Below are 55,229 nucleotides of genomic sequence, written 5' to 3'. Positions count from 1 at the left end.
GTTTCCTCTGCTGTATATTTGGGCATCCCTGACCGCCTTTTCCAAAGCTATGTTGAAAAGGAGACACGCCAGCGCATCTCCCTGTCGCAGCACAACATGCGTTTCAAATGCCTATGATTGTTCGCCCTGTATTTCGACTTTGCAAACAACTTTACGCATTGTAGCCTTAACCAATCTTATCAGTTTATCGGGGATGTGGAATTCATCCATGGCTTCATACAATTTATTTCTTAGGACACTATCATAGGCCGAGTTAAAATCTACGAAAATATGGTATGTGTCGATATTAAATTCATTGGTTTTTTCCAGTATTTGCCTTAGCACAAAGATCTGGTCTGTTGTTGATCGACCAGGCCTAAAACCACTTTGATATTCGCCAAGAAGCTCCTCTGAATATTCACTCAGGCGACCATATAAAATACTCGAAAATATTTTGTATGCTGTATTAAGGAGGGTTATTCCCCTATAGTTTCTACATTCTAATTCATCGCCCTTTTTGCGGCATGGTATCTTTTACCGAAAGATAGTTGTGAATTTAATGACAAGTTGCTATCAGTGTGATTTTTTAAATTTATTTCTATTATACATTATATTATTACTGTTATCAGTGTATTGTGAATGGTAAGTTTATTCCAAATAGCTTTTTATTACCTACATATATTATATAAAGTTAAAGTAGTATGTTGCAGTTTTTACTGATTCAATTTGTTTTAGCATAAAAAATTTCCGGTCTTTATTTTTGTTCAAATTATAAACTGTTATTTACTGATTTAGATGGCTGATGGTAGAGACTTTCTGGTTCACAATATCGAAAAAGAAGGATAGAAAAATAGGAAGAACACAGGCGATTAGCTGGCTCACTAAAAAAGTTTTTTGTATCCTGTAGCATTTTTAAATTCTTTGGTATATATTGAAATCCCCTCGTAGAAGTTAAAACACCGAATAATATTTTCAATGTATTTCTGTTTCCTATCGTACGAATTAAAACATCGAAATATTCTTTCAATCCTTTTTGCGTCGATGAGTTGATAATAAACACATTTTTAAAGTTTGTTTATATATCCCAGATGCATATTTCCTCGGTATTCTTTGATCGTTATGTCGCCTAATATTGCGCGGTAAATAAATATTCCCGTTTATATGTTTTGTTTATACCAAGTTGGACGAATGAATTTTAAAGATAATTACATCACTCTCCCTAAAGCGGCTGTCAAGAACAGTTGGTTTCGTTGTAGTCCGAATTTAGCTTCAAATTCGTATTGGATTTTCGTTTTTCGCCTCTTTTTTCATGGGAAAATATGTAGCACTGCAAAGTTTTATGTGCAGTTAATAAGGTTTGGAAGAATCGTTGAAAAGTCAAGACGCTGTGAGTGTCGGCGTCAAAAACCGGCAAATTTGTTGAAAAAAGTGAATTATACTCAATGTAATGTGTCAATTTTGAATGAGTAATCACTGTGTTTTATTTTCCATGTCGTCTCTCATCTGAGATATTTGTAAAACGGCGTTTACAACAACTTTGAAGGATAACCACATGTTTCCATTTTGCCCAGCAGCTTCCATCCTCGTTTTGTTTGTCCCTGGTTGTCATCCCAGGCTTTTTTGCAGTTTGGAGATGAATTTGTTCGTGTGGCAAAGTGTAAGTCCAGTTCCTAACCCCAGAAATTTTAGTGAAATCCAGGTAACTTTTGTGTTTGATTTTTAAAGGAAAAAGAAACATTTTCTAATAATAATTGCTTTCATAACAATTTAAGAAATTGTAATAATTAAAATTGTAGATGCTAGGGTGTGGTCTAGGTCTAGCTGTCATATTATTTATTCTTTTTTAAAATTTAATATTAACATCAGACAGCTAGCTTTATTTTTTGACATTTGGTAAATACCTAATCATAATAGTGATTTTGTTTTTGTTTTTTAAAAAAGGTTAACCTCTATGCATAGTTTCACTTAAAAAGATATTTTTTATTTGTAATAATTTATTTCTGCTAAATATCGTCACCCATTAACAATTGTAAGTTTTGTAGTATCTCCAACTTCAAGAGTTTGTAAACTGATAAAACATAGTAAGTGTCTTTCTCTGTTATTTTGTATTAATTTGTATAACTATTAATATAGTATTTTTGTACTATTTACTTTTGTAACTATTTGTGGTGAGACAGTAATAAAATTTTCCCCTAAATCATTTTGTTTATTTCTTTTAACTAACTCTCTAACCCTTTTTTGTGTTTTTAGAAAGGAAGAACGTTTTCTTTCATCCAGCAGGAAGATTCTTCAAGGCGGCGTCCATTTTAAATAGCTTTGAGAACCTTCTTGTGTTTTGTTTGTCCAGAAGACTCATGTAAGTATCCCTTTTGTTTCACTTTTGTAGTTACCCCATTTCAGTCCCCTTTTCATTCACTTATCCACAACCCATTTCTCCAAATAAACTCTTAGTGGCCGTTTGCAACGTTTCGATTTGTTTTGCTTGCCCTATCTCTAGCCCGTAATTTATGTCCCCAATTTTCAACCCCTCATAATAATACCCTATGTGGTAGGCAAAATAATCATTACAATCCACGACGAGTATGCAACCTCAACTTTCAACAAGTCAAGCCCTAGATGTTCAACCTTTTAAATTAAGTAAAAACGATGCAGAAAAACAGGGCCAAAATAAATCGACCGCCGAAAACATTACACTGGACCAGGATACAACGAATACTCCCTCATCAAATAATATGCAAACCGAAACCGCAGATATTGATGTAAGTGTAGAGTAGAGTAAATTTTTATTTGCATAAATTTTTAAACATAATTGAGCAAATAACGTCACATTATTCATTACAGATTAAAAAAAAAATATATATATATATATATATATATATATATATATATATATATATATATTGACATTACACATTTAAAATATATTAACATTACAAATTAAATATGCTGATCAAGGAGGATAGGCCAGGTACTCCGCCACAGTGTAGGGCTCAATGTCAACTAGGTGTTGAAAAACCTTTCTTTTAAAAGCTCTATAGTGCGTTTCCTGTTGAATGTCAGATGGTAGACTATTATAAAATTTAACACACGCATACAAAGGACTTCTCTCTGTTATAGACAATCTGTGAAGTGGCAAATTCAAATTAAGGCTTCTTGTATTATATTCATGATTGGGAAGCAGGTGACAATACAAAGAAAAATTTTTAAAAAGGAACATAATACATTCAAATATATAGATGGCTGAGAAAGTGAGTATATTGAGTGATTTGAATCGGCCTCTACAGGATTCTCCCGCCTTCAATTACCCCATATCGCATAATAGAATAAAAGTTTGCATAATATACTGATAGTAAAATACCCTGGTCTAGATAGCTCTTTAACACCCTTAATGAGTAGCAGGCTCTATTCAGTTTTTTTGTCGTATTTTGTATTTGTTCCCCCCAATTCAGATTCTGGTCAATATGAATACCAAGAAATTTAACTGATCTAGCAGGTTCCGTGTTTTGTGATAGGAAATTAATTGTATCTGGAAACTGCTCTCGTGATTGGCTGGTTCTAAAGTAGACAAAAACTGTCTTATCAGTATTAAGCAACAACCGATTTCCACTGAACCACTGTTCAGCCTTGCTTAGAATTTGCTCTGCCACTGTGAGGAGTGTTTCTAAAGTTTTTTCCCAGAAAAGCACATTTGAGTCATCAGCGAAATTTACAAGGTTTGAGGAACTACTAACCACCGCATTTGGAAGGTCGTTTATGTAGACCAAAAAGAGAAAGGCCCCAGGACACTCCCCTGTGGTATGCCTAATTTTAAATTGATAGGATCAGAGTAAACCTTACATCCCCTTTTCTCCAGGCATATCTTTTGCGACCTATCTGTGAGAAATGATTTTATCCAGTTTAATGCCGGTCCCTGTATTCCATAAAGATGTAATTTTTGTAATAAAAGAACATGATCTAGGCTATCGAAAGCCTTAGATAGGTCCAAAAAAGCACCAGTTTTTCTAAAATTTTTGATATAAAATCATAGGTAGTTGTCTCAATAGATCTCCCTGCGAGAAAACCATGCTGTGAACTACTAAATACGTTGTTTGTAGTGAAAAAGTTTTATAGTCTGAAATATATTGCTTTTTCGAATATTTTTGAGAATGATGGAAGAAGGCTTATTGGTCTATAGTTCTCCATCTTAGTAACATCACCATTTTTATGTAGTGGCTTCACAATTGCCAGTTTTAAACTTTGAGGAAATTTACCTTGCCTGAAAGAAGCATTAACTATAAAAGAAAGAGGAAGAGAAATCTCTGATGAAACATATTTAATTAAGTTGGTTGATATTTCATCATAACCAGAGCTATGCTTGTTTTTTAAGTTATTTATTATGTGACTTATTTCTTTCTCTGAAACGGGAGTTAAAAACATGCAATGATTAGTTTGTTCGATATTAATTTGAAAATTTTTTACATGCTTTATTTTCTTTACAGCTTCTGGTGCTGCATTTGCCATAAATTGATTTATTTCGTTAGAAAGCACCTGAGGGTCACCTTCTAAACAGAAATTACCTTGATTTTTGGAATTACCCTTAATCTCTTTTACCAATTGCCAAGCCATTTTAGTTTTATTTTCGCTATTTTCAATTCGTTCTTTATAACAATTTTTTCGAGATTGAGTGAGTAAAGAATTGTATTTGCGTTTTTCTGTCCTGTAAATATCTTTATAATCAACATTATTGGTAGACAGTGTAAACAAAACATCAAGCCTAGATTTACAATGTTTTATATCATCATTTTTGTGGAGAGCAATTTAAAGATTTAGCATATTGGCCAGAAGTATTGACAGATACTGTTAGACTAATAATTTTAGACATATGTCCAGTATAATTAAAAAATATTATTTATCCTGTAAATAATTTAAACACATCTTTTATCTCTACTTACTTCTTAAAAAAGTTAAAGAATAATGAAGTAAAAAAGTTAACGAAAAATTAAAAAGTACCTAGAAACTGGCTTATTTACTCAAAATCTAAAAATTCAGTATACAGCTTTTGCTACAAATTATTTGAAGTTTCTTCTTATCTGAAGTTTTAGCGATAATAATTGTTTTAGGGACTGCCAACACTTGTCTCGGGCTTCAGAAAGACACACAACTAGTAAGGGGCATTTCGAAAGTGTTAAGAAATGGGTTGAATTAAAAAAATTAATTGAAAAAGATTTAACTGTCGATTATGTGAATCAGAATTTATTTCAAATAGAAAAAAAAAGATGGACTGTTACTTTGTGGTTTTTAGCGACAAGAGACTCATGTTCGAGTTTACAATATTTATTTAAAATTTCTAAACAACGTATTGGTGTCATCATTATAGATTATTTTTAAATTTGAATGCCAAGAAATGTGTTGTATGAATATACGAACCATGTTCCTTTGATCACCGTTCAAAATAAGATATTCCCTGTATGGTTCGATAGAGAACTGAAGCATCGGATCTCTTTAAAGAAAGCTTGTCATGCACAGTATAAAAGAACATGCTGGTTTAGTAATTATGATGAATATTGTAGATTGCGATCTTCATGTAAAATAAGTGTGTATAGTATAAGCAATAAATATATTAGAATGGTCACATTTGTAGGTTTTCATAGTTCTGCCTTAAGCTATAGTGCGGCGGCTGGAATTTTTTTCTGGTAAATAAATATGTAATTAAAATTATTTATTCTTTACTTAGGTATATACCGGTAAAGCAGGACATATCGTTGTTAAATGGTCAAAATTCATTTTGACCATTTTTTATTTACATTTAACTTTACAGGGATCCTCATTCTTACTGCATGATTGCATTGATAACTGATATAGGATAGCTTTTGTAATTACTCTTGTTATTGGTAGAATTACTGAGATAGTAAAGGAGCTTTATATAAAAACATAGTTAACTCTAAAATTAACGTAAGTACATATATCCTAGTGCTTATCCTAATGTAATGTCTAATAAAGGTGGGGATGTAATAGCTCAGAATGGTGATGAAATAGTTAATCTTTTTGCCAGTTATTTTTCAGGTACATATAATGATAGTGAGTATAATGTACCTAATTTTAAATTGGACTATAGTGTGGATTTTTAGATTCTGAAGTTTAGTCTGACTGATGTTTTCGAGGGGATTATGAGTTTAAAAACTACATATTCTGCAGGACCTGATGGTATACCTGCAGCACTTATTAAGAACTGTATTTTTTCCCTTTGTAAACCTTTACAACAAATTTTCAATTTATCATTGTCATCATCTGTATTTCCACAATATTGGAAAAATAGTTTTCTTACACCTATCTATAAATCTGGCAATCGCGAGTGTGTTAACAATTATAGAGGTATAACTATTCAATCAGCAATCCCGAAACTTCTTGATAAATTGGTATCGATAAATCTCACCTGGGCTTGCAGAAACATAATGATTGATGAACAACATGGATTTTCTAACGGGAAGTCAACAGTAACAAACCTTGTCAATTACCAACAATACTTGTTGGGTGCATTTGAGAATAAAATTCAGGTCGACAGCGTTTACACTGATTTCTCAAAGGCCTTTGACCAGGTTAATCATAATCTTTTGGTCCAAAAACTTCATGCATCTGGCTTTGGTGACCTCATTGTTAATTGGATTAAAAGTTTTCTGATGGGACGTATACAGCAAGTACGGATTAACAATTATATTTCAAAAGAATTCCATATTTATTCTGGTGTACCACAAAGGTCTCACTGTGGTCCTTTGTTTTTTAACTTGTTCATTAACGATATTGGTAAGGCTATCAAAAACTCACACTTCCTGCTATTTGCTGATGATCTTAAGCTATTTCGTTGTATACATAATAAATCGGATAGAGATCTCCTGCAAGATGATGTAAATAATATATTTTTATGGTCAAAACAAAATGGTTTAAGCTTAAATCCAACTAAATGTTCTTGTATTTCATTTGGTCGTATAAATAATCTAATAGCTAATAGATATGTTCTTAATGATGTACTCTTGGATTCAGTTACTGAGATAAGAGATTTGGTGTATTATTGGATTGTGCATTGACATTTAGAAGCCATTTTCTTAAAATTAAGGAAACATTAAGGAAACAAATTCTTGCGTTTTATTTATCGTAACAGTCATGATCTCTGACCTATTGTATTTAAATTATAGTATTGCTCTCTGGTACGCTCAGGTCTTGAATACTGCTCTGTTGTTTGGTCCCCATTTCATCAAGTATACATTGATGGATTGGAGAGCGTTCAGAGGAAGTTTCTAAGATCTTTAGCTTTTAAAGCACATATTAATATAAAAAATACTGAAAATTATTATTTCATAGATTATTCTATAATAATGTCTCAATTTAACATTGCTACATTGAAGAACCGCAGGTTGAGAGCTGATATGTTATTTTTGTTTAAAATTATAAACAACTTTATTAATTGTCCTTCGTTATTAGCCAATGTACACTTAAACACAATACATAGAACTCGACACACTGCACTCTTTTATATTCCTTTTCATAGGACTGATTATGCTCGTCATTTTCCCTTGTCGAGAATGCTGAGCTCTTGCAATGACCTATTGGATCCTTTCTGTACAAACATTAATGCTTTCAAAAGGCAACTTAAGAATCTAATTATCAATCTTCTTATGGTGCCGTGCACCTATAGTGCGTTGGCGAATTATCTTAAGGTCAGACGTCTGTCTTTTGCGGCATGCAAAAGTTCGCCAGTGTTAGTTACGCCTGTCCAGTTCTTTATATTTCGCAGCCACGACATTTGTTTGCGACCTACTCCTCTCTTGTCCTCAATCTTTCCTTGGATAATTAGTTGAGGGATTGCGTATTTTTCCCCTCTCAGGATGTGGCCCAGGTATCCAATCTTTCGTGCCTTGATCAAGCTGAGCAATTCTCTCTCAGTCTTTGCTCTTCTTAGGACTTCCTCGTTTCTCACCCTATCTGTCCATGGTATGCGGAACATTCTTCGCAAGGTCCACATTTCGAAGGCTTCCAACTTGTTAATGGAAGATATTTTCAACGTCCATGTCTCCATGCCGTATAACAATATGGACCATACATAGCACTTAACCATTCTGTAACGGAGATTGAAGGAAAGATTGCGGTTACAAAGTAGCGGTTTAAATTTAAGAAAAGCTTGTCTTGGTTGTTCGGTACGGCATTTTATTTCTTGTTGAGGATCCCATTGGTCATTCACCATCATTCCCAAGTATTTGAATGTTTATTAATTATCAATCTAGATATGTGATATTTTTTTATATATATATATATTTTTTTTAACTTTTGTGATTTGATATACTGTTTTAATGTACAAATTTTAACTGTTTACTTGTTTCTTTGTTATTGTTTGATGTTTCTTGTACATGATCTTTACTTTTTACTATTTGTTGTATTTTATTGTAAATGGTTCTACCGTTGAAATAAATAAATAAAATAAAAAAAAATATAGTTCAAAATTTTTAAAATTCAGCAGTTGATTTGTTGTTGTTGCATTACTTTTTGTCGGGTATTTAGGTAATGCAATTATCATTTACTTTCAGCTTTAGAAAAAGTAAATCTTTCATCTAGCATCTGTGGTGATAGTACAATATAGTAAACATTAAAACAGTTAACTGATTATTCGTTTATTTAATTAGGCACTTATTAAGAATTTAGCCATAAGGTAACATTGTTTTTAACAAATTTTTTATAAGATAACATAAGAAGTTTTGTAAATTATAATACTGATACAACTAACTAATTTAAGTATAAAGTATGTTTGGTTATATAAACTCCTGTTAAAAATTTAAAGCAGCAACAAAACTTTTTATTTTCAAATTATTTATTTTTTTATTTGACAAAAAAAATTTTACTTACTCATTTGCAAAAGTAAAAGGGAAGTTTGCGAAAAGCTTTAAGCTATTTTCCTGCTAAGAAATCAGTCTAAATATACCGACAGACGTCAACCAATTTTTTGCAATCGGAAAGAAGTGTTATCTATAACGTCTATCCATTTTTTAGTCAATGAATAATTTAATGAAAAAAACATTTTTTGTTGATCACACAGAATTTAATTTCTAAATAAAGGTCTCCCATGAATGTATATTTCTATATAAAAAAACCCCCAGACCATATTTTGCTATATGCCCCATGTCTAGAACAACAATAATATTCCTATAGACAATACTGGGCTGGTTACATCAAAGCTCACACATGAACGTTGTACAGCATCTGTAATATACAATTAAACATTAGGTTAATCGCCACAAAAATGTTCACATCAATCATAAGAAACCTAACACGTTAGTTAACCCAAAATGGCTGTTGACGTGATCATTTGTTCTTTTGCCAGTCAGGCCATTAAGCTTGTGTTTCAATTTTTTTTTTTCAAAAAAAGAGCTGTAACGTTATAAAATATGGAAGACTCTGTGAGAGGATTTTAATGTGTGGTTCATGATACGAACCTCTGCTATAATCTACACTGGCAGTGAAGATCTTTTCGAAATATAACATCATATTCGGTATACCTTTTTGGAAACGTAGCTAGAGAAGTATAACTACAGAAAAAGCGAACGAACATATGACCATAAGGTCGTACACAGTTCATACCAAAACTTTTTTCCAGTGCGCCATAGTTGATAGTTTCTTTTTTTAAGATATTTAGTTGCAAACGACAACAAGACCATAGGTTCGTGATTCTTTCTAAGAAAAAATGAAAAGAATTCTGCATTTTAAATACTCATGTACATATATTTTACTGAATCATGGGAATTGTGATCGTTTTACACAAAAATATTTTATTTATTGTCTGTTTTTAGTTTCAAGCACTGAAACCGAAGTTTTTTTTGTTATTTATTCTTGGATATTACCAAAAATGCAATTCTAATTTTTCAAATCTTAGTTGAAATTAATTGATATTCTATATTCAGATAAAACTGCAAAGATAGAATTTGATAAAAAGTTTTGTTGACAGTTTGATTTTTTCCAGGGGTATGTATCAAGAAATTAATTTAACTGGGTTGAGCACAACATTTTATGTCAAGAATGTTGCAAACAAACGTTTCTATATTCATATATAAGTCAAAAACTAAAAATTTTCAGAAAATAATCAGAATAAATTTGGCATTTTGCTTTTTTAGATTCGATGATTTCGAAAACTCAAAACCAAAATATATCGTTACATAGTGAATTCATGAAAGTTATATTAAGTGGGTAGTGTGAAGATTTCTCTATTGATTAAAGCTCCGCCCATGATTTTAAATTAAACCTGCTGTTTGTTTGTATCAGATTTGTTGTAATATGTAGTACCATTAGCTGTCATGAATTTTAAATGAAAATCTTTTATAGCAACTGTCTTTTAATACAAGACTTACACAATTAGAATGCACACTAGGATTATTATTATCGACAGCTTAAGCCCACTTTAGTGTAGGTTGGAATAACAAATGTACATGTAGAGGTCCTGGAGAAAGAGAACAGCAAAATAGCTCTAGATGGAGTACAAATGGGAAAATTAGAATTTCCTACCTATGAAGCACAATTGTCATGAACAAACCTGATGGCACCCAAAAAAGAACAAACAAAATATGTAAATACCCCTAAACAATAATTTAATTGTAAAGAAACTATGTAACTATTCATGAATTCACTAACTTTTACTCATTTATGAGCCGAAAGAAACAGTTTCTGTATAAACTCCAAGTTTTATAGACTCTATCCATTCAGTGTGCCAGGAAGACTCCATTTGATCTTGAATTCTTGTTTTGGTAGCCTTATGAATCTGGTCTTCTAATTCGATATGCTTCATATTACTTGCAGCAGTCTCCAGGTAATAAGGTAAATAATTCAACTGTAGTTCATCAGCATAAGAGGAGATTATCTGTGAAGACTTAGCCAACCAGTCCATTACAGGATTGTTCCAGTAGTCCCAAGAAATATTCTCAAAGTTGTTGGTAGTTTCGAATGAGGTGGAGTTGGTTTTTATAGAAGCTAGTAATATGCTAGTTTTCAACATATCTACCACTACTGGGGTTCTTAGTTTATTATCAAGATCAGTCTTTAAGTTAAAGTCGGTCCAGTTTTCAACAATGTCATCTGTGAAAGGTACTACAGTCTCTGTTTTTTCTTCTATCTTTTTCTGGTATAAAACAGTTCCAGGTACTTTGCTTGTCATATGAACAGATCCTAGGATAGTTAGGAATCCAGCTAGATATGTTACAGCCAATATAGCACCCACAGCAATTATACAGTTCACTATCTTTTGTATTTCTACTAATGATGATAAGGTATGGAGTTCTGTATAAGTAAAGTGGCCTCGAGCATTACCCTGTTGTATTGCTAACATATTTTCTATGTCTTTGAGCTTCTCATAAAACTTTGATTCATTTACAAAAATTTCCCAATTCTGAAACAAAATAATCAATGTAATAAGCTAAATCATTATATCCAAACATCTTTCTACTATATAACAGATATATACCCATTGTAATAATACTACACACCCTTGTTTGAATGGAACAATATATTTTGACAAAAGAAACAAGATTTTTCTACAGAAAAGGAGAACTTTGTGCGCAAAAATTGGCAAATATGCAAAATAAATTTTACTTGTTGGTGTTTTGACAATACCAACTTGATTTAAAAGTTGAATTCAGTATGGATAACTGCCAAGAGATTTGAAAACTAATAATTTAGATATTTTAGAATTATTCAGATTATGAGCTATTTCTTGTTAGATATTGTTATCATGGGTTCAAATAATACTAGTATCAGTGTGATAACATATTTCAAAACAACAAGGAAACATAGTGATAAGACTGTTAACAAAAACAATACTAAATCAAATAAAATTGATTAATTTTTCCTTACATATACAGTTTTATTCTAATATGTATTCATACCATAACATACCATAGCATTTAAGAAATCCTTTTCCAGCTGAACCAATTTTTTAATAGAAACATCTCCAGATGCAGCCCATTCATCTACAAAAACATCATCTCCTTCTCCATCATCAAATAAAAATTTACAAGAAACCATCTGAAACAAATATCTGCATGATCAAAATGATCTATTAATTATCTAACATCCTTACCAATGATACAAGAAACAAATCCGAAGGTGCAATTTTTTCCAGGTACTGTGCATTATATGTTTTCAGTCTTTCCAAATAAAGAAGGGCTAACACTAGAGAGCATGGAGCGACACAAGCGTTTCTTGAAATTTGTGCAGCTTTGTAACAGTGTAGTCTCTCCAAAGATTTGCCTCTTTTTGCTTCAGAAAATATTTCGGCAGCCAGTTCTAAAAGAAATTTGATGTCATTTCTACTACCTAACAGTTTAATTCTTTTACAAAATAAACACAAGAACGTTAAATTTAGCAACCTACTTGTTGATTTTTGTTTATATATCAAAATGCTACTATAAAAAATAGCACACTATGTTTACAATCTACCACCTGTTGTGTGAAAATTGTGTTCTAAACTATATGTATCTATAATAATACATGTGTCTGTCATAAATTTAATTAAAGAAAAATCTTACAATTCCTGAAAATCTTCATGTTACTAGAAGGTAACCTATACAAGCTACAAAAACAAAATATATTGAGATACAAATGTTGACCAATTGAGTTTTGGTGGAATGAATCAGTTAATGTAATTATTTCTTTTTATTTTGAATTACCTGTAACGGGTAGACTTAGGCAATCAGTTTTGGGAAGTTTTCCATAATAAAGGGTTTTCGTTATTCTTGACAAATATTTCTTTCGATCTCCAAACTAAAAAATGAGTCATGTATGATTCAAAATATGGTACAATGTAATTCAATTACTTACCATGTAGGGCATATCCCCACAGTCTTTAGATATTTTAGACATGTCAAAATACTATTTTATGCCAAATGTTATCTACCGCATTTAAACTGAGCAATTCTGACTGCTACGTTTGCAAATAAATAATTTGCAAAGTGTAGTCCTTCTATTTAATTAAATCGCAAAATGTTATCAAATGAGACCACTACTTCTTCTGTTTTTGACAAAACAATTGTGCACTAAATACATATAGTATTCAGCCAAGATAATACTTCAATATTCAACAATAATCATTAAATATGAAATGCTTGTATATGAAATAAATGAAACATAAAGATAGCAAATTTTTAATTGATATACATTCAAAACATATTTTATAAAGTGCATTTTATTTTTTCATTGCGACATGGAACATCAATATTATGACGGGAGTACAGAATAACAAATTATAATATTCTTATTCTGTGCTAGGAGATTAGGAGATCCCCATTTTAAATAAATTATAAAAAAGTTGCTTTTGAAATTAAATCGGCTAGAACGCATTTCACTCTTTTGTTGAAATAAATTATAGTTAGACAATAACAAACTGCTACTCTATAGAGTCTAAGCAATTTTACTTCTATAATAAATAGTTCTTCATAAACTCGTTTTCTGTGTTTTAAACTAGAGGATACGTACGTCAAAAAATACGGGTTGCGTACAGAATTTGCAACAATTTCCTTATTGTAGGTATGTTGTAAATATAAATTATAAATTCTTTTCCAGGCATAAAATTTTTATAAAACCTGGTAATCTCTAATAAAAGAAATTAATGTGCTATTGTAGATTAAAAACAATAAAAGCGTGCTCTTTTGATCGTAAACATTTGTGTCATCAATGTAAAAATAAAAATGTCAAAGTAATCAGAACCATTTTGACAAATTTGTATTTTCATTTTTTGTCAACATTCCAAAATTTTTGTGAATTTTTACCATGAGAAAAGCAAACGCAGTTGTTGTTAGCACTACATCAGGTATATTTCAAAGATATGTCGTCCCATGCTGGTCATCTGTACAACTTTCGTTAGTAGCTGCGTTTTGTCTGAAGGTATACTACGAAAATGTAGCTAATAGAGATGTGCGACATTTGGCCCATATTTCATACCTCATTATGATCGCCAACGCTTGTGCCGGCCTTTTGAGATACAGTAAGTATTGATATTTCCCTCCATTGTTTGTTTTACTCCAAATATCTTAATATTTTTCAGCTAACGACGATACCTACTGTGATCTTAGAATTCTACTCGATTACGGACAACTCGTTCTTGCCCTTCCATTAATAGCAACAGAATTTTTGCTAAAAAATGATGTCGTACCAGCAGAAGTGGCGTATATACCAACGGGAATAGCATTTGCGACTTTTCTAATGTTTATTTTTCTAGAATATAAACGACAAGATCTGACTGATTTAAATGTTATCACTAGTATGTTATGTTATATTATCGTTGGTTATGGCTATAGTGTGTATGCATTTGTAGGTGGTATAATTTTTGGTTTAAATTACTTTCTCATTAAGAGACGGGAGGAATGTTTTTTGAAAAAAGCAAATCAGTTTAATTTGTTAATGTCCGCATTTGCCTTAATGTCGTTGTTGTCTCTAGATCCTAATTGTCTTACTATATCAGACGAGTATCAGCCAGAATTTGTGAGTGTTTGATTTGATGAATTGTGTATTTAAAAATAAATGTCATCACCTCTTTATCAAGCTTTTTTTATTTCAAATCTTCCAGAGTTCTAAACTCGTCGGAACATTTGTATCGCGTAAAAACAGGATAATTGAATAAAATAAATACCGAGGTAGAGTAAACATTGACAATGAATTAATACAACAGGTCTAAAAGAATTAAAATAAGAAACAGGTAAATTATAGAGAATGATGCAAATAATATTAAATCACAATTTAATTCTATGCATACGATTAGAGTAACAGATAGTATTTTAACGTTTATTTCAACACTAAAACTACAATTAATTTATAACATTTATTTACTTAACAATACAAATTTATTTTATCGAGTCAGTTTTTCTATTAGTCAATATTGGTGAGCGAAGATGCAGGTGTGTTTGTCCTTACACCTTGTCCTGATGCCTTTATTTCGCGCACCAGTCATAGGTCGCTGGTTTTTTCCCTTGGGGAACAAGTTTTGTCCTTAGGGAAATAATTTCACTTTGTATACTTCTTTGAAGGACCACCCAGAAAACTGGGAGAAATGAAAGTTTCGAAAAGAACGTTTTAACAAGTCTATTAAAACAATTACAACGTATTTTGGATGCCGATAACTTGCCTACGATAACTGATTTATGAAACTAAACTTTATAAAACTATAAAACTAGATACCTTGTCGGTGATACAATATTGATACGAACTGAGTAAAACTTATTAATATACCAACTGTGCTAAACCTTCTGAGGTGCGGCTAGCGCGGATAGGAGCTTAGAGCTCATCCAATGCTGGATTCGAACTAATACAAAACTGATTTCAATCACTCGGCTCGTAATCGTTTCTTAACATTAAGAAATCTCCCCCTGACCCCCTCGACGTATCTAACTGATATGTTTACATTTAAAATACCTTCTACTTCCCTTTCATTGCTGAGAAGGGTATTTTTCAACTTTCGTTAATTTTGGGAATTTCCGAATGATTCAAACCAATAATTTGGAAATCATTAATCCCTTCATTGTTATAATTCTTTGACGATTTTAGAAGCTTATGTCTAGAAAGTTATTTGAATGCAAGCTATTGACGCCGTACAGATTCTTAGATGGTATAAAGGAATTTTATAAATCTAAACTAATATACAGTGTGATATAATGATATGATACAAAAATAAAATAAAAATATTAGATATTGTTGTTACGCAACAATTGGATTGAACTCTTTTTTGATCACTGTATCACTCATAGATTACTCAGAGTTCATGTTCCAGCCGTCATTGATATCCAGATAGTTAGCTGAGATATTTTTGTAAATAAAGAAATCTATCAGGTTGGAGTTTTGTTCCTATCGGTAGGCCAGTATGTTGATCTACCAGTAGATATTACTTCATCCTTTTGTTCTAACAGCCGACAATAGTTATTTTCCTTTAGTTGTAGTTAGCCTAGAGCCACAGTGGGTATTCTTTGCAATAAAGTCGCCACCGAGGATGTATCTTTTTCCTAAAGTGTTCATAAAATCTTTAAATTGTTCTCTTTTAATGGAGTGTCTAGGAGGACAATATATTGAACTTATTATTTACGGTATGTGTTTTCATCTTCACGCATACTGTTGTAGCTTGTATGTGCTCAGTTGCATATTTTAATTCCTCATGATGCAAGATGTTATCTTTAATTATGACCGCGCTTCCTCCTTTAGCTGCATTATCTGGGTGTACAGTAGAATATACTCTACCCTAAATTTTATATATGACTGTTTAGTGAAATGTGTTTCAGAAACGAGATACCTACAGATCAATTTACTCAATGTCTAGTACTGCTTGCCACTCGATCTGATGTTGTAACAGTCCATTTGCGTTCTACGTCATTATTCGGAAGTCCTTAGCCATTTCTGATTTTCGGAATAGCTCCTTTAGCGCTATGCTCTAGTCGGGTACTCTGATATCGATTTGAGTTATTTTGTCATCAATCTTGGTGAGCTTTTCCAATATCATTTTTATTGTAATATCCGTTTCTTTTTCTTGTTGCGATGATGCATGTCTTTTTGCATTCTTTGTTACATCGCTGTAACTTCTATTTTCACTGACCTCTACCGTTTTTAGTTATTTGCTTTCAATAACTCTATGGGGCGCTTTTATCACATTGGTTTGTTCTCTCGTTTCTCATTGTATGTAATTTTTAAGCTACATAACATCCGCGTTAGTTTGCAGGATGGTTGTCTCCACAATGAACACATTTTGGTTTATCTTCCGGTGGTTTTTGGCAATCTTTAGTAAGGTTTTTACCAATACATTTTACACATCTTGGCTCCTTTTTACAGTATTTCCACGTGTGTCCATAAGCCTGATATCTTTTACATTACGAGACTAATCTGGAACTCCTTAAATGGCTCGATTTCAACTCTCGTACTAAGTATGTCTGTTATGCCGTAAATTTTATTTAATCTTCATCCTGTCTAAATGTTAAGATGAACATATCTAGTTGTTTTTTAGTTTTCCATTTGAATTTCTCGTCAGCTGTAATGGCTTTATATTGTCATTTTTGTAGGTCTTTTACTATTTCCTCTGGTGGCCATGTGTGATGTAATTTCCTAACAACTCTAACTGGCCTCCCAAAATAAACCTTGAACACAAAAATATATATGAGAAAATACTCCCACAATAACTTCTAGTACAACAGGAAACCACTATCCAAAAGAAATCAGAGAACTCATAGTAAAAAATGGAAATTAAGAAACTACTTAGTTTAAATAATGCTACACAAAAACTAAAAAGGGAGATACAGAATATAAAAAATTCAACAATTAATTCTTTTTTAAGTCATTTAACAGCTGACCAGAACACAGATTATTCGTTATGGAAGGCAACAAAAAGAATGAAGAGACCAATTATTCATTCTCCTCCTATCAAGTTGGAAAACGGCAACTGGGGTAGAAATAACGAACAGAAAGCAGAACGATTTGCAGCTTATTTAGAAAGCACGTTCAAACCCAACGACAATGATGCTGAAGAACTGAGATGGGAAGAACCATTCCAAACCGAAAAAAGAATAACCTTGACATCATTTATAGAAGTATATAAGAAAGACTCAAAAAACGAAGTTTTTATAAAAATCGTAGGACAAAGAGACATGGCAAAGCTCTGTTTTTAAAGTGCAAAAAATGGCAGCCAGACATAGAACATTACATTTCAAGTTAGAGCGGCGACGAATTTGAAATGTCTGCTTCCAGCACCAGTGAAGAGGAGTTTTCAGACACTGACAATGACTAGCAAGAAAGAGTTGATCCTTCAAAATTTAAGCCCCTTGCTGAAGAGCCAAATTTTGAAGATTTTGTAATTGTTAAGTTTGAGACTAAAGACAGGAGAGATATTTATCACATAGGCAAAGTAATCTCAACAAAGTACACAAATGGCGATGTACAAGTAAGTTTTTTAAGGAAAAGTTTAAAAAATTCAGGCTGTTTTTGTTTTCCTCTCATCTCAGATATCGCAATGGTGAGATTTTTTGATATTAAAATGATTTTACCAAAGCCTTCGCCTTTGGGTAACGCAGTCAGGCTTCTTTTTCCATAAATTATCTGTCAACATAGATTTAATCACAGTAATAAAGTAGAATATTTTTAGAATATTTGTCATAACATAACAAAATTTTGATCTATCCTTCGAAATCAGATGTCGAATTGAACAGGTAAGAAACATATGTTCAAAAATCCAGGCCCTTATTATGCAATATAACTCCTGGAATTAATCCAGGAGTTATATTTCACTATATTTCAACTCCTTTAATCTATTTTCCCGCTTTTGTAGACATTAAATTGTTTATAACTCAAAAACGATACATTTTGCAGAAAAGTTACCAAGTTACCAAAGAATGCTAATTAAACTAAAACAACTTGTTTCTTACAAAAAAATTTAAATTGTAATTTGTTAAAAAAAATGTTAAACAATTTTTTCTCACGTTATATCACGTTTTCCTCAATGTTATATTATACGTCATTGAGTGTGCCCATACTATCCGGATTATTACTGTAATAAACAAATTGAATTTTCTTTTACAGTATGTAGTTCTTTTTTATTTGTTTTCTGAATTTGTGCAGAATTTGTATGAAATGTTGTATAAGCTTTAATGTAGTTAGTTACTGTAGACTGAAAAGAATATTTGTTTTTTGTTAATTTAGCTTCTCTTTTTGTATAATATTCACGAGAAAAGCATAATTTTTATTTGTCTACAAATAGTATCTACTTTGAGTTGTTTTTATTAGTTATTAATGGTATTGTTTAGTGCAAAAAAAAACAGTGAAATTGCGGACTTGATTAAAGCATTCATCTTTCATTTTTATAATAATTGGATGTCCCGAAAATGGCATTTAAATACAATTGAAGTATATTCACTTTGTACTTCTATGGTTTAATACACTTCTGTCTGATTCAATTAAGTGCCATTCATTTCAATGAAATTAAGTTTTTTTATCTGTGAAATTTTCCAATGATTACTGGATTACCGTCGAAGGGAGAGTTGGTAAATCAAAAAAGAAGATGACTCTGGTGATTTTTGCTTAGAGTAGGGAATTCTACTCGTCACTCGTGTGATCTACTCTACTCTACTCTACTCTAAGGATTTTTGTAATTGTTCTAGTGACGTTACTGGCTATAAATCTGCCTTTTGAGTTTACTCCTCCTAGTTTAAAAACAGATGAAATAAAAAACAGAAAAAAAAAAACAAAAAACACTTGCCAAAAAAAATTCCCAAATCCTCTGGATAAAAATATTTTGAAATTACTCAAAATGTGTATACAAATTGCCTACATTTCACACTAGAGCATTTTATTTTGGTGTACTGTGATACAGGATGTGGTATGTCAAGAACGTCACGCCAGTCGTTTTATAGAATTTTTTGAGAACAAGGAAATGTCATTTCAGTCAGTCAATTTGTCATAACTGTGGTTTTGTTGGATTTTATTAATCTACTTTAAAAAAATGTTCTATAAAAAATACAACTTCTAGTAGCATACCTTTTAAAAGAACTTAGTGTATTCGGGATGTATATAATCGTATTTTAAACAAACCTACCGTGTAGGTTCCTTTGTTTTAGTTAATGAGAACAAGTGTTGTTGTATTGAGTGAACAAGTGAAAATATTGAGTATAATTAAATATTCACATACATCTGGTTTTTGTTTTTACAACTAGAATACATATCTTATTCTTTAAGTTAATAATCAAGTTTAACAATGTGGCAAACACAGGCAGTCCATATTACTACAAACAATAAAGAAAATCACTTTCAAAAGACTGAAGACAAGTTAACTCTTGGAATGACTTCTGCTATATCTACAGCAGAGCCAAAACCAGTCGATTTAGTGAAAACAAGGGAGTTAATAGAGGCTCTGAAACCTTTTGATGTATTTGAAAGTGAACAAGAATTAAACAAAAGGATGCACATTTTAGGAAAACTATTTAGTTTAGTGAAACAATGGATAAAGGAGGTTTCTCTTTCGAAAAACATGCCAGAAAGTGTTGCTGAGCAAGTTGGAGGTAAAGTTTATACATTCGGAAGTTACAGATTAGGGGTAAGTTTTTTTTTAATTAAGTATATAATTTAACGAACATTGTGTTTGACTCAATGTCTGAATGCATGTTTTACATGCAATTATTTAATGTACCCAAATCCCTGATATAGATGAATACATATCAGAACATCAGTTTGAGTGTACAAATGTTTAACAATGGTATCATTACTGACATTTAGCATTCATTATATTATATATTTTTACTTTTATAGAATTATTAAATTGTTTTTAATTTGTTTTGTAACCAATTTTAGGTTCATAATAAGGGGGCTGATATTGATGCACTTTGTGTAGCTCCCAGGCATATTTTTAGGTCTGATTTCTTTTCATCCTTTTATGAACTTCTTAAGCAACAGCCAGAAGTTTCTGATCTCAGGGTAAGTGTTTGTGTACATCATTTCAGCTTGAAAGTTTAGGTTTCATAAGATGATAGATATAATTTTAATACCTTTAGTGTTGTCAGCAGCTGCAATAGGTAACACTGTAAACTTTTGTATGTTTTATAAATTTGACATGAAACATTTATTTTGTTTTTTTTTTCTCCAAAAATTAAAATTTTAGTTAAATTTTAGATATAAAAAATAAGTTAGAGAAGTGTTCTATACAAGAACTCTTGTAAAGAAGCTCTTGGATCATATATGATTTTAGATTTGATGTAAATATAAAAATACTTTTTGTAGAATTGAATGAAAATAAGAATTGAATAGTGTTTGATGTCATTTCTCTTGGCTATAATGAAGCTTTACATATTCATCTTTAAAATGAGACTAATTATGTTTCTTAATTATTATAAAAAAATTAGCTGCTAATTAATAAAAAATCTCTACTTTTTATCAAGTGATCCCAGAATATTTTTTTTTGTTTGAAATTGTGTAAAAATTGTCAGTTTTTCAAATTTGAAATATTTTATCTATGAGTAATACTTTTAAAGTTATTCTAAATGTTTATAACTTAAAAATAACTTATTTTATGTCGTATGTTATTACAAAAAGTGACCTCGAGGATAAACAGTTTGAATAACTTAAACTAATTGATGGACCGAGCTGAAATTTTGAAGGTTGTTCAGCATTATAGACCCCCATTTGAGAGCAATCACAAAAGTTAAGTTATTTTCACAAAAGATAAATAATTAAAGATTTTACCTTATTTTGGTGTTTATGAGCAACAAGTTAATTTAAAAATTTTAGAATAAGCCATTTTGAAATTTTTTTATCGTTTAAAAGATAAAATGTTTATATTTAATTACATATGGGAGGTTTAGTTAAGGTGTGATCTTGAATAGTTACAGACATACACACGCAATTGTACATTATTCTTAAGTGACTTCAAGATTATGTTGTCCAATATGATCTGTTTATATAGACTGATTCATGACAGTGAGTATTTGTGATTCCTTTTATTCCCATCCATCAACAAGAAATTGCAGAATGAGTGATTCTCTACACGTGAAAAAGTGTTGATAAAATAATGTTTTATTCAAAAATATATTTTTGAAACAATGAATTTATTTTTATATAAAAGAATGTTTCCTTTTTGACAGATTTTGTATACTAGCACCAAAATAGCTTAAGACCATTGCATTATTCATATTGTTTTTTTTGTCTCATTGTATATCTAGGCAGTAGAAGAAGCATATGTGCCTGTTATAAAAATGGACTTTGATGGTATAGAAATTGATATGCTCTTTGCACAGTTATTACTTAAGGAAATTCCAGAATCGATGGATTTAAGAGATGATATGCTTCTTAAACATTTGGAACCTAAATGTGTACGAAGTCTGAATGGTTGTCGAGTGACAGACGAGATTTTAAGACTGGTACCAAATATCGAAAACTTCAGAATGGCTCTGCGGGCTATTAAGCTTTGGGCAAAACGTAAGTCATATGTTGATAGTTTTATACAATGATTACATAGGTCTGCAACTAAAAAGCTGTTTGATTAATTTCAACTAATTTTTGTGTAATTTGATGTGTTTGAAATGAAAATGAAATCAGGAAATGTTTATAATGTCAGGATTTTTTAAAAAATACTACTGCAGATTTAACCTATTTTCACTCGTCTAAGCTATGAAATCTCACACTTGGTGTCCAGAAACATACAGAATGTTGTATTCTGTGGCTGTACATACTGCAGATTGCATCACAGTTGTGGATGTACTATCAGTGTGCCTCAACAGCTAACACAAGGTATACTATATGTATGCTGTCTACTCTATTTTATTCCTAACCTTGATGAGATAATAGCAACTCAGTTTAAATTGAAGTAAACCTACTACAATGACATTCTCTGATCCTCTTATCTAAAGGGCCACTAGATGGCACCTGATATTTTTCATAAAATATCTAAGAACGCACCATCCTGTAGAAATAATTCATATATTATTATTTACAAAATAGCAACTCTTTTCGAAAATTTATTCTGGTTTGAGTTATGTGACTTATGTTGGTATTATTATAATTTTGTTTATATAATAATTTCTAACTCATGAATTGCATAAATTAACCCTGTAGCGAATATACAGTATTAAAGCAACAACTTAATATATCAGACTTTTTGAAGAAAGTATTTTGCATGCTTTGGACTAAAACTTTGTGATCAAGATGGTTTGGATCCTCATAAAAGTTTGTAAAATATATGTGGAGGACCTACGAAACTTGTTTATGAATAAAAAGAAAGATTTTGGGGTTATTGTGTAATAGCGATGGTAATGGAACCATAGTGGAACCGAGTAATAGCATTGGGAAAAAGATAATCAATTAAAAAACAATGAAACATGCTACAGCAAAGCAGAGTTAATTTTTAGATTCTGCACATCACAAACTATACAGATCAGTTAAAACCATCAGCTTTTCAAATTTTGTTTTGCAGATCTATGTTATTTATGCATTTATGCGATATATTTGTATATAAATATAAACTCAAAATATTTTTTAGGACATGGGATATACAGTAACGTATTGGGTTACTTGGGTGGTGTATCCTGGGCTATGCTAGTAGCAAGAACATGCCAGTTGTATCCAAACGCAACATCTTCTACACTTGTTAATAAATTCTTCCTTATATTTTCGAAATGGCAATGGCCTCAACCAGTTCTACTAAAACAACCTTCTAACGTCAACTTAGGATTTCTGGTGTGGGACCCCAGGGTATGTATTACTATTTTATTTATTTATATATGGCATCCATTTACTTACAATTTTTACAAAGTTACATCTTAAAAACAATAAATTATTAAAATAACAATCACAAGTTTTACAAAGTTACACCTTAACAACAATAAATTATTAAAATAACAAACACCTCAGAATAATACAAACATATAAGAATAATGCAGATGTACAACAAACTTATTGTAAGATACTTTTTAGTTGTTTTTTTTAAACAAACTAATTTTGGAGTCAAAACTATCCATTTGTCTTGGTAGGCTATTAGCACTCCGGACCAATCGTGTAGTTGGTTCATTGATACCATAATTAGTGTGGTGAAATGGCACCGAAAAGATTTATGATTGTCTGTTGCTTCTACTAGGAACTTTAAGACTAACAAGCGATAAGAGTTGAGGACAATCTATAAAAGCATTGATAACTTTGTGTAAGAAACATAAATCTAACAATGTCCTCCTTGACTCAAGTGTTGGTTAAGTTAAGACTATCTCTTACCCACTGATAGTTGTATTCCTCTCTACTGCATCCACTCTTATAGGCTGCTACCCTCAAAAATTTATTCTGGACTCTTTCAATCTGTTGAATGTAACAGTGGTATGATGGGGACCATACAACTGATCCAAACTCCAGAATGGGCCTAACGAGACCACAATAAAGCTTTCTAAATGTAAACAAAGACAGGTCCATAGATGTGCGTTGGATAAATCCCAGCACTTTCATCGCTATTTGTTACTTGGTTGATGTGGCTTGAGAATGACAGTTTGGTGTCTAACCAGATTCCCAAATCTAATACTTCATTTTTCGAGGCTAATGGCAAGTTACTCTTACAACATTTTTAGAGCTTCCCAGATGATGCTGATAGTACATTTTTTTAGCTGTTTTGTTAAGTTTTAAATAGGTTTCTCTGTACTTGGAGATATATTCAGTGACAAAGACTTTGGTAGTAAATTTCTTGATGTACAGTAGTGAACGCATATTCTTGGCTGATATGCGGATACCTTTGGTAGTCCAGGGTTTGTGATGTTTTGACTTAATTGTAATTAAAGTAAATGCCTTATTGAAAATACAGACAAGCCTGTCTAAGAAATCACTGAAATTATAGTCCACGTCCACAGAGGGAAAGTGCCACCCAGAAGTTAAGCACAAATTTTGAAATTTACGAAAGTTCTGAGCGGAAAATATCCTACCTAAATGTTGGGTTTTCGAGGATTGTTTGTTAAGAGTGTTAAACTTGGTATATACTGCTTCATGATCAGATAGTCCTGCATAAATAATTGTAGAGCGTATATCAAGGGATGAGAAATCTGAGACACTACAATACAAAACATATTTCCAATTATGTAATTCTTTTTTAAGTGATTTAAATTTTATTTATTTAATAACTTGGTGATAAATAATTTCCTAATAGTTATTAAGTTTATAGTACAACTTTGTAAACATTAGTAATAAGTTGTAAACTGTTATTTGATTTCCATAAATTAGAAGTTTATTGGCATACTGCTCGTTCAGTATTTGTTGTTTTTTTTTTTTATTTTCTTCTTAAAATCCCATCTTCTATTGAAGGTTGGATATCAACATGGCAATTTTTACTTTATTTATGGCTGCTCTATAGCGTTGGATAGATTTCAAGTTAAACCATTCTCTTAGAAGAGATGCGCATTTTTCGTCTATCTCTTTTACCTTCCATAATCAACTGTAGCTGTAGCAGTCTATATTTTGATTCTCTCGTGACATGACCAAAATATTCAATTTTTGCCTTTTAATGGTTTGAACAGCTTCCTCATTTTTATTAACTCTGCACAGGACTTTCATATTGGCAATTTTATTTACCATATCTGCAACCTTCTATGATAGCAGAAGCATTTAAATGCCTCTAAATTTTTGATCTCTGATTGTTTCATTGTCCAGGCCCAAATATTGTTGATACATACTGTTTCGTTGTCTCGTGGATTTTTTGTGATAACCATGAATTTTGTCTTCCAAGTTCATTTTGATGCCATACCTATTTGTGACATTTTTTGTGATGCCATCTTTACAATCTTCTAAGAGTCTCTTTGAAGGTGGTGTCACTGTGTATGTTAAATAGCAGCGGTGCCAATGTACATCCCTGTCTTACCTCTCTAAGAATATCTATCTCTTCTCACAGTTGTTCTCACATAAATCCCATATAAACATACTGTTTAACTTAGACACGTTACAAGAAATCAGTTTCAGAACCTTAATGAGTCTTTATATTGTAGATTTTTTTGCAGTTTTAATATTCTATCATATGAAATCATTTTTTGACAAGTTTTCAAATCTGTGATGTAACTTGTAGTGAAAGTGCAGTGTTTTGTGTTTTTTCCTATATACTATAACAGAGAATTGCTTATAACAAAAAATCTGCAATGCCATAGTTTGGATACAAAGAATATTGCATTTTCAAAGCCGAAAATAAATATTTAATCTTCAATTTTTTATTCAGGTAAATGTTCAAGACAGATACCATCTAATGCCGATCATTACACCTGCCTATCCCCAACAGAATTCCACATTCAACGTTTCACAATCGACCAGAACGATTATGGTTGAAGAATTCAAACAAGGTTTGCTTATTACTGATGACATAATAGTTGGCAAATACGGATGGGATAAGCTGTTCGAACAACCTCCATTTTTCACTAAATACAAACATTTTATTTTACTGCTGGTTATGGCAGACAATTCCGATGATCATTTGGAATGGTGTGGACTTGTTGAGAGTAAGGCAAGATTATTAGTAGGTAAGTTCAGCTAATTGTTAATCAGTTTTAATCTATTCATAATTTTATTTGTGGAAGAATAAAGTAAGTTTTGAGATATGACGATATCTCAAAATCAATTTCTCATATCTCATATTATAGTGTCAAATCTGACATCAACATTAGAAAGTTTGACATGTTACATATAACAATGTTGCTTGAATTAAAATCGTCGATTGAAACAGTTCTAATAATTTTTTGTTTTCTGGCCAAGGTTTGAACTATCGATCTACATCATTCACAGTAAAGTGAATGTGATTCGTCCACCTGGCCAGCTTGGCTATCTGACTGACAAGAGTTTTGATGATAGAATAATAAACAGGACAATTCCATCTCCAACTAGATGTTTAAAATTAAAACATATGTTCAAATCATGAATGTGTTGCCTGTGTGAGTCCATTTCAAATAGGTAAAAAGAAATAAAATAAGACTTACTTTTAATTTAATTTTACCATCAAAATTACCGGTTTCGCTTACTACACTATGCTAAGCATCTTCAGGTCTAAAGGTACCAGGTAAATTAAATGATGCTGGTACAAGAATTATTAATTAATGATTCGTGAAACAAAGTTCAAACTATCCTGGATTGCTGGTGATCGGTGATCATCTGTTTTATTGTAACTTTTTGATAATTAGCGGGGAAGTTCTTGAGGTGAGAGATATTAACAAATGAAATGTTAAATGAAAGTGTTGTTTTATATTATTAAATTATTAAGTTATTTACATTTATTCCATAGATATATTTAAGAAATATGTGTTAATTTATTGGATTTTTTAATTAAAAGGATAGTTTTATGACAATGAATGAAGTTAGATGTACAATTTTGTGGGTGTGCAACTGCTTTAACTTGTAATTATCAAATTTTGATAAATTGAATTTGGTTTCTGTTTTGGCAGAAAATTGTGATGTCAGATATATTAAAATTACTAAAATTAAAACACTTAGCCTTCATTTATCACGTCAACTGCTGGACATACTCTTCCATTATTCACGATTTTGTGTTCATTGTTGCCAATTTTTGGTGATACGCCTGATGTCGTCAGCCCAATGTGTAGGTGGTCTTCCTCTACTACGTTTCTCGGCTCTTGACCTCCAATTTGTAATTTTGCTGGTCCATCGAGAGTCGTGCATTCTCGCTACATGGCCTGCTCAGTTACATTTCAGTTCCACTATCCGTTCCACAACATCAGCAATACTTGTCCTTCTTCGCAGATCTTCGTTTCTTATTCGGTCTCACAACGTCACTCCCAGCATAGACCGTTCTGTTCGTTTCAGTGCCACTCTCAATTTCGAAGCCGTAGTCTTGGTTAGAGTCATAGTTTCCGCCCCATAGGTCATGATCGATAATATGCATTGGTCAAATACTTTACTTTTGAGGCTAATTGGTATGTGGCTCTAAGTGTGCCTCGCAGTTTTCCAAAGGCTGCCCACGTTAAAGTAATTCGTCTTTGGATTTCTCATGTTTGGTTATCCCTGCTGTTTCTTATTTCATGACCCAAATACGTATATTTATCCACCAGTTCTACCACTTTTGTCTTGAATAGTTAAATGGTTATGGGGGACCATATTTGCCATAAACTTAGTTTTGGTCAATGTCATCTGCGAAACTGAGATGGTTCCCAATTGACCATGTTAAAGGTATACTCTAGTGCCGTTATGAATAATTTTGGTGACAATGTATCTCCTTGCCTTATCCCACATTTTATTTTTATTGGTCGGGTTTTATTATCGTGTATCTTAACAGTCATAGTGACATTTTTGTAAATATTGTAAATAAGTTCACTATACCTATGGTCAATTCTGCTCTAATTCATTGCTTCTATAAGGCTGTCTATTTCGATCGTGTCGAGCGCTTTATGAAAATCTATGAAAGTGAGGACAAGAGGTTTGTTGTATTCTATAGATTTTTCAATGAGTGTCTTTACTGTATGGAGGTGATCATTGGTACCATAATTTGAATGGAATACTGCCTGCTCTCTCGGTTGGTAGAAATTTAATTTTTTCTCCAATCTTGATGTCACTAATCTAGTGAAGAGCTTGCATATATGGTTCAACAGGCTAATAGGTCTATAATTTTCTAGGTCCGTTCTATCTCCTTTTTTATGCAAAAGGATGTTTATAGAATTGTTCCATTCTTTGGGCACCTCTCTTTGCCGCAAACATAAATTAAACAGTTTCTTTAATTTATTTAATAGCATATCTCCCCCATTTACGATAGCTTCTATTACAATTCCCCCTCTCCTGAGGCTTTATTATTATTAATTTTTCTTAATGCTTGTCGAATCACCTCTACCTTTATCTCTGGCATTAGTTCTTAACCTTGACTCATGATCTTCTTTGAAATGGCTGTTTGTTTTCCTGTTTAATCGTCTCGTCTGCTTATTTATAATTCCTCGTAAAACTCTTCGACGACCTGTATTAACTGTATAGTACGTTTAATATTATCGGTTTTAAAATTTCTTAAATCTCTCCTGATTGCCTTCGAAACAGTTTTATTCATTTCTCTTAGATAATGATCATCATCATCATCATTGGTGCTACATCCCTATAAAAGAGCCTCGACCTTCCCAAGTCTATTACGCCAGTCAGTTTCTATCCATTGCCAACTGTTGCCAGTTTGCTGCGCCTATTTGTCTACCATCCTCATCTACACCATCCCTCCATCTGAGTTTTGGCCTACCCCTACTTCTACTTCCCACAGGTTGCGACATAAGGATTCTTCTAGGAGGGTTGTTCTGCTGTGATCTTGCCAGATGTCCTGCCCATCTTAGTCTTCCTTATAATTATCATTATATGATCCTTGGTTTAAATTCTTTTCTTGCTTTATTTAGATTTTTATAGAATTTTCTTGTTTGATTTTCCTTTTTTAATGCCTCAAGTTCTTTCAATATTCTATTTTCATAAGTTCGCTTTTTTCTTCGATGGATGTACTTCTCTTAGATAATGATAGATATTTTAATAATAATACAGAGGGGTCAATATAACAAAACAATACTTTTTGGTAGTAGCGTCATCCATGAATTACTTTATTTACCGGTTTTGATGTTTTAAATTTTTAGGTCAGCTGGAAAGAAACCAATACATAACCCTAGCACACATAAACCCCGAAAGCTATGCCATGCTTGAATCCGCCAGAGAACCCCACACATTATGTTCCATGTGGTTCATAGGACTTGAGTTTGCCAAAACTGAAGGCATCAGCGTCGATCTAACAAGAGACATTCAGACATTTACGGAACAAGTCAATAACCATGCTATCAATATCAAGATGCTGAAGGATGGAATGAGGTGAGATAACTCACTTTTAATAACAATTCTTTAAAAAATATTTAAATTCAGATAATTATAAATAGAATTGAAAAAAAAAATAATTTTAGAACTACAGATTTATAGAACATGACTCATTAAGCGCAATAACCAATCATTTGAAACATATTTATTAAGATGGGGATGATTTTTTCATTTAATATCTCGGTATGTATCTCATCTGGACCAATGGAATTTTCCTTTTACTATTTTAAATTGCTCTGGTTTATTTATTTAACATGGTGCAACACATGGTTTGCCTTATTGTTGTTAAGGTGGAAGCAGCTGTCTTGAGTTTTATTCAAGGTATTAACTGCCACTTGGTGAAATATTTGTACAATTTGTTTAGGTCGTTGGTCGGCGTGTTTTGGGTAGTTTCAAACTGTGTTGTACAGCTTAGGCTAGATCGTCAGCATATCCAAACTTTCTAGGCAGATCTGAGGTATATTGAATAATACTGGGGCCAAAACTGTTCCTTAAAGTAAACCATTGTTGAGTTTTCTTTGTTTGCTAAGTTATTTCCGTGGATTAGTCTGTCAGAAAGTATGTTGTTTATCAGTCAAAGTGTTGTATAACAAGGAATCTGTTTCGCCAGATTGTAGAGGAGCCGTTCTTTCCACATTGTATCGTAGGTAGCTGTCAGGTCCACAAAAACTACTGCTGTCTTTTGTTGCTTTTTGAAGCCCGTTTTAATATGTGTAATCAGGCCGAGGACTTCACCTGTACAGCTTCTATTAGCACTGAAGCCTGATTGTTCGGGTGGAATATTTTCCAGAATTCATGTGCCTATTCTGTTGAGAAGTCGTTCTAAAAGTTTATAACAGCAGCTACGAAAAGCTTTAGGGGTTTAGTTTTCGACTTTGTCTCGGGTTTATTGGGTTTTAGTACAGCAATGGAAAAAATAGCAAAGACCCAAAGAGCCACGGAAAGACAAATACTGAACATCAGGCTATCAGACAAGAAAAGAAATACTTGGATCCGCAACAAAACAAAAGTGACCGATGTATTAACGCAGATAGCAAAACTTAAATGGAAGTTCGCTGGACATACCATAAGACAGAAAGACGACAGATGGAATAAGATGATTATACACTGGAGACCATATAGTTACAAACGAAAAAGAGGAAGGCCACAAATGAGATGGTAAGATGACTTGAAGAAACAGGCAGGCCCGAAGTGGATACAAACTGCCTACAATAGAGACGTGGAAGAAAGAAGAGGAGGTCTATGTCCAAAATCGGACAGCAAGGGCTGTATAGATAGAGTACAGCAATTATTTTACTCAATTCAAAAGCTTTTGGCAATACTCCAGATATTAAATGTGCGAGTAAAATGTGGCTACCCATGTCTTTGTCTTTTTTCGCAGTGGAAAAATTAATCTGGCTACTTTTGACGTTAGTATATCACGTTGGAAGGTTAACACATTATTGTAATGTTCCCCATCCAGTTATGTGATATTTGACCCACTTTTAATTCTGTTAAACAACGCTATAATCCAAATTATTCCTATTACTTCTAACTCTTTGTCTTCACTTACACATCATGGTAAGCGTCTTTTAAGTATATCTAGACAGTGACAGTTGACATGGTATTTCCGAGTTAGAATTTAATGGAGAAAAAGTTTTTTGCAAAGCCTGTTCAAAAATAATTGTCTGTGAGAAAAAGTTTCAAGTGAATCAGCATATCGGGAAGGTTGCAAAAATGAAATGTGTTCTTGTTCAACAGAATGTTAAAAATGCATTTCAAAATCTAGGTGCATTTTGGTGGATATGTTGTACAAGACTCATCGGTATAAACAAGATTTACATTATCCTTCTTCCTCAATGATTTTATTTGCCTGAGGTACTTGTGTCTCCAGGATATGATATCTTTTCTTTCCATCATTATCGAATCTCCACCTCTTTTACCATATTCACACCCCATGTCATTTAGTAGCGTTCGAAATGTGGTATTTGAAAAAGTTGGTAGGTCCTCATCACCCTTCACTCTGTTTATTATGCTGTCGACGGTTGATGGTATGTCATGTTGGATGGTAAGATGGTGGTTGGATGTAAGTTCAGATGATAGTTCAATACATCTAACACCACACGTTTTACTTGCACACTAAGAGTCATACCCTGGATACTGTGGATACTGATCTTCGTTTGATCGTTGACAAAATTTCTGGGTCTTTTCCTATCGTTCGCATTACTTCAAAATTTTTAACTCTTTCAACCCAACTTATCTTCAGCATCCGACGGTAGCACCACATCTCGAAACTTTCAATATTTTTTATATTGTTCTGCTTGAGAGTCCAGGCCTCTACACCGTATAATAGCGTGTTAAATACGTAGCCCCTTAGCATTCTTAATCGGAGAGGGATGCTTATATCTCTTTTGCAGAAGAATTTCCTCATCCGCTTGCCAAAATGAAATAGAACTGAGCTTTCATAGTTTTTGCCAACAAGTTTTTAGTCTAATGACCAGTACTCAATCGACAAAGAGACATGTTTGCTTTGCGTGGACTCTTCTTCTTCTTGTGCCACTCCTATCGGAGATTGGAAATCATCAAGGCTATCCTGACCTTGTTTACAGCTGACCTAAAGAGTTCATTAGTGGTACAGCCAAACCACTCTCTCAGATTACGCAGCCATGACATTCTTCTACGGCCTGGATTCCGTTTTACTTCTATTTTTCCTTGCATTATATTTTGAAGTAATGCGTATTTATGTTCTCTCAGCACATGACCCAAATATTCTAGTTTTCTTCGTTTGATCGTTGACAAAATTTCTGGGTCTTTTCCTATCCTTCGCATTACTTCAAAATTTTTAACTCTTTCAACCCAACTTATCTTCAGCATCCGACGGTAGCACCACATCTCGAAACTTTCAATATTTTTTATATTGTTCTGCTTGAGAGTCCAGGCCTCTACACCGTATAATAGCGTGTTAAATACGTAGCCCCTTAGCATTCTTAATCGGAGAGGGATGCTTATATCTCTTTTGCAGAAGAATTTCCTCATCTTTATGAAAGTGGCAATTTCGATACGTCTTTTTATTTCATTGTTTTGGTCTCCAGTTTCGTTTATTGAAGTACCCAAGTATTTGTAACTTGATACTTTTTCAATTTGAATGCCGTTTATACTAATATGTGTTGGTTGTGTCATGTTCTTACTGAAGATCATATACTTAGTTTTTTTGATATTGATACTTATGCCATAATTGTTGCAGGCAATATTTATATTTGTAAGTAATCGTTGTAATTCTTCTACTGTTCTTGCAACTAGTACAGTGTCGTCTGAGTATCGAATATTATTTACAACCTCTCCATTGATTACGATTCCTTCGTTTGCTTGCAAAATGGTTTCCTGGCAGATGCTTTCACTATAAACATTAAATAGCAGTGTTCCTCAAATAGATTAACCGATAACTCGGAGCTGGACTTGCAAATGCTTTTTTTGGGTAAACCAAATTTTGAAGTTGATAGTTTGTTTTTATCTTCCTTAATTACCCTTCTACCATACTTTCTGAGACGTTTCATAAATAAATAAACATTAAAGATAATTTGCCTCTCTTGGCTATGTACCACTCTTTTATTGTTATTTTCCCTGTAAAACCACTTGATACAGAAAAACAATCCATACTCCACTATTTTACTAATACAAACATTAGTTTGACTGTGTTTTGTTTTGCTGCAATAACGTACTACAGACGATTACATGTTTTCACTAAGGATTTCATCATCTCATTCGTAGAATTGACGTCACCAAATGAGTGAGTCAGGTTCATGAGATTTGTCAGTAGTCTTTATTCCATGCTTACCGATCAATCTTAAGTTGGCTTTAGCTGACCGTTGTCTTCATATACTTCAATATATTTTTACTCTTCGTATATATTCGTCATTAATAATGACTTTGCTACTTTACAATATTTTTGTGTTAATATAATTATACAGCTTTTTATTAGTAATAATATAAAATTAATTTAATAATTACATTCAGTTTATATATTTTTGACTATTTTAAACATTTCCATATAAATATATCTCATATACACTTGTGTTTCTCGCATCTCTGTAACTAAAATTCAAATAACAGGTTAGATGCCAGGCATGTCAAAAGGAAACAGCTCTCACAGTATCTTGCTCCGGGAGTCATTAAGAGAGAAAGGAAATTGAGTATCACTAAAAACGGGGTCACACCAGAACAAAATAGAAAGAGACAGTCTTCGGAAGTTGCTCAAGAACACAGCGATGCTCCAAATAAAAAGACAAGGTTGTCAGAGGATATCGCCTCACAAGAGGTAAGTAACAACATTTGTACTTAAATTAATTCGGGGAAAAATGTTGAATATTGAAAAAAATAGTATAAAAATGTCAAGAAACAGAAGAATTCAAGATGAAATATTGTAATCTACAATCAACGAACACTTCATTCAAACACTACATTCTAATAACTTTCTTGAGATCAATATTAATTTTAAACACACGACATTGCCTATTTCTGCTACGTGGCATGTCTAGTGAAAGAAAACAATATTGTAAATAAACTCCTTGATCTGCTAAAAAAAGCTCGTTAGTTGTTACTGAGAACAAGTCATGGATTTACGTCTACATCAATGACTTCGTGACGTCACGACTAATGTGTTTTATATTGTAATCATAGGTTGAGTTTACCGAAACTACAAGCTGAATATAGCCGCAAATGTCAAAAATATTTCGCTTTGGCAGTCTTGGCATGTTTTTATAATGCATATATGTATGCTTCAAATATAAAGAGATAAATATTTTAAAAATTACATTTTGATTATACTATTTTATGAATTCTGCAATTTTTAATTTATATGAAGCAATAACGAGTAAATATTTGTCTCTTTCGAGATTAATTGCAAAAATCTGTTGTAATCTGGCAACTGCTGATTTGACGATTGCCAAATCTATCCCCTAATCTATCAAAGGGTAATTGTTAAAAAAATTTCTAATAATTAACTTCAATTAATCTCCAAAGAAACAAATATTTACTCATTGTTGTTTTATATAAATCAAAAATTGCAGAATTCATAACATAATATAAACAAAATGTACTTTTCTAAAGCTTTATCTTTTTATATTTGGAGCATAAAGCATCTACATTGTAAAAACATGCCAACACTGCTATACCGAAATTTTTTGTTCCATGTTTGACATTTGCGGCTATAATCAGTTTGTACTTTCGGTAAACTCAACCTTTAACATAAGTCTTCTCAATTTCAGTTCGATGAATGCTCCAACACATCAATACATATAGATTCCAGCAGTAATTTAAGTCTAGAATCGGAGAGTAATGTTAGTTGTACATCCCCGGCGTCTACTCCTTCCCATATAAATACAAATTCCACCACCACAAACGTACCAGAAACGGTGTGTACGTGACAAGCTAAAAGTGATGTATATGTGAGTCGTCCATTCGTTGCTGTCAAATAAAATAATGTAAGTATTATTTCTTAGCCTGTTAGAGTTCGAACATACAAGTACTCGGTCTAAAACCGTTTTTTAATTAATTAATCACTACACTTGAATTATCATTGTTACATAATATTTATATTTGGTAGATTTCAATCCAATCTGAGTTCAAAGTCGAGTAAATTTCAAAGGGGCTGTTTGGAATTCTGATCTTTTCAGACTGCGACCTTAGATATAATATGTATATCTTCTTCTTTTGGTGCCTATCCTCTGTGGATGTTGGCAATCACGTTGGTCCATACAACTTTGTTGGCAGTTGCTCTAAATAGATGTATGGCAGTAATTCCTGCCAACTGTCTGATGTTCTTCAACCACGATGTCCTTCTGCGCCCTTGAGATCTTTTACCTTCTACCTTGCCTTGTAAAATTAGTTGAATTAGTTGATACTTCTCATTACGCATCACATGCCCTAAGTATGTCATCTTACTGATTTTCACGATACGCATAATTTCCAGATCTTTATTCATACGTTGGATCACGGGGTTGTTTGTAACATGATGGATATAGCAAATTCTGAGCATCCGGCGGTAGCACCACATTTCGAATTCTTCTAATCTTCTAATTTCAAGACTCGTGTTCTTATATCAATGTTCAGGTGCATATTACGTAAAATCTTCCTGGGGCGATTGAAGACAGCTCTCGCCTTTTTTATACGACATCTTATTTCCTGTGAGTGGTCCCATTCCTTATTTAGGCTGCATCCAAGATATGTAATTTTGTCGATTATTTTCAAGGGTTCATTATTAGCTGTGAATTGGTGCTGTATTACGTCGTTTTTACTTACTATACGAATTTTGGTCTTCTTACAGTTTAATTTCATGCCGTATGTGTCAGAGGCTTCCACTACACGGTCTATTAATGTTTGCAGATCCTCCGCATTATCAGCAATCAAAATCGTATCGTCCGCCTATCTTAAATTGTTTATGATTTCACCATTGATTTTAATACCTTCTCTTAAACCATCAATAGCTTCCCTGAACAGCATTTCCGAGTAAGTATTGAACAACGTCGGTGATAAAATGCAGCCCTGACGTACTCCCCGTTTTATCGTGAATTCTTGTGAGGTTTCGTTGTCTACTCGTACAGTTGCCCATTGCTGTAAGTATACATTTTTAATTAGGCGTAAATCTCTGTCATCATACTAGGTTCTTTCAGTATCTGAAATAATTTTTAATGTTACACCTTGTCAAATGCTTTTTCAAAGTCTATAAAGCATGCGTAGACTTCGCAATTTACATCTCGAGCTCTTTGTATCAATACTTGTATGGAAAATAGGGTTTCTCGCGTTCCCAGTCCGCTTCTAAACCCAAACTGAGCACTGCTAATGTTTTCTTCAAGTTTTCTATATATGCGAGAGTGAATAACACAAAGAAGGATTTTGGGTGCATGGCTCATTAAGCTTATAATTCTGCAATTAAAGCATCTGGTGGGATTTGCCTTTTTGGAGAGAGGGATGAAGGTGGAAACTAGCCAATCTGTAGGAAATTCTGCAGTTTCATAAATTTTGTTCAATAGACTCGTTAGGAGTTTGAGTTGGTTGTTTTCAAATAGTTTCAATATTTCAGCTTGTATGTTATCAGGTCCAGGTGCTTTGTTGGTTTTTAGTCTTTTTATTGCATATGTTACTTTACTGAACGTTATTTCTGGTCCTGAACACCCAGAAACATTGACTTCTGTCTCTTGCTCTTCCTTGAATAATTCTTCCATATATTGCCTCCATCTCTCAAGTATTCTCTCATTTTCGTAGAGCAGATTGTCGTGCTCGTCTAGTATTAAGTTATGACTTCGTGATCCGTTTCCTCCCGTTAAGTTTTTGATCTTTTTATGCAGGTTAAAAGTGTCATGCTTCTGTTTTAGGGATTTCTATGCATTGATCTTGTAGCCATGATTTTGATCTTTTGCTTCTTTAATCTTTTTCTTAATGATTTTGTTTATTTCTTTGTACCTTTCCTCATTCTTATTTCTGTGTTTTCTTCGTTCTTTCATTAGCTTTAATATTTCTTGTCTTATCCATGGCTGTTTCTTTATATTGTTTTCTGGTTTAAATTTATTATCTACCACTGAATTACAGATATTTTTGATTTTATTCCACATATCATCCACACTTATGTTTTCTTGATTAATATCTGAGATTACCATGCTGTTTATTTTGTTGTTGATCTCCCCTTTGACTTTTTCTCTTGTGGTTTTATCTTTCAACTTCTGGATGTCTGGACTTGTTGTGCTTTTCTTTTACGGACTTTTTTCATGTGGAGTTTGAAACGTACTAGTAAAAAATTATGGTCTGATGGAACATCTGCTGCCGGATATGTTTATGCGGATTTCACGGAATTCTGAAATCGTTTGTTGATGATGATGTAGTCAATCTGGATTCTAATCATTTTTTTTTGGACAGTCAGCTGGAGATTTCCAGGTCTTCGAGGTGGTAATTGGAAAAAGGTGTTCATTATTGCACTATCCGTTTCCTAGCAGAACTGAACAAGGCGGTCTCCTCAAAAAGTATCCCACAGTATTGCCAACACCTCCTTTGCCTACTTTGGCGTTGAAATCTCCTAGCAGGATATTCTCTTCTTGTTTTTTGGTATGTTTTAGGGATTCTTTCAATTGTTCATAGAATATTTCTATTTCCTGTTTTGAGCTTTCCGAAGTTGGAGCATATGCTTGAATAATGTTCACGTTAACTGCTTTAGCATTAATTTTGAGTACCGCAACTCTATCTGATATTCCTATAAAACTAAGTACACATTTGTTAACTTCTTTATTTACTATTATAGCCACTCCGTCTTTGTTTCTTGTTGTAGTATCTTCACAATAGTATATTGTGTGGTTTTCTATTTCGCACTGGCCTAAATTGGGCCATCTAACTTCACTGCATCCAAGTATGTCAATGTTGAGCCTTCGCATTTCTTTAATTACGTTATTCACTTTTCCGGCCTGAAATAAACTTCGTACATTCCATGTACCAATCTTCTTATCATGTTTAAATCTAAATATTTGTGGCAACCGGGGGATTCTTAGCACCCTTTCCTCACTCCTCCACCCTCCGGGACTAAGGGCCGTTTCTATATTGACTTGATCCATTGTGATTATACTAGGGAATGTGAATTGGGGTGGTTTCCCGTTGCCTTCCCCAATGATTTTTCTTTCGTGTGAGGTTTACTCCTTGGGAATGGATATGTGAAAGGATTTATTTGTTTTTTTGTTGGTAGGGATCTTGGGATGGGGACATGACTTCCCCGGCACGGGTTGTATATATATATATATATATATATATATATATATATATATATATATATATATATATATATATATATATATATATATATATGCAAAAATTACATTTTCCAGGAAAACTTTCTGTAGCTTGGATGTATTTAAGACAGTATGTATCGTGGGAGCACGTTTTGTCACTCTTCATATTTAAATCGGTAAACAACACCGTACTATGACGTCATTTCGACCTCGTTTGGTCTCATTAGGTACGGATAGCTGAATTTAAACTCAAAAACGAAGACCAGCAAATGTCTTTAGAACTTTTTCCCACCTAAGTGGTGTTAAAACAATGTACCAGTCCAAACATGCACTACGGTAGTGGGATATTCAGTTACAGTTTGAACTGCTCTGTGCCGTTATTGCATATTATCATATATAAATATTTGATAATGGAGGCCGAAACTTTCAAAAAGTTGCGAATACGGCCGAAAACAGATATGTAGTTGTTACTAATTTCTTATTGAAGGAACTAAACGCATTAATAATCCAATGAATATCAATTAAAAATTACTTTTTTCGTTAAACTTTTGTTCGAACTCTACCCTTTAACTCTACATAATACACCTAATGTTTTCTTACAGTTTTATTGTAGGTTTCTTCCAAGAAACAACAGTTTATGTGGTGTTCACGTATGTATTAAATTACTTTTCCAAGACAGAAAAACTTTTTTGAGGTAAAATATTATCGCAAAGAGTGCAATGTTCTTATTTTAAGGCTTAATGTGTTTATTGTGAGTGTGCGTTAAAAAGTTCGTGTATATACCAAAAGGATTCCTCAGTCGTCAAGGAAAAATAATTCGTAGGCCGATGGACTGAATGCACATGAAAAGCGGATGATTTAAAGTCCAACGAAAGTACACAGGATGCATCTCTCGTAGAATGTTTGTTTGATACATTATTTGTTGATCAATTTAAGGATTCTTTAAGAATGGTTTAGACGGATCTAGCAATTTGGTTAAGTTAGGGAGTCATTTTTAACTGAAAACATAAGTTTTAGTGGAGTTAACAAGAAGTTTTGTCTGAATTTTCTTCCATTTTTAGTTGTATAGTAGGGAGACAGATTTTTTTGGTTTCTCGTCCACTAATTAAAAATTGCTCTATTTATTTTTAGTCTGGTCAAGACTCGTATCAGCACCTATTAGTCTGTCTTCTTGCGCTTAGTTTACGCGTTGATTCCATTCCTGCTTTTAGTTTTGCAAGTGTATCTGATGTGGTCGTCCTCCTGCCAATCGGTGTTACTTCCAAAATAATGCTAAAAGTAGTTAAAATAATTATTTGATGCAAAAATACAATTATTTTGTTTTGTCTATATCGATCAGAAATCTATATTAGGGGAAGAAACTACTTTTATATTGTAAATGCACATGTTTGCACCAAAACTTGAGGTTTTTTACATCGTCTTCTATTGTCAAATATGAGTGGTATTTGCCTTACTCCAAATAATTTATTTTGGTCTTTCCGCCTCATAATCGATAGGCGTTTTCAAAATACAATCTATTATTGACTAATTAATACAACAGAAATTTTTTTCTAATTATTTTTATTTGTTTAAATTTGTATACTGTATATTATTATATTTATAACAGAAGTCATTAATTCATATCAATAAATCTCGAAGATTTAACTTTATTTTTAAGAAACACGCTTTTGCAACGGTTTATCATCTTTGCTTTTTGTTTTTGTAGATTTATCGTTACTCTAGCTCAGGGATTCCCAAACTTTTTTGTAACACGCCCCCTTTTGTTAAAATGAAAGTTTCTCGCGCCCTCCACCACTTCATATAAATTGTATGGGCCTAAGAACAAAACAAAAACAAATAAGTACTACATAGAAAAAAAAAAAACATTTATTTATACTGCGATAAGATACAATATCAGTTTTTATAAAATACAAAAATTATTAATAAAAGAAATATAGATTAGGTTGGTTAGTGAGATGGATATGCCTATTCGTGGCCGAGTTTTAGTAGGTGTACAACGCAAGTCACTAGCAGCATCAAGTTTATTCCGATATGCCTGTTCGCACAAGTAGGGACTAATATAAACGGAGAGCTTCCCGTGATACACTTTGAAATATTTTAACCAAAATGAAGGATTGTCCATTATATCAAAGTTGTACTTGTCAGAGGAATCATGCAAAGCATCTTCTTGAAGTGCTTCAGGCAGGGAGTCTATGTTGACATGGAGTGGGTCAATTGACATTCTCGTCATATCGTCACAAGTGTTTGGGAAGTATTTCTGGAACTCTTCAATTAGGCTCTCGATGTCTTCACAAAAAGTTTTAAACAGTTGAGTATTCAACGCACTGTAATTCACTACTTTAATACACAAATTTAAGACAACATTCAGTCCATTTGAAAGAGTTTTTGCTGCCAAGGCTTGTCGATGTATAACACTATACTCTTGTCTAGCTGAATAGCAAAAAATGGCGACTGTTTTACTGCATCAACTACCTGGTTTTGTATGTCTTCAATCAATGCGACGTTTCACGGTATTGTCAGAAAGAGATATTTGATATAACTTTTGCTTATTCTGCGTTCCAAGAATATCAGTTGCCTTTAACAAACACGGTTTAACAAGGGTCCTCCAATAATATGGCTCTTCTTTAGCAATCAGAAGTGATAGCTCCTATGAAGCTTCGAGCACTTTTTCAGATGACTGAGCCGTAGAACCAGTACTATCCAACTTCATGCGTTTTAAATTTCTAGATTTTGTAGCAAAAAATTCCTTTCGTTTGTCCTTAAAAGAGTTATGTTTGGATGACAAATGTCTTTCAATACGATTAGGTCTCATTGTATCATTGCTTAATACTTCATAGCAACTTACACACTGATGATGTTCGACATTATCTTTACGCATAAAAATAAACCCATATTTGATATAATCATCGTTATACTTGCGTTTCTTTGCTGAGTTCATCTTGACTACAATAACTTCTCTCACTCAAATCAACGAAATCAATGAAAGTCAACTACGACAATTAAAATTTCACAAAACATACGCTTTTATAATGCAAAAATACGCGCAGGCTAGGCCGAGGTATCTTAAACACTGAGTCACAATTGATTAGCTGCGGTTATCTGGTCTGCGTCTGGGGGCGGGAGGGAAGGGGGGAGGCAGTGCTTGGAAACGCTCGGTTATCAAATCTTTCGAGCATTCGATTTCAAATTTATGTGTAAAGTCAGATGTTACAGTGGTTTGTTTTAATTTTCTAAACATGGTTAATTTAGAATTTTAGAAAGGCTACCTAAATTTAATTTCGTTTTCGACTTGTCTCGCCCCCCCCCCCCCTGACATGTCCTCACGACAGTTTGGGAACCCCTGCTCTAGCTCTTACTGGTCTGTGATTGCTTCCGACTGATAGTTTATTGAGTAGTTACATCTTGAGCTATTTGTTATTTTTCTGTTATTGTAAAATCATATTCACTTTTACTTCTATCTGGACTGACCCACGTCCATTTCCCATTCGGTTTCTTCTTTAAAAAATATTAGATATAATCTTACAATACGAATTTATTTAAACATTAGAATTCTTCAGATTATTTGTGAATTTCTTCCTAATAATTATGCAACCAATAATACACTTTAACCACTATTCGCCACTCCATCATCTTTTATATAGTATATACTTTTATATAGTATATATGTTGTGGTTCTTTAAAAATTATATTTTAAAACCAGTTCGAAACGTCAATATAAAATATTTACAATTTTGAAATTGTAGTTAATTCTGTTTAAAAAACTCTACTAAACTTATGTCGAATTTTGCTTCGCTAAATTACTGGATTTGTCTGGACCAGGCTATGCAGACATCTTAATTATTGTATCTCAATGTTTTTATCGACCCAATACTGAGTGTTTCGTTTAGCAAGAGATATGTGGTGATTTGTTTCTTTCACTCAGCCAATATGCGTTTAGACGCAGAAGATATGATCATTTGCAACAGAAATGGTCCATGTACAAATAGAAATTACATTCAATAAACTTTTTTAAATAGAATTCCAGTTTATTTCAGTCACATTAAGTGAAAAATTGATCTATTGGTTTAGATAGGCATAAATAGCTGTATTTGAATGCAAGAGCATTATATTCTTCTTTTCACTTTTAATATTTTTAACGTCCACCAAATTTTTTAGTTTCTTAGGTTTTTGTAAGAAATAAATTTCCAATTTGTAGCTAAATCAGCCCCTTCATTTTTTCCTCAATGTTAGTTATATTTGAAATTTAATTATATATAAATATAGCGGCAAAACTTTACCAATTTCAACCACTTTTTTTTTTTAATTTCAAGTAATAAAAAGTTCACTTCGGGACAAAAATTTGAATGGTTTACTCAGATTTTTAGAACATACTTTTTCGTAACAGCATATAGAGATTTTATTGGCGACCTTTTTTAATTACTACACCACTGATTCAGGGTGCTTTCAAATAGCTATCACCAAAATTTCATAAAAATGTATTTATTAATATTGAACTTAGATTACAGTTTGGAAAACAGTTGTTGTCGGATAATATCTGCTTTCTGTTTCTATCTCTTGTATATATTTTCTTTCACCATACTCTTATATATCTTTCCATTCAGCCCTTTCCTGTGAAAAATCGCCCTGTGATTTTTCGATCATAAAGTACCCTGCTCATTCGCTTCCAGTTAAACCAACTAGCTTGTATCCTGTGGGCAATGTCTCGATCTAGTGTCCTATTTCCTGTTGTGTAGGAACCAAGATATTTAAATTCTCCTACTCGTCCTAGTTTTCCCCAAGGAATTCGATGTACACAACCATTCCTTAAGCCCTCCTTCTTCAATAGCCCTTCTCCAACCTTCCAACATTTCTTTGCTCTCCTCCACTAACACAATATCATCTGCAAAAAACATTGACCAAGGAGCCGCCGCTTTTACCCTCTCTGTCAGTACATATTTAAATATGGATACCAAATAGATTTAACAACACTGTTGCCACTTTTTTGCTAAAATGAAATTGATATTTAGCCAATTTAAATTGTTGTATGCGTTCAAATACACAAGGTGTTTAATTTTGACTGTTTTAAAATTCAGTTAAGTTCTAATTTCACTATAAATACATTTTTATGCAATATTAGTCATAGCTATTTTCAAGCACTTTGAATCTAATGGCTTGTTAATTTAGTTATTAAAAATAATACAAATTCTCTATTTTTGACTACGAAAAAGTATCATATTATTCTCCGAAAATTTGAATTAACATTTTGAGTTTTGTCCCGAGGTAAATCTTTTATTATTTAATATTTAAATAAAAAAATGGTTGAAATTGGTCTTAATCTAAATGGTTTAATCAATACAAAATATTAATATCACATGTAATATGAAATTAATATCAAAATTACATTATCCCCTTGTTAAATTCATCGAATTTGGCACAGATCTTTTGACTCATTCTTTGTTGTCATCCAACGGACTTGACTAATCGTGTTCGAGTACTCCAGTCCTCTGTTTTTCCAGTTCGCAACACAAGCCCTACGGGTACTGAGTAAGTTTGATATTAATTTTTGCAATAATGTTAAATCTTGTCAAACAAATGTCCCACTGTAAACAACTTAGTAAAGGGATTAAATAAGCAGCATTTTGTTTGTGTTATTATTGTAAAACTTTTGGCATCTGACAGTAGATCCATCCACAGGAAAATATATATTATATATTCCCTTCGCTTCATTGTTTACAATTTAATGTATGAACGTCGTTGTCGATGCTAGGCAAAAAATAACAGCCCCGGCGGGATCTATATAGCGTTGGTTGTAGTGAGTTGGGCCTTTGCAGAAGATGAGACTTTTAAATTTTTGTAGAAATAGATCCGGGAAGATGGTCATAACTAGAGAAAAAATTGAACAAAAAATCGACTTTACAGATCACTTGTTTTTATTTTTGGAGTATTATATCTAAAACAAAAATCTAGGATTAAAAAAATTGTAAAAGGATGAAAGTTGTAAGAAAAAAGTTGTAAAAATATTGTTTTGGAAATTTGCATACGGGAAATCAATAAATTCTTTCAAGTTTTCGAGAAATTGGTATAATTTTTCTTAATTTTCTCTAAATGACATGAAGAAAAATGTGATACATTTTGCTATCCGGAAAATTTGTCTTTGATTTTTTATATATAGAAAAATAAAAAATCAAACCCTGAAATGATTGTATGCACAGTTTTGCTTCCAATTGTAAAATAAAACGAGGTTTTTGTGGACTGTATGACTAAAACATGTTTATTCTCTGAAATCAACAGGTGAACTGAATAACACTAGACTCTGTCGCTAGGTGACAATTCGTCTGCCAGCAGGCAGAGCCGTCCTAGGACATTACAGTAAATTTCAGCGAACAAACCCACTTGATAAACATTAAGATACGCAATTATTGAGTGAGGGATTTTTTAAAAGCCCTAAAAAAATGTGTAACATCAACAATTTAGCGAAAAAAACTTCTCGTGTTTTTGTATATACTGTTATTCCACAGTACTGGATGCAATTGTCTAAACACCGTTTTTCCTCTGATTAGTTTCTTTTGAATGTCCTTTTCATCTCTTAAATCTGATGTACATAATTGTGACACCTAAGTATTTGTATTCTGACGTATGTTTAATAATTGTGCCATTAAATTGTAAGTCCTGCCCTTGTCCTCTGAATACCATATTATATGGCATTTTTCCACGTTTTCTTCTGCTACTATTACTTGATCATCAACAAAAAGTGGACTGTATATACAGTGTGTCAATTTTAAAACTTACAAGGGACTATATCTCAAGAACAGTTTCTAGGATAGTAAGGGAGAACTAAAATGACATGAAAGGGAAACTTACCCTCATCAACCCCTTAGGCCCCTTCCTCCACAACCAAAAAAGTTTAAACTGCAAACCCCTACTTGTGATAAATCATTGAAAAGACTAAAAAACGCTATCCAATGGTGTAAATAATAATTATACAGGGTGAAGCAATAATTGTGAAACTTTGGCTTAAATGGAAAATTAAATGAGGTTTTTGTTGAACTACAAATTTGTCAAAAATGTCAATTAAGTAAATGTTCAAAGCTAATTCTTTCTCGCAATTCCCCAAGTGACGCAGGTTGAGTTTTATAAACAACCGATTTGAGATAACCTCATAGAAAAAGTCAGTTGGCGGTAAGTCTGGTGACCCCGGTGGCCACTCAATAGGACCTCTCCTTTCAATCCATTTGTTCGGATAATTAGTATCCAATCATTGCCTAACTGGAGCTGCATAGTGAGGAGAGCTCCATCTTGTTGAAAGTGCAGCAAATCTTCGATTAGAGCTTGGTTGCCTTGATAGTCTTTTTGGTTCTCTAATTCATGCACAATTAAAGGTTCGATGGTGTTTTCCAGTATATATTATATAATAATATTATATTATTAAACAATAATTATACAGGATCTTTAACAGAATCAACAAAACCTCATTAAATTTTCCATTTAAGCCAAAGTTTCACAATTTATGCTTCACCCTTTATAATTATTATTTATACCATTGGATAGCATTTTTATGGTATTTTCAATGATGTATCACAAGTAGGAGTATGCAATTTAAACTTTTTTGGTTGTGGGTCGGGCCTAGGGGGTTGATAGGGGTAAGTTTCCCTTTTGTCATTTTAGTTCCCCCTTACTATCCTAGAAACGGTTTCAAGCATTTTTCGATATCAGCTTTTGTTCGTGATATAGCCCATTGTAAGTTTTAAAATTGACACACTGTATGATCATTTCCTTCTCCACTCATTTAGAGCTTTGTCAATGTAAATGTTAAATTAGGTGAGATCCAATAATTAACGCTAAAATAATTAAATTATAAATAAATAATATTTTATACAAGATTGTAAACAATTTGAAAAAAATATATGAGTATTTACAGTAAATAGTTATATTACATTCAAAATATTTCGATCGTAATAATAAATTGATTAAAGAAAATACTACCTTTATAGCCCCTTAAAAAATTCCCCAGAGTCATCTCTTAACCGATTTAAATTTTTTAAAATGGGTTTGAAAGTTTTTTGGTCTTTTATCTCTACACAAAAAAATCGGTGATTTATATATCAACGAATTTTCTATGCAGAACACTTCCTTTTCTTTACAGCATTGTTTTAGAGATAACTACAAATTTTTTATACCAAATTGTAACTCGTTTTTATCGGAAAAATCAAAGAGTTTTCCATTTTCTCATAAGCAAATTTACAACTCGTTACTTTTACTTTTTTTCATTTATTACGCAGGAGACAATGTTTTTGATTTTGATAGCAAATCTATACATTGCGAATAATGTTACTGAAGCAATAAATAATGTATATGATTTAAAATAAAAAAAAATAAAAAATAGCATAACTCATAAATTGTTGTTTATAAAAGAATCGCACTCACCATTTGTTCGAATGTGTTAATTGACACGTAGCGAGGACAGCATTTAAGCTCGGCGGCCGACGTCGCGATGCCGAAGGAATGGACGTGGTATCACCGAGGAGAAGTGACATCTTCGACGCTAGACCGTAGATGTGATCATCTCGAGTTCTTGTTAACTACTGTCCGTTCCATAGGGAAAACGTGCGGTGATTTAGACAAGTGGAGTTCTCAGAACTTGACAAACATTATGGGTTATCCAGTTTCAACGTAGGAATTCAAAGAAGATAATTTAGATATATATGAAATAAGAATATAAAAATAAAATGTTTAAGTGAATGGTAAATACTTCTAAAAAACAGTTTCCATAAATTTTTGTGAAAAATATGATATTTTTCATTATATTTAGGATAGCAGATTGAAAAGTAGGGGTCTGTAACGTTGATTTTTCGGTTTAAAATTGTTCATGAATTTTCCACAACTTTTTCAGTTGTGACCTATTAAAATTCTATTTACAAAACAACCTTCCGGAAACTTTTCTACAAAAATATAGATCGGACTCAATCAACTCGGCTGTTGTGTTTAGATCCCAGGTGGACTATAAAATTTATATCGAAATTTTAATATTTCCAAAAATAAAACAACAATCAAATTGAGAATTGTTTTTATACTGTTGTAATAAAGTTGTAGTTTAATGTTCGACAGAATCCTGTAGTCATGTGTCAGTGTGAATAGTTAGCAGCATTGTAAAGAACTCTCTCTTTATCTGATATTACTAATATAGTTTTGCGGTAATATTTTACTTTTTGTAAATAATTTAATAATAAGTACTTATTTACTTAGAAACATTCGCAACATATATAATGCAACTAAGGTAGCGTGAGCCTGGAGTTATTGTTCACTTTAGCGTTACCTGACCAGCTTAATTTGGTACTTGCAAGATGCACGCCAAGTGACGCAATCATACGTAAAAGCAATAGTTCATGGACACGTAACTGTGGGGTATTCCAAAGTCATTTAACATGTTGAGCATGATGGGGCATGTCCTCTCTTTTCTGAAATTTTTGGTACTTCAAAAAACGGCGTGGCACGTATAAATGCCACGTTTTTGTTATAACTAGTTTCAGTCCATGTGCGCCCATTTTGGTGGTATCATCATCATTTTGTTTCAGCATACTATGTTACAATCTCTTCAATCAGTTGGTCGATCTGTTTTAAGTAAAACAAATGATAAGTATTACTTATGATAATAATTGTATCAAATTTATGACGAAAAGTGATAAATATATTTTTTAGATTATTTATATTTCGTAAAATGTGAAACTGTAAATAAAAACCAATCCAAAATTTAGTGTTTTATATTTTCAAAAGCAGTGCTGCATACCTTTGTTATTTTGCTGTTTTTTCAATTCCACACCAACCAGCTATTGTGTATTCTACGGAAATATCAGCTTTATATCAATTTTTGTCTTCCTCATTCTCACATCTTCATCACTTGAAACTTCTCCTTCAGAAGAATATTATGTGGCATGGCTTACAGCGCGGTGTGACATGACGTGCATGCCACACCGTCTCTCTGAAAGAAACTGTGTAGACTGCGCGCGGCGAGGCATTTATATAATGTCTGAATTTAAAATACAAATCGTATATAATATACTAAATACTGCTTTAATTTCATCTATATCACTGTGCAAAACGTCTCGGGGACTTTTTCACAAGGGCCAGCTATTGCGTTTTCTACTGAAATATCAGCTTTATGTCGATTTTTGCCTTGATCACTCTGCCACATCTTTGTCATTTAGAACTTCCCCTTCTGTATTCATCAGATAAATACAGATGCTCAAACTCACTATGATCTGCTTCTTCATCTGACATACCCACAATAGTTTCAATCGATTTTGTTTACTTTTGTAAATGGCCATATTATTTTTGCATATTGGCATATCTACTAAAGGAGTGATCAATTTGCGTCTCAGCGTATATTGAAATCTGCAAGTCAGGACTCGCAACGTAATGTGACATGACGTTCATGTCTCACAGCGAGGTGTGGCATCACTTTCATGGCTCACCGCCTCTATGAAGAAAAAAACGTATCGACGGCGAGGCATTTATGTAATGTCTCAATCTATATCACTGTTCAAAATGTCTTCGGGACTTGAATAGGTTCTTTCGCGAATATGTTAGTAAAGGTATATATGTAATGTGAATATGTTCTTCAGTCATTTAATTTATTGTACAGTTTTTATCTGGCGTATAAAAAGATGACAGTTATCCTTAAAAACATTATTGAAATACTTGACGTATTTCTGCTCTGGTTGTAATTTAGTCAAAGAGCAAAGGTCGAAGCAACACACTGAAACGATTCTTTGATACCAATTATATAAAAAAAAATTGGTGCAATTAGAACTCTTGTCATGGCTTCTTCTTAAAGGAACCTCCCTTCAATGGAGGTTGCTACTACAATATTGCAAACTCATCCGTGTCTTCAATTGTTCTTATTAGCTGTTTGGCCCATCCTTCTAAATCCATCCTTATGATAAGTTCACCATAAATATATAGTAGGTCTGGTCGTACTGTTGTCATATTGGACTGTACAGATTTTTAATAAGTGTCACCAGCTGTACCGGTGCAGCCATCCCTATTAAAATGGACCAAATATTTATCCAGTTTACACAATCGAATGTCTTCTGGCTGTCAACAAAGCATATTATCAGAGATACTTAAAATTCTCTGGACTTTTCAATGTTCAGATTCAGGATTTCTTTGATTGAAAGAGAGTTGTGTTTGGTTCAAAGAGTTATTTCAGGACATGTATATGGTGTGGTACAAAAGAGAAGATCCTCTAACGCTGGTCACGAGGTACGATTTCGTTTCATCCGTGATTTTGATACAAGCGAGTCTTTCCACTTGTTACAACTCTTATTGTATTTGGCTGCATTGTTTTGTTCGACCAAAACAGAACAACATTAGTAATTACATGTCTAATAACTCGAAGATACTGAATTCTTTTTGAAGATGATAGTGTTATTCCATTCATGGAGAGAGATTGAATAGTTAAACTAACTATTATAATTGTTCCTTTAGAATTTACTGAAAGGTCTTCTTTTAAACACCAGGTAGTTGATAGCTTTAAGGCATCTTGCATGTTATCAGCAATAATACTGAAGGATGCTTGCTTCTAACCATTATATATTTTTATTTTTATTAAAAGATCGTCAACCACTATCGACCATAGTAGAGATCACCACAGTTCTCTAATTTACATTGATATCTTGCAATTTAGGTTTAAACATGAGTTTTTCATGTTTGATAGCGAGGTTATAACCTGGTCAGCCGCATTTTAAAAGAAAATTGTCCGGTGATACCTTATGTCCAAAATACCTACTAAACAAGCATTTGATTTTAATAACTACACATGGATTTTATAAACCCTAAACTCAAGAATATTAAGAACTTTTGTTCGACAATATAAATTTGTTGTTTCAAAATCTATATGACGAACTCTTAGTGGTGAGAGGTCAGTCAAATCTTTGTGAGAATGTGCTATAGAATACTTCTAGAAATGTTCAATTTTTGATCTTTGTTCCGAATTAATATTCCCAGCAACATTCGAACATTTTAATATTGTTTTATTAAAAGATTCCTTGAATGGCTGTCAAAGTTACTCAGATCATTAATCAATCCAGTCTCCAAGACAGTTTTGTAAAAATGAGTTGCTGCATTCTTCTAAAATGGTCAAAATTTTATGTAGTTCAGTTGTTACATTAGTTGAATGAGAAAATAAGGAAAGTCCATGTCACGGAAAATTCGCTCTCCAAAATTTTCTTAAAGCATTTCTAAGGATGCTCTCTTAATTCGGTATCTCCATCTTGTTGAAACCACGGGGTATTCAATTGGATGGCACGGCAGAATTATCTGAGATTAATCAAAAATGGTGTTCAAATTTGTCTCTGTATTACACCTGACTTACTCTACGTTCTTCTTCAACAAAATTATACCCATTACTTGACACTTCTCACCAAATTGTTACACAGACACTATGAAGAGGTAATTTTTTATGTTTTTATTTTGTAGCTCTATGTTCTGTTATCCTTTTTTAAAACTTCTTCCTGTCTGGCCTATGTATTCATAATAGAATACGAATTTAACGATTTTAAATGCACATTTAATTCTCAATGAACAAACATACGCTGGGAGTCCATTTGTACTTCTCGAAAAAGATTAATGAAAACTTTGGTAAAGAAACATACAAATTATTTGCGCATACAAAATTACTTTTTACTTCCCAAGAAGCTGATGTTTGCTGCAAAACATTTCTAGTTAACTATATTTTGTGGAGATAAAAATATGTTCATGTTCTATGTTTTGCATTATTGAACATGAATGCCCATTAAGTATATTCGTCTATTCATGCGATCGAAAATAATATTCAATAGTAAAGATTTTTTCTTCTTAAAAGTACCATTCCGGATCTTTTTGGTAGTTTAGTTGAATAAATAATGTGAATAAGTACCATGACAATTATTATCACCTTTGTCGTGAATTGAAGCAATTATGATGGTTGAAATTGCGACAATAAAAACGTTTATTGTCGCCTGTAGCACTTTTATCATTTTCAATAACCGTGGACTCCTTTCTTGGTAACATTTTACGACACAAATGGCGCCAAATCCAAATCTTGCGTGAATTTTGGGACACTCTTCAATTACTTGTGTCCTAGAATAAAGTTAATTACTGAGCATCTGCACTTCAAGTACCAAAGTACGTTTGTTAGGGTACATTACTCGAGGAATTTAAAAATCACCAAAATAAAAACCGTTTTTTGGTTTATTTGCTACAAAAATAACGTCATCATTCAAAGTTATTTTTATTTTTATATTTTATTTCCCCTTTTGATCTGTTCCTGTAACAATTTTTTATGTCTCAAGCCTTGCAGGAAACGCGATCATTATTTTTTCCATTATTTATTTTATGTTGATTTCATGTTCAGCTCGTAAGGTAAGAAAATAAATGAATTTAAATATAAACAATTCTTATGTCTCTAGTTTTTATTTTTATTTATTATTTTTTGATAAAACCAAAAAGTTTTTAAACTTTGGGTATGACTGTCTAATGTTTAAAAATCTGTAATTGTAATTTTTCGAGTGATGCGGAGTACTTAATTTTTTATCTCATATTCATATTTATTTATTATTATCTGTACCACCCGAGAGCATTGTAAATTTTGTATATAGATAGAATGTGTCATGAAAGTACGAATATCAGTGATAGGTGATTCTACTATTCGTAGTAGGACGGCTTTTGTGACATTGTGAGCCTATTGCTGAAATGATAAAACATTTATGTTTCGTATATCTTTCTCCGTGACATTATAACTAAGAGACAGCGTGACCAAGTTGCTTTTTACTGTATTCTTAGTAATTTATTAACAAGTGTAAATACTATGTAGTTAATATGATAGTATTAAAAGAGTTCTTCGTTTTTTGCAGTATGTTAGTGGATATGTGAGCATCTTAACTTTTGAATAAATATGCCATTAGTAGATTTTGTAGTAACTTATAGCGGCTTCCCACGATCGGCGATTCTACAGATCATCGCGCACAGCCGATGAGCACGGACGGCAACGTACCGCAGACAGAGCTCTTTCTACGGTCCTTGAGAGTCTGTGTAGGTCTCTACTTTTGTTTTTTGCCTTCTTTATGTCGACATTAAATTGTCTCTCTTCTTTTTTAAGTCTTTAATCGAAATAGTACTATTCTTCAATTGATTTTTATTTGGTTCCATGCATCGTATATATCGTTCCGGTTCTTATGCTCTGGCGCCGTAGAATTCCATAAACTTGTTTCATTTTGATACAAATTTAAAAAATCAAAAATAACTTTGTCCATTCCATTTTTTAGCAAAAAAGTGCAAAACAACTTTGACAACACTGCAAACAACTACTCATGTCAGCGAATGAACATCTTCTGACTTGTACTTGTCTGTTAAAACAAGGACGCGCTCGGATCGCGTCGCACGGGTATGTACCGTACCTTTGATGTTACCGACTCTCGATGGATACGACGCACCAGCACAGACGTGCCTTTGCTACCACGGACAAGACATTTCCTACAGTGCGTCGGTGCTAGCTGGTCCGCGTCCTTCCGCAATATCGCCGATCGTGGGAAGCCGCTTTTAGATGTCTGATATTTTTTTGTACCATACTTCCCACTAATATCATTGTGTCATCGGCATCTTCCATATATAGTTTCTTCATTTTTATATCAAAATGTTTACTATTTTGTGCGTACTAACAATAACAATCCCGTATATTAGAATTTAATGTAATAACCAAGCAATCCTCTATCCTCTTAGATTTTTAAACATTAGATGTTCTACAAGTACGAGTAATCCTAAAAAGCACTGCATCAGTGTCATTGCTTCATATTTTTGTAAAATGAGTTTGATGTAATAAAACAATTAATTTGTAGTGTTCTAATCGAAAACACCTCTTGTAGTATTAACGTAATTGACACTAATTTTATAAACATCATAATTTGTTGTAGATATTCACTTCTGGATTGCTTTTATATTTAATTTCCTATATTTTTATTGTATTTCGAGCTCTAGTAAATATTTTACAAATGTTTTTATGATTAAATTAAAATGGGGAATATGAAAATTTGTATGTCGAAACCTATTATATTTTTTTTTCGGGTACCTAATTGGCTAGGGTATTATTTTTATTTAAATTAGTGATGTAAATTGTCGTGAAGTAAAATATCGAAAATAAATATTTTCCCCTTCATGGGTTTGTTTTATTTTGCCTTTTTTTCCATGTCCTTTTCAGAAATCAATAGAAATTGGTAATGTATATTCGTAATTCAAGAATATCTTCAGTTGCCTTCATTGTATGGATAATTGATGTCTGAAAGCGAACCTTTCTGTGAACCCTTCTAAAACTAAACTAGTAGCTTTTACCAAGAAGAGGAACTTTACTGAACTGCGTAGCTGAAACTATTTTGGGAGGATCTAGAAAAAACTAATAAAGAGTTGCCAGATTGGGGTATTTCCCCCCATTTTTGGAGTAATTTGAAAGCGTATGGGGCAATTTTTATAAGCTGAAATGGCTGGGGGATTTTTTGGGGGAAAATTGTGGAGGATTTAAGGGTGTCATGGTCAATTAAATTTGCGAATGTACATATTATTCTACTCGGACTCTATTCTCCTTCTAACCTCGGAAAACTTTTTTGGATGGTGCTAGAAAGCAATGGAGACACTGCGAACGGCAGCTAGATGGTTAGTGGAGAGCGAGTCGGAGGCTTGAAACTAGCTTTTGGAACCGGGAATGGATCCAACAGAAGAAATATTAAAGATAAGACAAGATAAGGTAGATTAGAAAAGACAGAGAAATAGATAACAAGAGAGATGGATAAAATTACCAAAGATAAGACAAGATAAGAAAAAGGGCGCTACTTAACTTTTTGGGGTTACAAGGGGAAAATTAAGAAACCTTAGAAACGAAAAGAGATAAGGAGAGATGATTGGGTTCTAGGACCAAATACGAGAAAAGATATTAACAGTTAATTATTAAATAAAGGTGGTCAACACACTACATAAACAAATAATGAATATGTTCTGTCGAATTCGTCCACCTACTTACCTACAAACATATACAGCCTGATCTTTCTCCTGGTCAAATAATATATCGTGATAGTTAAATATTTTTATTAGCAAATACTCAGAGATACTCTATTATCAGGAAACTTATTAGGAGTAGATAAATAAATTTCAGTAGGTAAACAAAACAAAATATATTCAATAACTGAATCACGAGACGGGTGAATTCCAAAAACAAGAAATACAAATAAATCTACCGTATTATGTAAAAAAATGCAAAATCTTTCAATATAATAGACAGAGACACATGCACATATAAATAAAATATAACATTAAGGAGAACTTGATGTTTTAAAAAAATCCAAAAGAGTAGATCATATAAATATCTCTCCTTAATGTTTTAGGCTTATCTCGAGTTAATTGGCTTTAAAAGTAATAATTTAGAGCAAGGTACAAAATAACACTAAATTTACAATAAAATTGCAGAAGTGATGTGAAGTTGCAGTTGCGGTTTTAACAAAAATTAAAATAAGGACCAACCCACACTTGGTTCACAAGAAACTACTCGCACAGCTTTTATTTAAATAATGAATGTTTGTAATTAATATTTGTTAATGAAAAGATGAAAGTTCTGAAAAGTGCAATTGATGAAATCGTTGATCCTTAGAGGAATTGATCGCACTTAAATCGCACTGAATTTAAACTGTACTTAACTTTAGTATCAAACACTGAAGTTAATTTATAATGTATATTTGATCTACTCGGGTGTTAGATCAAACTACTTGAGATACAATAGAAGTGTATATATACACTTATAGAGAAATTCCCAGAAAAAGAAATACTGTCAAACTCTTAGACGACGCAACCAAGAGTCAGTCTAATCTCTTAGACTATCCAACGAAAAGTGGTCCTCTTTTTCTCAAATTGAACAAACTATTTTCACTAATGTCTAGAGCCCGACCCACTATTCTGAGCCGCGTAATGTAGGTTGCCTATTATGAATTTGAATCGGGGAAATTACTGACAGACTTAAGCTGGATTTATAGTTTGACGGACTGTAGACGTAGACGCACTGCAGACGTAACAAACGCACTGTAAATATTATTTCAATTTATAAATCGACGGAGTAGAATTTTTTCGCATGAGTAGAAACAGTGGCTAGAGTTGTTGACCATGATACTATAATATCCTTTTATTATTTATTATTATTATTTTATAAATTCTTAACAT

The 55,229-nt window shown here is 32.6% G+C and overlaps 2 protein-coding genes and 1 long non-coding RNA gene across 5 annotated transcripts; 2 read left to right on the top strand and 1 right to left on the bottom strand.

Annotated features, from left to right (window-relative positions):
• Positions 1-8,607: 8,607 nt before the first annotated feature.
• On the bottom strand, positions 8,608-12,992 carry LOC140449752 (protein CNPPD1). Its single transcript, XM_072543075.1, has 5 exons — positions 12,808-12,992; positions 12,657-12,750; positions 12,068-12,273; positions 11,884-12,012; positions 8,608-11,377 (listed from the first exon to the last, which is right to left on the bottom strand). Exons 1-5 carry the CDS (start codon positions 12,847-12,849, stop codon positions 10,637-10,639), a joined length of 1,212 nt encoding a protein of 403 aa, XP_072399176.1. The 5' UTR covers positions 12,850-12,992; the 3' UTR covers positions 8,608-10,636.
• Positions 12,993-13,456: 464 nt separating this feature from the next.
• Positions 13,457-14,522, top strand: LOC140449337 (uncharacterized). Its single transcript, XR_011951781.1, has 2 exons — positions 13,457-13,969; positions 14,030-14,522. It is a non-coding gene; the product is annotated as an uncharacterized lncRNA (long non-coding RNA).
• Positions 14,523-19,377: 4,855 nt separating this feature from the next.
• hrg (poly(A) polymerase hiiragi) lies at positions 19,378-53,187 on the top strand. 3 transcript variants are annotated; one of them, XM_072543074.1, is made up of 9 exons: positions 19,378-20,041; positions 20,296-20,418; positions 21,660-21,915; positions 22,976-23,187; positions 25,670-25,967; positions 29,046-29,274; positions 33,367-33,571; positions 34,521-34,736; positions 52,301-53,187. In XM_072543074.1, exons 1-8 carry the CDS (start codon positions 19,703-19,705, stop codon positions 34,677-34,679), a joined length of 1,821 nt encoding a protein of 606 aa, XP_072399175.1. In that variant the 5' UTR covers positions 19,378-19,702; the 3' UTR covers positions 34,680-34,736; positions 52,301-53,187. The 3 variants fall into 3 exon arrangements, with proteins under 3 accessions (XP_072399175.1, XP_072399174.1, XP_072399173.1); XM_072543073.1 differs by having other exon boundaries at positions 38,635-53,187; XM_072543072.1 differs by having other exon boundaries at positions 38,624-53,187.
• Positions 53,188-55,229: the final 2,042 nt, after the last annotated feature.

This window comes from Diabrotica undecimpunctata, chromosome 9, assembly GCF_040954645.1.
Source record: "Diabrotica undecimpunctata isolate CICGRU chromosome 9, icDiaUnde3, whole genome shotgun sequence".
NCBI classification, from domain to species: Eukaryota; Metazoa; Arthropoda; class Insecta; order Coleoptera; family Chrysomelidae; genus Diabrotica; species Diabrotica undecimpunctata.
This window is presented reverse-complemented; position numbering and strand designations above follow the sequence as displayed.

Coding starts and splice junctions, on each gene's coding strand:
- LOC140449752 (XM_072543075.1), bottom strand. CDS start 12,849: ATGTCTAAAATATCTAAAGACTGTGGGGATATGCCCTACATG. Junction 12,274..12,656: donor CCTAAGTCTACCCGTTACAG/GTAATTCAAAAT, acceptor AATTTCTTTTAG/AACTGGCTGCCGAAATATTT. Junction 12,013..12,067: donor ATTTGTTTCTTGTATCATTG/GTAAGGATGTTA, acceptor TATTTGTTTCAG/ATGGTTTCTTGTAAATTTTT.
- hrg (XM_072543074.1), top strand. CDS start 19,703: ATGTGGCAAACACAGGCAGTCCATATTACTACAAACAATAAAGAAAAT. Junction 20,042..20,295: donor TCGGAAGTTACAGATTAGGG/GTAAGTTTTTTT, acceptor AACCAATTTTAG/GTTCATAATAAGGGGGCTGA. Junction 29,275..33,366: donor ATGCTGAAGGATGGAATGAG/GTGAGATAACTC, acceptor TTCAAATAACAG/GTTAGATGCCAGGCATGTCA.